The 59,591-nt window shown below is 37.2% G+C and overlaps 2 protein-coding genes across 2 annotated transcripts; both read right to left on the bottom strand.

Moving 5' to 3' along the window:
- Positions 1 to 19,159: 19,159 nt before the first annotated feature.
- Positions 19,160 to 33,790, bottom strand: LOC149820071 (bidirectional sugar transporter SWEET3-like). Its single transcript, XM_089981736.1, has 5 exons — positions 33,375 to 33,790; positions 21,691 to 21,913; positions 21,130 to 21,291; positions 20,910 to 21,029; positions 19,160 to 19,261 (listed from the first exon to the last, which is right to left on the bottom strand). The coding sequence occupies exons 1-5, from the start codon at positions 33,788 to 33,790 to the stop codon at positions 19,160 to 19,162; spliced, it is 1,023 nt and encodes a 340-aa protein (XP_089837862.1).
- An 11,387-nt stretch (positions 33,791 to 45,177) lies between these two features.
- On the bottom strand, positions 45,178 to 49,929 carry LOC149820070 (MYB-like transcription factor ETC3). The gene is made up of 3 exons (XM_089982821.1): positions 49,755 to 49,929; positions 49,497 to 49,584; positions 45,178 to 45,528 (listed from the first exon to the last, which is right to left on the bottom strand). The coding sequence occupies exons 1-3, from the start codon at positions 49,816 to 49,818 to the stop codon at positions 45,411 to 45,413; spliced, it is 270 nt and encodes an 89-aa protein (XP_089838947.1). The 5' UTR covers positions 49,819 to 49,929; the 3' UTR covers positions 45,178 to 45,410.
- Between the last annotated feature and the right edge of the window lie 9,662 nt (positions 49,930 to 59,591).

Genomic DNA, 59,591 nt, shown 5'->3' with positions numbered 1-59,591 from the left:
CACAGATGTTCTTATATTCGCAACCCTGGTACGAATCTTCTAGAATTTAAAAGTTCGAGCTCAGCAGATTCATGCCATACATTTGTAGACATCAGACTTTTGTGCAAAAGACATGCAAACCGCCTTTAATTAAAAGATCACATAAAGTCAGGATGTCCACAAATGTATGTCATGACCTTTGCAAATGTATGTTGTGAATGTGCTTACCTTCACATGTTTTCTAAGCATCATACATTTGTGAACGTCTTGAGCTTCGTGCAAATATCATGCTAACCTTCTTTAACTGAAAATCACATAAAGTCAGGATGTTAACAAATATTGTATGTGAAGCTCTTGTTAATGCAATGTGAATCTATTTTAACATGCAAACCTCATTACCTTTTTGTGAATCACTTGACCCTCATGCGTTAAGTGTGCGAAACTTCGTACGCACATTAAATGCAACCTTGCGTATGACTAAAAGTTGTGTTTCACATTTGAGGAACATTTTTGCATAGCATTAGGGTTTCCATGTGAGGGTTTTGCAGTCCGCAACTTATTTTTCGGCACCTGAAATCAAATTTTGATGATTTTTTTTGGCGAGGAAGGATTGTTTTTGCCTGAGCTCCATCACATGTCATTAGCGTTCGACACTTCATTGGCCTTTTTTTAGGATCTGATACATCATCGACAACGTGAATTTTTGGTAAGCACAAGTTTCTTTGGTTGAATCAATTATTTTACAAATAAAGCACAATAGACAATTATTTTTGCATATTTAATAGCCTATTTCATTTTTTTTAAATTCAATTTCATGTGAGTCTCCTTTGCCTGCCTTAATTTTGTTGTATAGGAAATTGTTTATTCTAAAGATGGTGAGGGAAAAAAGTGCCATCAAGGCAACTTTTTTGGCAGAAGTTTGATTTTTAGATCAACAAAGAACCTACTCAATGACCAAAAGCATGGGTTTCTAATGTAATGCACAAAAAATGCAACATTAGTATGAAGCCGAGATTCTTGTGAACAAATACTCATCCTTAGAAAGCATGGATGGTTTAGCCATCTCTAGGAAAATTACTTGCAGAAAAAAAGATTTTGAGTTTGTGTCCAATATCATGTCTCCCATTCAGGAAGCGTCCAAAGAGGGAGGGTGTTAGTGAGCAGTCAATGGGTAAGAAGTTTAAGGAGCCCGTGACTTTTGATTCCACGATCATTATTAGCTTGTAGGCCCAATTGAAGAAAACATGAGACTGAGCCACTTGTAGTAACAATGATGAGATGAAGAGGGTGGCGACCATGGGGATGAGAGAGTAAAAGAGGAACCTCAATAAAATAAGGAGGCTAAGACTGAGGTGGAGGATAAGGTAGAGAAGGGAGAAGATATGCCTCAAGAAAGTAAAGAGGCCAATGATGAGGTGGAGAATCATCAAAGTGTGGGCGATGAGATGGTAGAGGAAGAATCTCAGCAAAGGGAGAAGGCCAAGGCTGAGATGCAGGAGAGGGTAGACATGAAACAAGATTTTCCTCAAGCAAATAAAGATGCCAATGATGAGGTGGAAAGTCTTCAGAGTGTAGGTGGTGAGAGGGTGAGGGAGAAATATAAGCAAAGGGAGGAGGCCAAGGCTGAGGTGGAGAGTGTGAAGAAGGGAGAAAATCTGCCTCAAACAAATAAAGTAGCTAATGTTGAGGTGGATAGTTGTTAGTGTGGGTGATGAGAGGGCAGAGGAGGAACCTTAGCAAAAGAAGGAGGCCAAGGCTGAGTTGGAGGAGAGGAAGGATGATCGAATGGAGGATGAAGTGCATGTTCCCATGAAGAGGTCATAGCATGTCAGAAGGTATAGTGCAGACTAGGGCTTGTGGACATGTGCTTTCTAAATCTGTTGATGTGTATACAATAATGGATCAATTATTTGTTGATATATGTAACTGTAACTAGTATACTACAATGATTTAATTTTAATATTGATTCAATGATTAAATTGCGATATATGAGTGTGTATGAAGCATGTTTATAAGAGAACCAAATATATATTGCAATTTATAATCATGTATTCAATGATTTAGGTGTGCAATAATTATGACAATTATTTGTTGATGTATGTAGTTATAACTAGTATACTACATTAAATCAATTTTAATATTGATTCATGATTAATTTGTGATATGTGAGTATGTAAATATAAATATAAGTATGCACTATGACATATACTAGGGGTGGCAATCGGGTCGGGTTGGCGGGTCAGCATACCTCAACACGAACCCGACCCGTTTATTAAACGGGTCGGTTGTGGCAAACACGAACCCGACCCATTTATTAAATGGGTAACCCAACATGACACGGTTAACCCATTTAATAAACGGGTCGGGTCGGATAAACAGGTTGGCGGGTTGGGTTCGGGTAAACGGGTTGGCGGGCGGGTTGGGTACGAGTAAATGGGTAAACGGGTTGGCGGGTCGGGTTTGGGTAAACGGGTTGACCCGCCCGCCTAACCCGTTTATTAAACGGGTTAGGCGGGTCGACCCGTTTACGACACGAACCCGTTTAAGCCAAACCCGAACCTGGCTAAGAAGCGGGTTGGCGGGTCATGTCAGATTTTGCCACCCCTAACATATACCCAATACACTACAACAAATACCTTATCACTTTCTATAAAAGGATACAACAAGTTATAGCTCTCCAAGAAAGCACGAGTCCCACTTCGCCCGTTGGGTTTGCTAATAATTTGTTGTGAATAATAACATTAAATAGTTAATTTCTTTGAGTTGGGAGAAAAATAGGACTATCACTTTCGAGATTCTTTGGTAACTTCTTTCTTGCTAATCACTCTCGCTCATGGATGCATTCAATTTTAGTTATGAACCTTTCTAGATGCTATATAAACAACATTTATAATACATTCAAACAAACATACAAGCCTAACACTTATATCACTAGTCAACATTGTCTTCAAGGCAAATATATACTCGTGCTTCGATTGTTCTGGCTACTATGCTTGTCGATTCTCATCTACCTATTTTTATGGCAAATTGTAATTAAATATAAGCATGTTACATATACTACAAATAAATGTATAAACACAATTTGTTTCCTTTTACATCTTATTAAAATTGGTTGCATACCTACAAGCGAATGTTTGTCTGTAACCTTTCTTTTGCCACATTTTCTTCCATGCACTTTATCCATGTCTTGTCAACTCAATGTTCTCTATGACAAAATACCTAAGATATATATAGAATACATAAGAGTAGTAAATTCATCAACTGTCAATAAGGAAGATGGTAGTGGAGGAATTGGATGGGCACCAGAGACAATTATCCTATGTGGCAATGTGGCTTGATTTTGCTCTTGGATTTTTTAAGAAAATACATGCATTGTTTTGTTGTAGTTGCTTTTGCTACACTCAACCAAAGTGCATAGTGTGGTGCACCAATTTTTTTTTTGCAAAGTTCTCTATCAAGTGCTTCATGCAATATCAAATATTACAATTATGCCATGTGTGAATAACAATATACAATAGCCCTGAGTTCCTATCAAAGATAATTGTCAATTGTCTTCTCACTCCAAACTCATTGTAGTGTTTGAGTTCTTGCTCCATACCCTCCAAAAGTCCTGCCCATGATTTTTGGGACTTCCTATCTATAATTATAGACTCTATAGAAAACATCTCACCAAAAAGATCAATATTATGCACCGATAACAATATACCCATGCATTTTTTTAAGAAGGTACCATCTACCATAAGATTGGAGGACACAATTTTAAAAAGCCCCAACCTCAATGGGCTCTAGAGTTTCTGGGTTTGTCCTTATCAAATGACCCAAATAGGCAGGAAGAATCTTGAAAGACTCTTCATATGCATTGCATATCACTTCCTTTGCATGTTCATGTCCACATCATGCTTGTTTATAACTAATCTCTACACCCTCCTCATGAGTGATATTGTTAATGATTTTTCTTGGAGTCATATTTGGGTTATCATGCAGGTGATTGTGAATAATACATGAAATCTATGGGAAATACATTTTTTTCACTCAAAGGTTGCCCAATAAACCACCACATATATGCTCTCTTTTATAAGTTTTCACTTTAAAGAATGCTACTCTGCACGCCTTTGTGCAATGGATATTTTAGGGGTAACCAGCCATAGTCTGCAGGCATACAACAATCACTCTATTACTACCACTCTATAAGAATTTTGTTTTATAGTTATTTTCATGGTTTAAAAACTCGGTGACTCAGGAATCGGCTCATCTTTTAGTGACTCGTGACTTGATCGGGTCAAATCAGTGACTCGACAGAGTCATGTTAACTTTTGATATTATATAAAAATAATATAATATTAATAAACTAAATACAAAAAAGCTAAAAAATGACATGATTTCTTTTAAAAACACTAAATAAATCAAATAACATCATGCTAAGTTACAATTAAGCTAAATTTAGTCATTTACTAATAAAAATTTGAAGTACCGAATAGCTAAACTAGTGTCTCCAACTACAAAGTATAGATTATATAACATAGTTCATAAAAGCAGCTTAACAATATCAATGAATTAAAACAAAACCAAACATTGAACTTCAAGATCTTCAATAAATTGAAATTGACTAGTAAATTTTAGTATTAAATATTTACCAAAATTTAAAATGTTACAGTTATAGTGCATACCTGTAATTGACTGCAACATGCCAACAACTAAAGTCTAAAGGTCCATAATCTACACACCATAATCCACAGTCCACACTCCATCATATATTTCACTTTTCAGCTCCACACTTTTATGTTCAAGTTTGAAGCTGGAAATTTAACAAATCACAACAATTTTAATTGTTCACTTCTAAATGCTACTAGATTATCAACTTCATGGTCAATCACATCATCATGCATTAGAATCCATTCAAGTATTCATCAATGAACATAATTAAAATATTAAACAATTAAAGATTAGAGAATAAACTCCAATAGTTCAATCCCTCCATCCAAGCATTAAAAAATATAAACCTCAATGAAAACATAAGAGTTTGCAATCTAGATTTCAAGTTTCATCACAAATCACACAATTCTCAGGTTTAAAACTTGAACATTAAATTTTAAGTGATTAATATTAACAAAATAACAAGGCCAAACTCCACATTGCTAGTTATCTTCCATTGGTGAATTTGAATTGGAAGGGTCAATATGCTTAGAAGATGGCTCAATTATAGTAGGAGCACTTGCTATTGCTTCTTCACCACCAACATCATCCTCAACTTCATCAATGTTGATTTCTTCCTTTAATTCCTTCAAAAAGTCTTTCTTATTTTTAAGAAAATAAAACTTAATTAAAAAATTAAAACATAAAATGTTAAAAGTTAAAAAAGAATTAAAGGCAATAATTATAAAATATAGATAAAGTAAGGAAACATAAAAAAAATTTAACCTCATCTCCATCTAGAACTCCTTCCTCCCTGATCTATAAATCCATTGGTGTTTGCAAGAATATATTGTCCAAAGAAATTGGATTAATGAAAGTTTTTTTATATTTTTTTCTCTCAAACATAAATTGTAATAAACAAATACTTGGTCATTTAGTTTTTTTGTGCCAATCTATTCCTTCTTTTAGTGTGGATCTGGTCAAAAGTACTCCAGTTGCGTTCACATCTAGAAGAACATGTTTGGTTGAGTACATGCACAACAATTCTTTGAAGTTTAGGTGTAACTATGCCATGTATCTTCCACTACATTGCTGCACATATAAATGTTAACAACTTAACAATTACAACTTATAAGTATAAAATTATTAATAAATAACAATTTAACTATTTCATACTTATGAACTAGCAGCTTAGAACGCCAAATTTTCATCATTACCCGGTTTATGCTCTTCTCTGGTGATAATGGTTATCTCAATACCAAAATCTCTACTTGCATCCTCAAAGAGCTCAAGCTGATGCCATTAATTATTTATAAAAAAAGAACTCATTTTAGATATAAGCCTACAACATTGAACTTGAATACTAGATATTGAAAACATAGTATGATAATCAATAACTAATAATTACAAAGAAAAACAAACTTGTGCAAATGCTCTTATTCTAGCATGCATATTTGGCTCTAAGCATTCAATGGATTTTGTTAAACTATGCATTATCTCAGGTCTATTTAACATAAAAAAATAAAGAAATGAATTAATACTAAACCTTTAAGTATATTATTAAAAATACATAATCAAATGCTTCAAAACTTATAAATACAATACCTTGCATAAGCACGAAGTATATTGGTACTTTGGATTCAAATAATAGGCAACTGCATGTAGAGGGTGATGGAGTTGATGTTCCCATCGATTATCAATAATCTTCCAATATGTTTATACTTCCTTTAATCACTATCATGTTCTTTAATGGATTCTTTGGCTTTATCCATAGCTTCATAATGATATCACATTGTAGGATTATCTTCTCCATCAACCAATCTTAGAACCTTGACAAGAGGCTATATTGTCCTAACTGTTGATTCCACCACCCTCCAAAAATTATAATTTGATATAATCTCATCCATCTCTTTTCCATAATCATTTTGTGCATATGATGGCATACTCCATTCTTTTGTTGCAACCATCTTTCTAAGATGAGACCGATGTTCTAGTAATGATTGACTCATTATGAATTTCGTTGCAAATCTTGTAGAAATTGGCCTTAGAATTTTCTTTTGGTTGGAAAATTGTTACTTATTAAATTTAACACAAATGCATGGTTATAAATAAACTTTGTTATTTTCTTTCCCTTCTCCATAAATGTAGCTATACTTTAGATTTTACCAATACCTTCAAGCATCAAATCGATGTAATGTGCTGCACATGAGGTCCAAAAGAAAGTTTTTTTCTCATTCTTCAACATCTTTCTATCTGCTTGATAGTTGACTGCATTTTCAATGATTATCTATAATAAAATCATACAAATACAAGAGTGAAAAGATATAAACAAATATCCAATTATTGAACTAAATAAAATGAAAGCATTATATAAGAATTACTAAAACATGTAAAATACCTGAACAACATTCTCAAAACCCATAATGTTTATCACTTCTTTAAACAATTTAGAAAGTTTGTCTCGATTCTTTATAATACTTGATGCATCAACTGATTTGATAAAATATATTTCTCTAAGGCAGTGATCTAAGAAATTTATCAATGTTCTTTGGTTAGCATCCTTCCAACCATCCACCATATTAGAACAACTAGTATCAACCCATGATGCCTTATATTCTTTAAAATACTCATCAATCTTCTTGATTTCTTCTTTCAACAACCTTTCAGAAATTTTAGATGATGAATGTAGTTTTAAACCCATCCCTATTGAAGAACACAATTCAAGCATCTTCACAAAATAAAGAGAATTTGCAACATTAAATGAGATTACAGGATGATAAAAAAAATCTAGCAATAGCAGAACATAATCTTTCTCTAAATTTCTTATCCAAAGTTGCTTTTATCCCAAGTTGTTTTATAGTTGGTGGTCCTGGCTTAACTTTCACAAAATAATCTAGATTATTTCTAGAAGCACCAACTATGCTTTTTTCTTTACTAGCACATGCAAGCAGTGCCTTATCATTATCATCATCCAACAAATATAGATCATCATTATCTTCTACATCCATATCAAAAGAACAAATTTCATAAGAGATATGTGTCTTGTATCTCTTTCTTTATATTGTACCAAACTATTAAACATATCTCTTTTGACATCATCATCCACATCTTTATATTGCTCGACTTTTCCTGTTACATGGGAAAGATGTTGTTTGAGCTTATTGATACCACCACTCATTTTCGTTTTACAAAATGAACAACACACATTTTTTTTTGGATCAAGAGGTGTTACATGCTTCCATGTGGCATCTGCAATGCATTTTTGACTTTTTGATCCTGTCATTTGAACATATTACATAGTAAATAATATTAAAATTTTAAGACTAAGAGTAAATTCTAAAATCAAACCATGACAAAGTATTATCTAAAAGTTCACATAAGGGAAAAATTGACATTTAAAAATTAAACAAGGAAAAAAACATAATACACAAGCCAAATTACATGGTCAAAATCTAGTTATGTAGTTAAGCATATAGAGATAGATACCACATGAAGGTCGAAGTAATGTTTAATAAGCTTCATTTCCTGTGGATGTAACTTAAACAACAAGGAATGCCTATGAATGTAAAGGTAAGGTTTGCATCTTCTAAGTACATGTTTCATATTATCTACTTAGCGTTACATGTAGAAGTTTCTTGTGTATGCCTATGGGTATACAATTAATCTTCAATCACAATAATGTTTAATAAGCTTGGTTCACAAAAGTTTGAATACATTATTTAGTTGACAATGTTATTGTAGAGACATCCCCCATTAACAAACAAAAAAAGAGAGTAATAAGGCAGTCTACTGTGGTCAATGTGAACACATGATATAGGAATAATGAAAAAACTGATCAATCATGACCATGAATCTAATCAAAGGCACATGTTCACTGTGTTCAAGTCTTCTTATCAAATCTAAAGATCATAGGTTAGAGACCTTTCAACACTCTGATCAATCTATTATTTAGATCTAACAGATTGAAATAGATCTCATTAGAGACAACGAGTGTGCTCTGATCAGGATCAATACCAAATCAGATTGATTGACAATGAGAATAGAACTGACTATAAAAAAAGCAAGTGTATTCTAACCAAATCTGAGAAAAGTCTAAAGGGAGCAGAAGTGATTAGAAACAATAAAATATATTCTAATCAAATATGAGGAAAAACAAAAGCAAGGAAAAAATAAGGGAAGACAGGAAGAAAGAGCTAATCTAAAATTAAAAGAAGATGAACAATATAGAAGAAGAGAAAGCACATGGCTAAAATAGTAAAACATGATGGATATACCTTATGGAAGGAAAAGTAAACTAACAATGAACCACCAACTCTAATACCTTTTAAAGAAGAAGGAGAGAGAAGAAGGGAGGCAACGACTCAAAAAAGTTGCCCATACAATCCCTATTGTGGGACACTTCTATTAGCAGCATATATAAACATACACCTTAGCAAAAAAATGCTTTTTATGTCATCTTGCAAAAGAATAAGCTTATCGTTCATATTGTCTCTTCGAATATGGTCGCCACCTTGCGTTGGGTTCACGTTTCACAGAGAGAAGGTGTAACGCCCCGAAATTTCTAACTAGGAAGAAAGAGGAAATCTAAAATTAAAAGAAGATGAACAACATAGAAGAAGAGAAAGCACACTGTTAAAATAGTAAAACACGATGGATATACCTTATTGAAGGAAAAGTAAACCAACAATGAACCACCGACTTTAATACCATTTAAAGAAGAAGGGGAGAGAAGAAGGAAGGCACCAACTCAGAAAAGTTGCCTATACAATCCCTATTGTGGGGCACCTCTATTAGCAACATATACAAACATGCACCTTAGCAAAAAAATGTTTTTTATGTCATCTTGCAAAAGAATAAGCTTATCATCCATATTGTCTCTTTGAATATGGTCGTTACCTTATATTGGGTTCACGTTTCACAGAGAGAGGGTGTAATGCCCCAAAATTTCTTGAAAAATTTAGAAAAAAATTGGAATTTTTGTAATTGATTGTTTTTTAGAGTTAAAAAAAGTATAACTGAAAATTGTTCAAAAAGATCTAAGTTAGAAAAACTTAAGCAAATTACAAAGAAGTACACAATAACCAAGATTGGATCCTAGTCTTATCAGATATGGGTCTGTTTCCACACTCATAGATTTAATAATGGAGAAAGCAGAATTTCTAAGACATTTCATTGCCAAAACATAATTGAATTAAATATTGTTTAACAAGTAATATTTGAAAACGTCAAGCACATCCACTACCAGCAATCTACTCATCACCTGAAATGATAAGGGGTCAAACTACATCCAACTTGAAAGGTACAACAATTTCATATATTTATAAAAAACTAACATATGTATGACAAACAGTCATGCATTTAAATATGTATAAGTCACATGAATAATATCAATTAATAAGGTTTTCAACAAGATCAATGCTTTTATATTTAAAAACTAGCAAGGGTATTTTAAGAAATTTCTACAAATTTTTTTAGACGCATATCAAAGAACTTGATATACATATGACTGAGGTCCACATAATTGAAGTCTCGTATTTGCATAGTCAAAACATTTCTGAATTGTATATGCATAAAAACTCATTTTTAAATGACTTAAAATTTGAAATATGCATAGTTAAGGTTTCGTAAAGTCTGACATTTGTAGAATGTCCAATGCATGCAAATGTTACATATGCAAACATAAATATCATATTTTATTCATAAAATATCAAATGCATGCAAATATAAAATATTCAACCCATAAGAACATAAATATCATATTTTATTCATAAAATATCCAATGTATGCAAACGTAAAATATCCAACACATGAGAACGTAAATATCATATTTTATTCATAAAATATTCAATGTATGTGAACGTAAAATATCCAATGCATGCAAACATAAATATTATATTTTATTTATAAAATATCCATGCAAACGTAAGTAAATAAAGTATGTGTATGCAAATCAAATTATGCATACATAAATAAATCAAATATGCATAAGTAAATAAAGCATGCATACACAAATCAAATTGTGCATAGATAAATAAATCAAATACGCGTAAGTAAATAAAGCATGTGTATGCAAATCAAATTATGCATACTTCAATAAATCATTAAGTATATATATATATATATTAACATAATTAAATATATATATATTCAAACCATACAAATATGGACATTATATGTATTTCTTTATCTTAAAATATGTGCAGTTTTTGGTGAATCTGAACTTAGGCAAAGGCTCACTTTGTGCCTCGATATTTGTGCTAGAGGTACAAAAATACACATGTGCATGATATCGTATCACTTATGAGGGTCCATAAAATGAGGTGGTGGCAGTCTTGTGGGGGATGATCACAAGTGCAGAGCTCGGCTTGGGTTGAGACATCGGGGTCATTGGCAGAACCACCAAACCAAAGTGGTTCGGCCTTGGCTGAGCTGAGCTAGGATGGGGCCGAGCTGGGCTTGGTTTGGTTGGGCCGATCTAGCCTCAGTTTGGTTGGACCGAGCTGGTCTTAAACTGAAAGGGAGCCAGGTCTGCACACACAAGAGAGAGAGAGAGAGAGAGAGAGAGAGAGAGAGAGAGAGAGGTTATATAGTGAATAAAGTAGGGGGGTAGAGTAAGGTAGGGAGGGGGTTGCATTAATGGTGAGGTGAGGGTGGTGGCTTATATGAGAGTGTAGGGGAGTAGGGTGGCTTGATGGGAGAAGGGAAGGTGACTTGGGTTGGGTTGGATCCAAATGGATCCAACCCATATGCTAAGTGGTGGGTTTGGGTTGCATCCACTTGGATTCAACCTTAACGCATGTTAGAGGTTTTAAAAGAGACCCACTTCACACTTCAGGTCTCTTGGATTTTAGATCCAAACCTCACATATATATTTATACATATATTCACATATATATAATTCTTTCATTTTTGTTAGTGTAAATTGTGTTCGTCCAATCGAATTAAAAGATCCTAAGTAAAGATCCAAATCCACACACACACACACACATATATATATATATATACATCATACACATACATTTTTTATTTATGTATTTATTTTGAATTGGGTCCATTAAATATACCCAATTCCAAACCCGGAGGGTTTAATACTTTGGATCTCATCTGGGTCTTACTTGTTTTGGATTGGATCCACCTAATGGATCCAAATTAATTTCAATCCTATGGTTTAAGTAATATGGATCCCCTCCTCGATCCAAATCTGAAGTTATTTTTAACTTGGATCAGATCTAATCAAATGGATCTGAATACTTATCATATTGGTTTATTAATTTTAGATCTCTCTCTAAATCCAAACTCAAATACATTTTAAAACCTTATAAATCTCAATTAAAATTCAAATGACATAATAAAAACTCAGAGTATTATCAATAAATAATTGACAATTTAAATTGATAAATAATATCTAAATTAAATTGTCAGAAAATAACAATTAATTACGCTAAATGACAGAATGACCCCACTTTATCTATTTCAAAATTCCAAAAATTTTGCGAGAATTATAAAGGGAGAGAGCCTTCACCCTTCCCCTCTCTCAATTAACATTTTAGAGAGAGAGAGAGGGACACTGAGAAAGAGAGAGCCTTCCCCCTTCCATTCTCTGGGTTCATGTTTTAAAGAGAGAGAGAGAACACATTGGGTCTATCAGTCTGCCAGATCGACGATCTGCTACCACCGATGGGAGTTGCTAGAGCCTGAAAACCATTGGTATGATGCCATTTCTCAGTTGCACCGACTGCCATCACTGGGAAGTCTGAAATGAAGAAAGGGAGAAGTACAAGAAACCTAAATCAGGTTTCTTGTTCCCCATTTTAACTTTTAAGTTTAACATTTAAAAACTTTAATTTTGAACTAAAAAACATGTGTACTATTTTTAACTTTTTCATTGCTTGACTTGGCCGAGTCATGAGTGACTCGTGAATTGGTCAATTCAAACGACTTATTGATAAAACTCACCCGATTTGTTTTGTAAAAGAATCATCAAAACTTGCTCAAGTTTTTTAATGACTCATGACTCAATCGAGTCAACTGAGTCTCAGACGAGTCAGGGTGAGTCTTTGCTTAGACCAAATACGATATGGGTTTTTGACCCAGTGGATGGGTGATTTGGGCCAAGTCAATGAGTTGACTCAGCAAGTTTTTAAACTATAGTTATTTCTGATCACATGATCTTTCAAAAATTCATGACAATGCTCTATATCATTAAACCTTTGACCGACAACAATGTCTTTATCATTTGAGTATGTTGTTAGCCATTAAATCAATTTTCAATTATTAAATTTTTTGTTTCACAACTCGTCAATCATTTTGGATGCCTTCGCTTTAATGATTTTCAATTGTTCTTCATTATATGAGAATCGACTGAATGAGAACCTATTCAATCATGTCTAATTAATAGAAAAAATCAATTTTAATACCTAATAAATATTCATATAGCTTATGCAATATACCATGGATTCAACTTTTCAATTGTCATTTTTGCATCATTTGCATCCGCCATTAATTGTCCCATGTCATCTATACAATATTGATCCTCTCCTATCATTTGAGAGTCGCCTTCATCTAACATGCTATAGTCATTATCATCATCATGTTCTCCGTTGTCTAGAGAATCATTGTTACCACTAATTGGCTATTCGGATGAACAAACTAAATCACAAGGCATTATATTTATCTTTTCATTTGCTTGCATGGATGCATCATTCTTGTATTTTCAAATTTCATGATTAACCATAAACATATTGCCTATATCTCAAGCATAGATTCCACAATTCAGTAAATTATACCTCGTTATTCATGAATCCATAACTAAATCATTGACTGCCTTCAAAGGCTGGATGTTATATGCATAATTGCACTAAACATCAAGAACACTAGTTTGCTGACATACTTGCATATTTTCTGCACACATCTTCTGATCATGTACCATATTAATTGTCTGTGCAAGTTGAATATTGTCTGCACGCATGACATCTATATCCCTAATTAATTATTTTGAACAATTGCATGTCTTATGCATGCATGTTATGAATATCCATATTGACAATTGTTTAGGAGAGTTGGATGTTCGTCACATGATTGCCCTCAACAGATACATTGCAAATTGCCTGAGATAAATGCATATTCTCCAAACGAATCCTATTATCATTTAAAACATTGTTTCTTCGATAACTATTTTGTTCATCAGCTGCTTCTTGAAAATGTCTTCTAACTCCTTCTTGTCTAACTTTTTCATGTAGTACGATAAAGATAATTAAGCAAATATCATCATTACATAACATAAAATCTGCATAATCACCATCTACAATGAGTATACATCTTTTCTAGCTTTCTATGTCTTCAAAATAACTACCGAAAACTCGGATACTCTTCGGCATATCCGGTTTTATGAGACATCAAGGTGATAAATTCTTTAAAGCTAATATTTTTGGATACCATTATATATAGATCTCTAATGAGGGTCACCAATGATATGATAATATATATACTTTAACTCTTTATGAGGTCATCATTAACTGCCTATATCAACCCCACAATATATCACACATTGAAGAAAAATAACATGTAAAAAAGTCCATCCATATAGCCTCCATACATTGAATTAATACAACTGACTATACCAACTATGGTTGTTGTCTCACACTGAAAACCAATCAATTTAACCCTAACTACATTACCCCAATTGAATACTTGTGCACAGTCAATCCTAACTCCATTACCCCCAAAAAATAACAACCATAAACGTACAATCTGGTATCAAATATTAAATAAAACACATGCAAACAAACATAAATCATACATGACAACCAACGGGGGCTCTGCTTGTCTGGTAGGAGCAACTAATGCATGTCACCTTGTGTTGGGACATTGCAGGTTCAAAACCCAATGGTATAGTTGTATAATTGGTAGGGGTCTGCCTAACCCCAGCTTGCCTTTAAAAAAATAAATAAATAAAAATAAATCATACATGACAACTAAACATAAATACTATAAGGCTAACAAGTATATATATATATAAAACTTAAGAATACAAGATAACATATGAAACTAACTTTTCTTCTTAAGTTTTTGGGGCAAAAGATGGGGATGGTTGACTAAAAAGTTGCCGCAACCTCGGTGAAATGCTGGAAGATAAAATGCCTAGGAATTATTGCAAGAAGTGAGAACAAAGGGTTAGGGTTCTAAAGAGAAACAGAAATTAAATAAAAAAACACCAAAATAGAGCGACTTTATATAAAGCAAAAAACATGTGAAGATAAGAACATTCACAAAATAACACTCACAAGTTAAAATTATAACATTCACATGTTAAAATAGATTGTCATTGCATTAACATGAGGTTTACATACAATATTTGCATGAATCACGTCATACATTTGTGGACATTATGACTTTATGTGATTTTTAGTTAAATGAGGTTCACACGATATCCATGCAAAGGTTGGGATATTCGCAAATGTATGATGCGAACCAGTCAAGCTCGAATAAGAAAATATGCAAAGGTAAGGATATTCATAACATACATTTGTGAAGGTCATGACATATATTTATAGACATCCTGACTTTATGTCTCGAACTTTTAAATTAAAAAAGGTCCGCAACAAGCTTGCGAATATCTGAAGATCCACACATTTTAGATACGAATTTTCTGTATTGGGATTCAAGATAGGCATATTCATAATTTTTTATATGAATGTTGTCAGGTTTGCAAATCTAATAGTTATTGAGATGTTGTGACCTTTGAACGGTGTATATATCTATCCAGCAAACATCAGTAGGTTAGCTTGTGCAAAAAGTAAAAATGTCCTAAAAAGTCAGGAATATATAATTTTGAACATGCGGAGGATTTCAGCAAATTAGTAGGCATTTTCCAAAAGATGCCATTTTTGAAAGGCAGTACGGTCATTTTCCGTTAAGAGCATGTAGTAAGACCTATCTTGTGCCATAAATTGACTTATTGCTGGATGTTGGAACCCAGTTATCCTGATGGCGTAAAGAATTCTGACTAGCATGTTCTAGAGGACTAACCAAATGCCCCTAGAATGAGAATAGAGAAAAGCAAGACATAGTTTTTATAGGGCGGTTGCTGCTGCTTTAGGGTCTGAATCCTTTCTAATCCTCCCCATCCAGGCCATTTGCCTCCTAGCTAGGCACTATCTCATAGATAGACAAGGAGTTAAAAGGGGATAACAGAAAAAGTGATGCAGAGCAAACGAGATAAGACTGAACTTTTTGAAGACCGACTCTGGGAGAGATATCTATTATAAAGAAAAACCAAGAATTGAATGAGGGTAGTAACTGACTCAACTGACCAGGCCCCTTGGCCCAGTGGGGCATAATGAGACAAGGCCCGACGTTACTGAATAGTAATGAGACTGAACCTTTCATTTGCTATCATAATCCAATCCAAATCACATTGAGCATCATAAATTAAAAGAGGATATGGATCTTGTAATTTCTGTAATGTACTTACTCTATATCCTTCATATGATGATATCTTTGATACAATGAGATAGAATGGACAATGCCCTGCTTTTCCTGGCTGTTTATTCTCTTGAAAGTCATGTGGGAGGACACTATGGAACAAACACACCATACACAAGCATGCTTGGTTACATACTTTGCGCTGCCATGGTGCACCTACACTAGGGGTGTCAACGGTCGGGTTTACCCAGATCCGACACGGACCAAGCCCTATAGGGTCCGGGTATAGTGACAAATAAGAAGACCCAATTAAGATGCAGGTCTGGACCCGAAGGTCCAATTAATACATGGAATCGGGTGTAATTTGTAAAATTTTATACCAGACCTGGACCCGATCCGAGTTCCAATTAAGACCCCCAAATTTTCAATGTAAAAATGATAAAAAAAATATTACTTTACCGGGTATGGTTTGGGTCTGGTTCATGTAGTTCTTATCAGGTCCGAGTATGGTTTCTCTTATAGTAGGCCCAATCAGACCCAAGTTCGGACCTGATACCATACCTGAAAATCTAGTCCAAGTCTGGTTCCACCTGGGTCCTAAACAAACCCAACCCGTGAATTGACACCCCTACTTACATTTTTATCGGCAAAATATCAGCAAAAAATTGATTAAAAAATAGAAAATTATTTAAAGACAGGAAAATATAAAAAAAATTGGGAAAAATTTATTTCTACCACCTTTTTTATTGGCTAAGAAAAATACCGTGTATTTTGCTTTTCTTAAAAAAAAAACTCCCGATATTTGTCATGTTGCTCAGAATTACACAAGGAAAATGATTTCATAGTCCAAATTTGAGCTTGAAAAATGAGTCCTAACAGTTGTATGCTGAACTTCAAAATCTGTAAAAAAGTCTCGTGCAACTGGAACCATGAAACGACAGGAACTTGAGTTTTGAGTTATGTTCTAGACTTTCTAGTTCATGCCTCACTACTTGGCATGTATAGCTAATACAGATAATGCTGTACATGAGCCAAGCTGAGATTGAGCCTGGGCTATATGCTCGGTGTATAATGCACCTGACTCGAGCCAAGCCTGAACACAGGTATTTAGCATCGGGTCACTCAAGCTCGAGCTTGCAAAAGCTTGGCTAGGCTAAGCTCGACCTGGTCCATCTTACTGAAACATATTTACTTGAAAACATTTTGAAAAGAACAGGCCTTTCATTCAGAAGGCAAGTAGAATAGCCACTCATAAGAACCGAGGTCTACTTGATATAGGGTAGGCGCGAATGAAACATTTGGCTCACCTGAATTTCGTGTTAAAAGCTGATAATTATAACCATCATGCACACAAGCACACGTGCACACACAAAGGTCACATTTGCTTGTATCTCCTTGATTTGAAATCACGTGTGATCCCATGCCGTTGATTCAGAATCATATTTATATTCAAATTCATAAGGTGGAGAATGTGATCTGGAATCACATGAAAAGTGAGTGAAATGGGCTCAAAAGTGATTTCAAATCTCACTGCCCATTTTCTCATGTTTGTTTGCACATGAGAAACTGGGCAAATGAGAATCATTCTCTCACAATTGTAAGAGAACGATTCTCATTTGGGGCCAAGCTAGAAAACGCGCCTCGAGTCACATACATCACAAACGAGCTGATTCAAGCTCTTAAGGAGCACAAAGACAAGCTCAAGATCCACCCACACAACTTAGGGATGCCAATGAATCGGATTTTATCTGATATGTTTTGAATTTTTGCTACCTAATTCGACAAATATCTGAATTTAATGGATATCTGTAAAACGGCACAAAGTAAACCACATACAATGAAACACAGTTTAACGTGGTTTCGGCAAGAGGTGCCTACGTCTACGATAAAAACCTCTCACTACCCTCTCACCCGAGAGCTTGGATGGCAGTGGATAGGGGCGGGGGACAAGGTCTCCACCCCTGCCCCCATCTCAAAATCCTGCCCTCCATCCCCGTTTCATGTCCTCCATGCCCATTCCAAATGGGGCGAGGCAGGGCAGAGCCTAGTTTCCCCTCGGTCCATTGCCATCCCTAAAGAAGGATTGGGTACGGGGCGGGGCGGGGCAAGGCGGAGAATGGGACAGGGACAGGGCGGGGGAAAGCGTAAGTCCATCCCTACACGGGTTTTGATTTTAACCTCCATCCCCGTTTCATGTCCTCCATCCCCGGTCCAAACGGGGCAAGGCAGGCGGGCCCGTTTCTCCCCGTTCCACTGCCATCCCTAACGAGGAAGAGTTCTTAAGGTTACACATTTTTTTAGAATTGGAGAAGTCCTCTTTATTCGCTACAATGTCCTTATTCTTTCTCATCAGGTAACCTAGAGGTATTAGGTATCTTCCTCTTTTTGCTTAACATGGACTCTTGAGAGTCGAGTCTTGATCCAACGCCAGCTTGAGCTCTTGTGCTCTAACATGAATCCGTTTACATGCAAAAAACAGATCTGGTATGAGTTTTACACCATCCGAATCCAAATCCAAATCCAACTTCAAATATGTTTAGCCAACATCCTATTAGTCGAACATGGTATTGACATCCTATCTGAATATGAACAGTTTACATCCCTAATGTAACCAAACAAGCCTGAGTTTGATCTCAATTAATTTTTTTTTTTAAAGAACAAGAATGAGACAAGCTTCCAGTGAAAATCTCGACTTGGGTCCAACCACTAGTCATAGATAAACCCAATGGCATGAACCACAGAAAGGATATATATGTGCAATGCAGGTTCTGCTGAGAATGTTTGCATTCTTATAGGAGATTAATTAACCAAAACTATGATCTTAGTCAAATGCCAGTTTCATAGAAAAGAAAAAAATTGCTCTTGATTCAGGCCTTAAGGTCAAACAAATGGATTTTTTATTTTACAAAATAAGCTTATTGCTCAATAATTAAACAAAATGGATGTTTAATCACCAAATTGCAAGGAAGAAAAACAAAGGCAATATTGTTGTCTTCTACGTGAAAGCAGGTAGACTGTTGCTTCGATTCCCACAGTTCTTGAAATGGTTTTTGTTGTGGTACGAGTTCCCCATGCACCATTGTGCTCCTACTTGAGTCATTGCTTGAGGGAGGTTTCTCATATGTCAAGCTAGTTGATTTGGCGTGGAGCTTTCTTCTTTTCTCTTGTAGACAAAGTAGAGCACAATTTGTATGAGCCCCAGTGGGCTGCCCACAATGTTAGGCGCCTGCATAATTGTCATAATTTTGTTGTAACAAGTATAACGACTTTGACAGCCAAAACATTGTGACCTAACACAACACCATCCAAAAATGATGACATTGAACATGTTCTTGGTGGGACAAACAAGAGGATGCTTAACAAACTTTGCTCCTTCTGATGTTAGGGCTGTTAGCGTGTAGGACATCCTCTGAAGTGGATATTTATCTTTTACATTAATGCAACGAAGTCTTAGATTGTGAAGGCATTGAGATGACGTACGGCACTGGATCAAATCCTTCTGATGCAAGGGTGTGCCCATTGCTTTCGAAGGTGGGCCAAGTAAAGCATGGTGGCTGTGGGCCCCACCCAGGGTTTTGCCTCACTGGGATGTGGGCCCATTATGTGGCTCGTTCTCGGTGAGGGTTCCTCGTCATAAAAAAAAAGGGTCTTAGATCCACATTAATCTTGTTGTTGATGATGATGAGTCCAACAGGATCAAACCCTATGGTAAACCCTAGGAAGTTGAAGCGGCACCAAATTGGTACCCCATACTTGTTGCTAGTTTGATCCCAATGAAAATTAAATATATATATCATTAAACTTATGATATATATAAACAACCTCTCTAGGGGTGTCAACAGTGTTTTCGGGTATGATATCGGGTCCTGACCCAAGTCTAATCAGGTCCATTATAAAAAAACCATACCCTGACCCGATAAGAACTACATGAACCAGACCCAAAAAAACCATATTTTTATCATTTTTACATTGAAAAATTGTGGGTCTTAATCGGAACTCGGGTCAGGTTTGGGTCTGGTATAAAATTTCACAAACTATACTCGGGTCCGTGTATTAATCGGACCTTCAGGTTCAGACCCAAGTCTTATTATTTATCACCATACCCGGACCCTATAGGGTTTGGTTCGGTTCGGTTCGGGTCAGGTAAACCCGACCTGTTGACACCCTAATTAAACCTCTATCTCTCAATCTTACTCCGTATATGTATTAAACATGGCTTGTTTGTTAGGGATCATACCTTTAATCATGTTTTTTTAAAGTAAAATCACAAATTCTTTAGTTGTAAAATTTTAGTACATTGTGAGAAGTTTATTTTTAAGACCTTGAAAATCCTTCTCATATTGGGCTATATATATATATATATATATATATATATTGAAGGTAAAGACCTAATGAGTAAAAATCATTATTTTCTTCAAAAAATTTTGAGTTTTTGTAGATCAAGTGTTACGGATGTGATCTACATGGTTTGTTTAGTAGGAAACTTGTTTTGATTCATGTAATTATGACAAGTGATTAGGTTTTTTAAAGGGGTCAAAAAATCAATGGCTCACATTGTGCCAAAATTTCATAAATCAAAAGATCACATTTTTACATCAGAAAATCACCATCCAATGCTTGATCAAGTACACCAGTAAAACACATCTATGTGGTTAGATTAAGTCATACAACTTGCACCTATGATTTCTATCTCATTAGTTCTTTACCTTCATTAGTAGCAAATATTTTCCCATCCATATATATATATATATATATATATATATATATATATATATATATATATATATATATATATATATATAGAGAGAGAGAGAGAGAGAGAGAGAGAGAGAGAGAGACCAATAACAGTGACTCAAGGTGATGGCTCAACTTACCCCAACAAATAAGTCATGGCCCATAAATCCATAAGCCATCCACAATGAACTTGAGAGAAACGAAAACAAAGATAAATGGAACGGCATGAACTCGACGCTCTTTGTCTCTACCACATGCTTCTACAACAATGAAAATTTAGCCGGTTTCCCTGATCATTTCAAAAACTAAGCAAACATAAATAAATTGATACCGAGAAAAATCACATGAGGTAGGCATTACCACAATCACTAATGGAGATCCATACATGGCTATGGATGTGACCAGTGCAACACTCCCCACCAGCACCTTGCGTTGATGATGATTAAAAAGAAAGCATCCCGAGATCAATGCGGTCACGAAGAATATCAGAATCGTTGGTATCATCATACACCATACCAGCCACTGCACCAAGGTGGGATTAGAAAATGAATAGTGAGAAAGGCGTTGTTAGGTGATCGGGGCCGAGTACTTAACAAAGTACTCGGGCCACACAAAACACAGAAAATTGCTGGCTTGCGCAGCGATTTTCTGTGTAAAACACAAACACAGAAGATTGCTAGGAGTAGCGATTTTCTGTGTAAAACACAACAGAAAATCGCTACATAACCACCAATTTTCTGCATGTGTGGCCTGAGTACTTTGTAAAATATTCGGGCTCAATCACCGGATCTGCTCCGATAGTGAGATGGCTTGCATGCACCCACACATATACAAGATGTGCATGTGACATTTTCTTGTGAAACTTATAAGAAAAAGCAGTATGACTTTGAAGTTTTATCAGTACTCATTTCTTAGACTTGCCTTCCCATTTGGTGAAGTGAAATGAAGATAGATCAATACGAAGGAAGACTCCAACAACATCCCTATTCCATTGGTGGTCACCAAAAGAAGGTTTTCCCATTTGTTGCTGACCAATGGTAAGCCATACCATGTATAAAGAGCACAGTTTAAAAGAGCAACGATGTAAGGGGCGCAAGAAAACTCCTCTGTACTTTTCTTTCTAATCACCCTTCTGAATGTTAGTCTGCAGAAATGTAAGACTTCAATTAAAATTTCTTGCATTCCAAAAATTCTGTATATAAGCATAAGCAGAGGCAAAATCCTGCACAGTTAAGATTTATACTTTGTACGTTCAATGGAATGTATGCCTAAGGAAACTTGTTTCCCATAGTTAAATGACAATGCAATCACTTCCATTTCTGTTATAATTTGGTGCATAAATGTATGGAGTTCTAAGTTGTCACTTACACGGGGACTGCATATAATAGCAAAGAAGTTGCATTGCCTGCAGAACATAGATATGTTAGAAAACTTATATCGTAATTAAACACTTGGTTATGGGAATAAGAATCAATAAAAAATTATATGACCATAACGATATCAACCCATCTTAGATTGATCAAGTGTGTATATAGACTAGGACATGTTGGTATGGACGGGCTTTTTTTTTTTGGATTTAGAACTGGAAGAAACCCCACACGGCATGAAGAAAACTCCGAGGCTAGGACCCCTGCCCCTGGGGCCTATGCTACATGCACGTCAGCTTGCGCTAAGAGGTGACACCCATGAGAATCGATCCTTGACTGCCTGTCACACATCTCCAGGAAATTAAATCCGGAAGGGAACTCATGGGGCTCTATACCAAAGAGCCTAGTTGAAAGCAGAGCATTATTGCTTCGATTGGTCTTCCATCAAGAAATCGGATAGCTCTGCATCAATTAAAAAAAGTGGTGAAAGAGAAGCTAGAGTAGTACCCATAATTCCCAGAGCTGTCCGGGTTGTAGAACCCATAGCTTAAGGTGTTTCTAGAATCAAAGGATATGGTATACGAGGAAATGCTTCGATGATTCAGTGGTACATAAGGCTATTTATAATAAGAGAACTCCCTTATTTCCCATCTTGCCATTTGGTCTAATCCAATATTCCCCTGGCTTACGTGAGGAGGAAATATAAAACTGGCTATGTAAAACCATTGTTTCAAAGCACCATAGGCGCCACCTGATTGTCACATAATTTCTTTTTCTAGGAGATTTTGAAGCGGGGGAAATTTCAACCTTTAAAGAAAAAAAAAAGGTAGCTGATATAGCTGATGTGGGACCCAGTTTTTTTGAAACTTTCTTGTGCATGAGACAAAAGTATGGACCCCATGCTCTCCAATAAAGTGTTCTCTAGTTCAGACCAATCAAACGGCCTTATTGGTGGCACTAGCATTGCTGAGACCTAAACGAGGGGAAAAGCAGTTATCCAAAAGGGTTGGGGCATGTAAACGATAAAGATCCGGATGCTACAATGGACCCAAGTCTTGTAAAGGATCCAGATCTGAATACTACAACTACCCAACTCCAAATACTAATGGTGTCAATTCAAAGAACTTGGATCAGGAAATTTTATCATCTAGAATAAATGAGTGGCAGCTTAGAGAGGAAATCGAATGGAAGCAAAGAAGCAGGGTGCAATGGCTAAAGTATGGTGATGTGTGAAAGATCGATAATAGATAATAGAAAGCTAAACAATCAACGATAGAGAATAGGAAACACACAGTCTCACACACTCGTGAGACGTGAGTTGAGTCTTACTAATAAACCACATGTTAACTTATCTCTTAGCTATACATGGTTTCTAGGGAGATAAGATACATACAAATACAAGATACATGGTAACTAACAAATGGACTTTGTTTGATAGACACAGAAACAAAATACGTGATTTAAGGAGTCAACCAGGTAATAACGAGTAGTGGGGTTAGCTACATTTGCTGTGGAGTCCACATAAGCTGCACAGTCTTGATGAGTTGTTACATTTGCCGAATATTGAGTAACAAAGAATTAGTATAGTCTTGATGGATAACAATTACTCGTTGCCCTCGGGTTGTAACTCGGGGAAGTTACTATTATCCTTGACATGCCCCCTGCAAGCTCAGTAGGGGGGCACGCACGTTGAGCTTATCACAAAAATCTTGAAACTTAATTGTAGATAATGTCTTGGTGAGTCCATCAGCAAGCTTATCACCATAGAAAATAAACTGTATTTGGAGGTTGCCAGTGCGAACGTGATCCCAAACAAAATGAAAATCGATATCGATGTGTTTAGTGTGAGCATGAAACATTGAATTGGCTGCTAAGAATAATGCGCCAATATTATCACACCACAGAATAGGCGAGTTGAATGGAGGAATGGCAAGTTTCATGAGTAAGGACTTTAACCATAGCAGGTCAGAGGCAGCATAAGCAAGAGATTTGTACTCGTTTTCAGTGCTAAACCTGACAACTATGCATTATTTGCTGGAGGACCAAGAGATAACATTGTTGACTAAAAAGACGACAAAACCCCAGTGGATTTGCCATCATCCGGGCACCCTGCCCAATCAGCATAAAAAAAAGTACTGAGTGCAAGAGAGGAATATGGGCGGATAAGTAGACCATATTCAACAGTGTCCTTCAAGTAGCAAAGAACGTTTTTGATGATAGACTAATGATCCTCTTGAGGTTGGTGCATGTACTGACAAACTTTGTTGATCATAAACACAATATTCGAACGAGTGAGAGACAAATATTACAAACCTCCCACAATACGGTGATGCAATGTTGCATTTGAAAAAGATGCAATCCCAGTTTTGGTGAGCTTCAAAGATGAACTCATCAGAGTGACAATCGGCTTGACATCAATGATAGAGGTTTTCTTGAGGAGATTAAAAATGTATAGCCATTGAGACAAGTGCACAACATGGTTGAGATAGTGAACCTCAATACCCAGAAAATAACTCAGACACCTATGATCTTTGACTAAGAAGGTAGAGCCAAGAATGTTGACCACTCAGGTGATGGCTTCATGCGAATTACCTATGATTATGAGATCGTCTACATAGACTAGTAAGAAGAGAATAAGATGACGATCTTCATAAATGAAAAGCGAGACATCAAACTGTGATATGACAAATTCATGATACAGTAAGTACGTGCTCAGGCGTTGGTACCATGCCTGGGGGGCTTGCTTGAGACCATAGATGGAGCTTTCCAATTTGCAAACATAGTAAGGAAACTTAGCATCTTCGAAACCTTGTGGTTGGCTCATGTACACATCTTTATCGAGATAGTCATTGAGAAAGGCATTGTTGAAGTTGAGTTGATGCATGACCCATTTAGAGGATACAACAAGAGAGAGAATAATCTGAATAGTAGTTGGCTTAATGATGGGATTGAAAGTTTCAAAAAAATCAAGCCCTTCCTTCTGATGAAACCCTTTTGCCACAAGACGGGCTTTATAGCAAGCAATAGTGACATCAGAGTGTCTTTTGTTGCAATAAATCCATTTGCAGCTGACGACATTAAGATGAGATTATGGTGGAACCAAGTGCCAGGTGAGATTGCACATAAGAGCATTATGTTTAATGGCCATAGCCCTTTGACACTGGAGTAGTTGAGACGCTTGTTTAAAGATAGAAGGTTCAGGTTCAGGGAGAGAGGCATGAATACCGGTAAGTACAAGTAGATAGAGAAAGGTCATAAAATTTTTGGGTTTTAAAAATCCAGTCATGGACCATGTGATCATGGGATGACAATGATCAGAGAGATGATGAATGCCCAGGCTAGACGTAGGAACGAGAGAAGAACTAGAAGACATAGAGATAGTGAGACGAGATGGAGATGAGTCAGGAGATTTTGAGAGATCGAGGGGGGGGGGGGGTAGAAGATAGGTGAGGAGTAGGAGGTACTAGAGAATGGAAACTAGGTTGGGAAGGTGAATCACGCATAGTGTTCACAACAAGGACAGAGGAAGGATTAAAAAACTCGGGAGGCAGACTTGCATAGGGAGGTAGACTCACATAGGGAGAAGACATACTAGGTTGGACCAGTGAGGGTGAGATGTTAGGTGCGACTGACAGAAAAATGCCCCATTGGGGTAAGTTTGAGTATGACAGGAAAGACAAAGTCGATGCAACCCGAGAACAGTGAAAGGAGGTCTCGTCAAAGTAAACATGCTGAGAGATCTATGTATGACCAGTTTGAGGATGAAAACAAAGATAACCTTTATGACAAGATGCACAACCAAGAAAATGACATGGTAAAGTTTTAGGCTGAAACTTTGACTTGTTATAGGACGTGAGTAGGGGATAGCAAAGACAACCAAATACGCGCAGATGAGGGTAATCAGGTTTATGGTGGAAAAGGAGTTCATGTTGTGTGCGACGTCTCAGGACCAAAGTTGGTAGTCGGTTAATGATGTAGGTAGCCATTTGGAATGCATCAACCCAGTATTCAGAGGCTAAACTTGTACCACTCAGCATACTAAGATCAGTTTCAACGATGTGTCAGTGCTTGTGTTCATCGAGATCGTTCTTCTCAGGTGCATAGGGACACAAGAAGCGATGAAATATACCATGATATTGAAGATAACCTTTAAACTCAGAACTTGTAAATTTGCCACCATTGTCATATTGAAAAGATTTGATAGCAAAGTCAACTTGGCTTTTAATAATAGACTTAAAAATTTTGGAGCAATAAAAAACTCAAGATTTATTTTTCATGAAAAATAACCAACAAAACCTTGAGTAATCATCAACTAATAGCAAATAATATTAAAAACCTTCTCAAGAATCTACAGGCGCAAGGCCTCAGACATCTGCATGCAAGAGTTTTAGAGCCCGTGAACTACAGGATTGTGAGTGACCAAAAGGCTGTTTATGAACCTTTTCAATGAGGCAATCAACACAGGTTTTTATTTGCCTATCTTTATCAAGAGAAATAAGATTGCTAGATCTAAGGAATAACATGATAATTTTGTTGGCATGTTCAAGCTGCCGATAGCATATGTCAAAAGATTCATGTTTTCTCGTATATGCTACAAGCAATAATCAGTCATTACTTGCCTTGATTGGATATAGACCCACACTGGTTTTCGGTCCGCAAAGCTTAATCTTGCTTGTCTAACTATTCTTAACAATAAAGTGAGATGGGGTAAATTAAAAAATATAATCATTTTTTAAGTAAATTGACCAATAGATAATAAGTTCTTTGCAATGGTGAGAACATAAAGAACATTCTTTAGTGAGAACAGAGACCCTTTAGATGAGATAATCATATCTTTTGTATGAGAAATAGGGAGAGTCTTACCATTTCCTATAATGATGGAATCACTCCCTTGATATGGAGATTTATTGGCAAAATATTGCTCATTCACTGTTAGATGATTAGTGGCTCCTATGTTAGGATACCAATAGTCATCCCCACCTTGTTGCATGAACATAGCCGAAAAGGCCTTTGGAATGTGCCAACAGTCCTTTGCAGTGTGATCGCGCTTGCCGCAGTATTGGTATGTCACAAGTACTTATGGATTGGAGTTACCTTGATTGAAGTTGTTGTTTGAGGGAGAACTACACCCGTGCCCCCAACCTTGATTCCAGTAACCTTTGTAAGAGCCACGTCCTCGTCCTCTAAGAACATAGTCTAGCTAGATTCTTGCACTTCAGATGGTTTTGAGTGCAATAGGAGCACTCTCTTTTCTTGATTTATGAGCAAATCATATAAATCAGCAATGTCATGAATAGTAAAGCTTGTTGTGACAGATATTACAAAACTTGCATACTCGATGGTCAGCCCATTAAGTGATATCTGAATAAGATCCGAGTCATCAGCTGGATGACGCGAGGCTACCAACGAATTAGTTAAAAATATGATTTTGTCGAGATATGCCAACATGTCCAATGATTTCTTCTTGATGAAGGTTAACTCTTTTTTTAACATCATGATTCACAAGGGTAACTGCGAACCATAGACTTTCTCTAGCATTGTTCAAGAATCACGGGCAGACTTAGTTCTCATGATTTGCCTAAGAACCGCTTCAGAGACTATAGCTTTGATCTAGCTCAAAGCAAGTTGATTGACTTTTCGCCAAGTGTGATAGTCAAGATTGACTAACTATCTTCCTTCTTTGTCAGTGACAAATTTGATGAGTTGAGAAGATGCCCCATCGACAAAACCTAATAGATCTTGGCTCAAAATGACAGACTCCAGCTGCAAGCATAAGAGAAGATAGTTTTCTCGATTCAATCTAATAGAGACTAGACTTGATACTGCATTCCATTAAGTTGTTGATGCAGTAGGTATCATTGAGACATATGAGTTGGATGCTGTGGACACCATTGAATTGCTCGTTGAGGTAAGTAGATCCGGTACCATAAAAGATCGATAATAGATAATAGAAAGCTAAACAATCAACGATAGGGAATAGGAAACACACAGTCTCACACACTCATGCGATGTAAGTTGAGTCTTATTAATAAACCACACGTTAACTTATCTCTTAGCTATACGCGGTTTCTAAGGAGATAAGCTACATACAAATACAAGATACATGGTAACTAACAAATGGACTTTGTTTGATTGACACAGAAACGTAATACTTGATTTGAGGAGTCAACCAGATAATAACAAGTAGTGGGGTTAGCTACATTTGCTGAGGAGTCCACAGAAGCGGCACAGTCTTGATGAGTTGTTACATTTGCCGAATATTGAGGTGTCCACAGAATCGGTATAGTCTTGATGAGTTGTTACATTTGCCAAATATTTTGTATTGATGGATAACGTCGTTACCATCGGGTTGTAACTCGGGGAAGTTACTATTATCCTTAACAATGTGAACACCTTCTATTTTCATGCATACGCTTCTTCTAGAAGCATGACTAATTTTCTCCCGGCATTGAATATCAATGGCTACCGTGTGGTGGGGGATGACATTCCTCTTCAGGTCCTCTTTTTATAAAAGTTATTTTTATGTTTCTTTTGATGTGTCTCATTGCTTTATGGACTTTCGCCTTTTGACCTTATCTTAGTAAGATAATCACTCCCATATCAAGCCTTTGTCTGAGGTTAAAAATGTGGTTTGGGCTCTACCATCTTGTAAAGCTCTCGGACAAGATAGCTTCCCCATTGATTGTTTTTGTGCAATATGAGATGCGTGTGGTGATGATCTTCTGAAACTAATGTCCCAATTCTTTACTAATGCAAGATTGCTAAGAGCGCTTTGCAAGAGTCTCATAGTTCTCATCCTTAAAGAGGAGGGTGTGGAGGATATTGCACACTTGAGACCTATATCACTGCTAGTCTCCATCTATAAGGTCATTTCCAAGGCCTTAGCTGAGATATTGAAGTTGTTCATTAATAAGCTGGTTTCTCCTGTGTAAGATGCTTTCATCACTGGAAGGAAGATTCATGAGGGTGCAGTGTTGGCTTACAAGGCTATTCACTATATTCATAAAAACAAAGTGCCAACATTTGTTCTTAAGGTGGACCGTTCCAAAGCTTTAGATTTAATCAGCTGGGATTTCCTTGATTCATGCTTGGTGAAAATGAGCTTTGGTGATGATGGATTTCTTTGGTGAAGTGTCTCCTCCTTTCATCCCCTACCTCTATTTCTGTTAATGGTGTTCACGGGGAATCTTTTACTCCCGAAGTACAGTTTAAAGTAGGGTGACCCTCTATCCCCTCTTATATTTGATGTTGTGATGCAAAATCTCACCTCTATGCTAGTTGAAGCTCACGATGATGGGAGGTTTAAATGCATACCTCTACTTAGGAGCAAGAATTTGTCACTTATTATACGTTAATCTTATTTTTGGTAGGGCAGATTTGAAAAATATGTGGTACCTATAGATGATTCTCCCTTGCTTCTCGGTTTGTTCTGGCAAGGGTGTTAATGAAATGGCAAGAGTATTAATGGAAGAAAGAGTCAGGTTTGTTTATTCAATACTTCAAGTTTGGTTGCCATTGCGGCTCCTATTATCTTTGATTGTCTTAAAGGATACCTACCTCTTCTCTTCGATATCTGGGTATGCCATTCCATATTGGTGTTACCAGGGATATTCATTGAGCGAGGGTGGCTATGGTAGGCTTGTTTTGGTGCTTCATGTCTTGGCCACTATACCCTCTCACTTAATGCAGATTTTTTATGTCTTCCAGTCTAGAGAAAAGAGTTAAAAAGTCCTTTGAGTTCATTTGGGGGTGGCTATGATGGAAAACTCAAACATCGTATTTCTTGGGATCTATTATCCAAGCCCGTTTGCTATAGAGGGTTGGCTATTAGAGATCTGAAAAAGCTGAATTTGGCCTTTCAGATTAGGTGGCTTTGGTCTCTATGCATTGAGGATAAAGAGTGGGCAGTGGTTATGTGGAGCAAATATGGCCCAAATGGTTGGCCATGGAGGTGGGTTCTAGACTGTAGGTGGAAAACTGGTTTGGGTATTTAGAAGGCGCAGAGTAAGGCAATATGATATTTTATTGATGGATGTAAGGTGAAGGTTGGAGCGGGCCATCACACTTTGTTCTGGAAGGAACAGTGGCTTCTGGACTCGCCTCTTATAGAGGCCTTTCCTTGTCTATATCAGCCAATTAGAGACAAGGGTTGCTTTGTCGGTGGCCATTGGTTGGCTAATGGTGGTTGGGATAACTCTATACGCTCCAACCCCTCCCCATAGGCATCTTTAGAAATGTTGAAACTTATGGAGCTTCTTTCAATTCTATTATTGAATGATGATCCTAATAGGCTGTGGTAGAAAGCACTTCTGGTCCTGATATTAAACTTTCTCATGCCTTTGTATTTGTCTTTGATCCAATGGTCTGTTGGCTTCCTAAGCACGAGGCCTGCCTGAGGGACTCTTTACAGGCTGACTGGTTATCTTGGATAAGACTCCCACTGAATCAAATTTAAAGAGGGGATTTCATTTGGCAAGTAGATGCTCGCTTTGTTGTGCTGAAGAAGAGGACATCCTTCACTTGTTTTGGCGGTGTTCTTATGTCCAACTTCTACTTGAATGCACTTGGGCGACAAAAATGTTTCTTTGGTAAGTTTTACTGATATGGGATCTTTATTAGTGGTGCATGAGTTAGCAGGGATGGGTTCAGAATGGGTGTTTATGTGGCATTGCTGGGTGCTTACTCTGTGGAGGCCTGTGTGGATGGAAAGGAATTGTGAAAATTTTCGGCGAAAGAATGTCTCTTTGGCTGCTTTGAATCAGTCCATTAGATTACTTCGGGGAGAACGTGTTCGCATTAAATAGCCAGGCTCATCTTTGTTATGGATTGAGGTCATCGTATTGGGGAAATAACAGGGTCATTGCAGCAACTCAGGTCAACATAATATCTGATGCAATCTAGTTATTGCGGTTTCCATAAGGTTATTGATAGTGGTGAGAGCATGCTGGTGGTGTCAGGGGCGATGATGTAGCTGGTGATTCTCTAGTATCTGTTCTATTTATCAGTGTGCGTGTGGATAACTAGGTGTGTATGTGTGTGGGTATGTACGGCCTCTTGAGTGTGTGTGTGTGTGTGTGTGTGTGTGTGTGTGTATGGCTGTGGGGGTAACTTGTGTGGGTGAGTATGTGCATTTGTAATAGGAATACTCGGCCTTTTGTGTGACCTTGACTGTTCAGGCTATCAGACATGTTCTCCACATTGAAGGCATCTCTTTAGCAATGCTTAGTGCTGATGGGGATGCAGATTGGATGCTGGTGTGCCCATGTCCACTGGTTCTTTGGCCTTATCAACTTGCAACTTCAGATGTGCTCAGAGCTGGTTAATTACCTGGAACAGATGTCTTCCTCTTTTCGTTGATTGATGTTCAAGTGTAGTTTATGCTATTCAGGCTCACACACATACTCCCACGAACTGATACTGGAATCCTCTTCATAGCAGCAACTGCTATTTCTTCAGTTCGCTGCGATATTTGATTTTGTAAGTCCACCTACAACCGATGAGTTTATTTCCCGAGGGCAGTTTGACCACCTCCCAAGTTCGATTTTTTTTGTAGAGCATGTAGTTCTTCGGCCATGGCATTTCTCCATTCGGGTTGTGAGTTGGCTTCCTTAAATAAGGTCAGTTCGGACATGGAGTACACATTGCATAGGTAAGAGGAGTAGGCCTGAGAGAGGTTGCTGAACGAGACCTCTTTTTCAATCAGATATGCCGTGGATCCAGTAGTCATGCAGATGTAAAAGTTGCTGAAGGTGGCAGGTGGTTTACTGGTTCTGGTGGACCTTTGAAGGTAGTCTATCATGATCCCTGATGCTGGTTCCCTACTTGAACTGCTTGTGAGAAGTTTTGAAATCGGTGCACAGACCACCGATGTGTTTGTTATTTTCTTGGGGGCAGCTAACATTTCTATCCCTTTTTTGTGGACAAGTATCCCAAAAAAATGCATTTGACCGCCCTTTTTTCCAACTTATCATGGTGTTTTTCTTGTACATGAACGAAGGATTTTTATCCAAAAACCCGTAGGTGATTGAGGGATGTTCCTCTTTTCCTGATCAGTTCCATGAGGATTTGATTACTGATGACTTGGTTAAGTATGTGGTTTATTACATGAAATGCTGCTGCCATGACATACATAAAGGCTCTAGCAACATTTTGAAGGTGCCAATTTTTTCTTTGGGCGATACATTTTGTTGAGAGGTACCACACAGGTGGTTTGTGGGACGATGCCCTAGCTAACCAGGTAACTTTTAAAGTCATCACTTGTGTATTCTCCTGCATTGTCATATCAGTGCATTTTGATTTTGACTTGAAATTGATTTTGAATCATACGGTAAAATTCTTTGAAGGTCTCAAGAACATCGCTTTTGCGTTTCAAAAAATAAACCCAGGTGACGCGAGAATAATCGCCAACGAAAGTAATGTAGTATTTACACCCAGAATATGAATCCATGAGCATCGGGCCCCAAACATTGGAGTGAATCAAATTGAAAGCATCTACAGTTCTAGCATCTGAGTTTTAAAAAGGTAATCTAGATTGTTTAGCATATTAACATGCATCACACGATTCAGAATAATTATCAAGTTCAGGAAAAAGAGATTTAAGAGTACTATCAAATGGGTGACCGAGCTTGTGATGCCAAAGTTGATATAGATTGATGCTCCCTTAAGTCAGAAAGGTGCAGTTCTCGGCTTCTAAGAAGTATAGGCCTGCAGATTCAAGTCCACTACCAATCATTTTCTTTGTTTCCATGTCCTAAAAGATCATGTGGTCAGGAAAAAAAGTGAGAAATTTGAGGCCTTAGTTAACTTGCTAATGGATAACAAATTCATAGGGAAATGAAGAATATAGAGAGTTTTCGAGGTGTTGTTTCCACTTTAAAGGGGAGACATCACTGATTTCTTGGATAGGGATAAGGGATCCATCGCCAATGTGCACCGGTTTTTGTTGGCTTCTCTCACATTTTTTAGCAACTCATGATTTCCTATCATGTGGTCGGTGGCCCCTGTGTCCAAAATCCAATTTTGTTCTATAGTATGTGCGGCAAGGGTTAAGTGATTACCTGTGGTGTCTGCGTTGGTGGACTCAGATTGATTTTCGATTGAAATAGATTTGCAAGATCTTCTATGGTAGTGATTTGTTTGCCTCCTTTGAGAAACCTTTGATTTTTGTCTCTGTTGTGTATACCGTGAATTTCTCAGATTTTTTTTTTCACGTGACCCAATTTTTTGCAATGGGTACACCTAGGCCTTGCTCCACTCTTAAATGAGGCCGATTCAGCATCCTCTTTGGATTTGGCCATCATTGTTGTTCTCGGTTCTCCTCCTGCATTGATTTCGAAGGTCACTTTTTCATGATGCTCGACATCAGGTTTTGTCACCACCGGTTTGGGATCCGGGTTCATTACTTTGCTGCGAGCTTCCTCGCATTGGATGGTAGTGCAGACGACACGAAAAGAAGGCAGTGATTGAGTCATTAGCAGTTGGCATCTTAGAGTGTCATAGTCTTGTCCCAACACGGCCAGGAGCTTGAACACCTTGTCTTCATGAAGGTATTTCTTGATGATGATCACATCGACGGTGATCGGCCGATACTGGGCGAGTTCATCCCACATCCCACATAGGGTGCTGAGATATTGGTTGAAGGGTTCATCATCCATCTTGAGTTGAGCAACCTCCTATTGCAGTTGGTATACCCGGGCCAAATTATTAATTTTCTCGCCATAGACCTCCTTGAGGGTGCCCCTGAAGGATCGATATCACCGAGTTAACAAGGGGATTGAGATCAGTTTGTAACCGTTCTGCTTCAAAGGGGGTTTTAATTCACAATTCTTTGTTTCGGTGAGTAATCCCTCCTCCAATTTATAGAAGAGGGCTGTTGGGAGTTTACCTTCTTCTGGGTAGCCATTTACCCTAGCAATTTGTTATACTATTTCACCTGGAGCTTATCCAGAATGAGGAGATTATTCTGGATAAGGCTCTGATCCAGGGCAGTTTCACCCATTAAGAAAAGAGTAGGCCCTCCTCTCTCTTTAATGGATGAATATTTTTCGTGAAATATGGCCACGGTTATCAACATCTCCCACTTAGCCATGTGAAACAAAAACTAGATGCAGGATTTGACCTCTCACTATTGGAGTGTTTTTCTTGAATCAATATCCTAGAATGAGTTATATATTTGAGTTTCTAGTCCAGACATATGTCTATATTAGACATATCTTAATCGCATACAGGATACATGTTTTGAAAACATTTCCTCTGATATGCTCTTTGTTAAAGGATCAACAATCATATCAGATGTAGGTAAGTAATTGACTTTGATCTTTTTTCTTTCAATCATATCATGAATATAATTGTATTTTACCATTATATGTTTACTTTTTGAATTATCATCTCCACTCTTCATAAGAGAGATGGCAGTTTGATTATCACAATAAATTAGGACTAGCCCATTGGTTATTTCCTACTTCAAATCATTAATGAAGCATCTTATCCAAACAACAAAAGTGGTAGCTATATTGTATGCAATATATTCAGCTTTTTGAGTATGTTGTGCTACACACCCTTGTTTTTTACAAGACCAAGAAATTGCTCCTCTTCCTAGGAGAAAAACATATTCAAAGGTGAATTTACTATCATTTCTGCTGTCAGCAAAGTCAGCATCAGAGTATCTCATTAATTCTAAAGAATCAACTTGAAAACATAGTTTCAAGTTTATAGTCTCTTTCAAATATCAAAATATTTTTTTACGGCTTGCTAGTATGGCCAACTAGGATTACTTTGGTAGCGACTAACGAGACCAACAACAAAGCTGATATCCGGCCTGGTGCAAAGCGTAGCATATATCAAACTTTTGACAACTTGAGCATAAGAGATATTTAGTCTTTCCTGTCCGTCACTTGAACTATCATTTTTACTCAATTTGACACCTTTAACCACATGTGTTCTAACTAGTTTACAATCACTCATTTTAAATTTTTTGAGTATATGATTTAAATATCTTTCTTGACTCAAGCTTAAAAAGTTGAAACTTCTATCTTGAGTGATTTTAATTTCAAGAACATATGATGCTTCTCTCATGTCTTTCATTTTGAATTGTGAATTTAACCATGACTTGGTTTTGACAATCATATCATTGTCGTTTCCAGTCAGAAGAATAACATCCACATATAGTGAGAGAATATCAAATTTACTCTCACTTTCCTAGACATAAACACAGTGGTCAAAATTATTTGCCACAAACTCTAATGATGTAATTGTCTTATGAAACTTTAAGTACGACTGACATGGTGATTGCTTGAGTTTGTATAAGGATTTTTTTAACGTATAGATTTGTCTTTTTTGTCTTCTATTATATAACCTTAAGGTTGCTCCATAAAAATGAATTTCTTAAGCTCACCATTAAGAAAGGTGGTTTTAACATCAATTTGATGTAGATCTAGGTCATAGTGAGCTATTATCGCAAGAATTATTCTTATTGAGGTGAATTTTGCAACCGGCGAATATGTGTCAACATAATTTAATCCTTCTTTTTGAGAAAAACCCTTAGCAACTAGTCTTGTTTTAAATTTGTCAATGCTACCATCGTATTTGAATTTCTTCTTTAATATTCATTTACAACTAATGTTTTTTTTTTCCTTAAGTAAATCAGTCAATTTCTAAACCTGATTTTTCTCAATGGACTCAATTTTCTCGTCTATGTCTTTTACCCAATTTGTTGACTCACGTGAGTTTATTGCCTGTGTTGTACTCACAAGTGATTGGTAAAGCGAAACAAGAATATGGAATGCATGTAGTTAGAATATTGCATACATCATTTAAAAAAGAAAATAATAATTGAAGATAAAAAATTATGCATGAAGAACTTATATAACCGAAATGGTAAGTTCACGCATTACTTAATTATTCATGCATAAGTATGATTTTGATGCAATATTACAAACTATAGCCTAGATGGGTGTGCATGAATATATCTTAATGTTATGATATTTCTAATTTATAGCATATTGTATGATTATTGACTACTAAGAAATATGCATGATTAATTATGGTATGTTAAATGTATTCTGAGCGAGACTATATTTTAATGTATGTAGGTATTGTTCATGAATGCAAGTATGTTGATTTTCTACTTAGATTCAGGTTGTTTGATCTCATTAATTTAACAATTTTAGGTTTTGAGGAGGCTGAGTGACTCTCTTCTGCGTGGTTGTGATGTTGGATTTTGATTTCTACCGGTCTAGGTGGTTATTTTGTCTCCTCACTTGAGGAACTCTATTGATTGGCTTTGGACATGATGTTTAGTGATGGTTCTGAATCTGGATCATTATGGATAATTTGATTTAATTCAATGAATGATGATTTTTTTCTTTTATTTCTTATTATGGTTTGATTAGTGGATTGTTTGGTAAGGCAACTTTGGCAATCCTGATTGAATGTTTCTGCAACTTTCTAAAAAAAATCTTCAAAAAATTGAGTTGTAAATCAAGGGGGATAACAAGTTTGGTAATAGACATATACTAAATTGATCAATGCCAAGCCAATAAATTCAATTAAAGTCCAATACACAGTTGAGGATCTAAAGACTAAACAATATTCATAATTTTATTTTTGTAGATGACCGGACATCAGCCTCGGGGTTGGACTACGTAGGGAGACTGCATGATGGGAACACCCTGACCCAAACATGCCAGAACCTCACCAACAATGGAGGCAATGGCAATGGGCATAATGGTACTAACCATAATGGAAATCAGGGAAATAAATTTATCTATAAGCACTTTATGGATCTAAATTCTTCGGTCTTCACTGAAAAGGAGGATCCTGACTAAGCAAAGGAATAGATTTGAGAGATTGGTGAAATCTTCTAGGTACTTGAGCTCCCTCAAGATCAAAAGGTCATGTTTGGTGCCTACTCCCTAAAGAGGGATGCCAAGAACTGATGGGAGATAGTCTATGAGGTGCAGTATAGCCCAGAGCAATTGTAGGCTCTGACGTGGGAGCGGTTCACTAAGGTCTTTATTGAGACCTACTTTTCTCAATTTGTGAGAGATTGCCTTGATCTCAAGCAAGGCGAACTGACGATTGTTGAGTACACGACATGGTTCAGGCATCTCGAAAAGTACGGCCCGGACACCTACACCACCAACATAGCCCGTGCTAGAAAGTATGTGCAAGGACTCAGAGATGGTCTGAGTCGAGTGCTTGAGAGTAGATCCTAGAGCCTAAACCAATCCATTGAGATGGTTACAATGTTGTAAGACGATTGGGACTCTTCAAAGAAAATCCAACCCCAGAGATTTCAGAAGAAAAGTGGCAATGGGAGTAACACCCAAAAGTTCACTAGAGGTTAGAACTAAGGACCAACCGCCAAGAAGACACGATTCCAGTCAGGAAGATATGTGCACTAGCAATAGAAGGCAGATGCATGCCCTAAATGTAGGAGACCACACATGAAGGACCAGTCCAAATACGAGACAAGGGCATGTTTGCACTGCAATAAGATGAGACACTACATTCGAGATTTTCCCAAGTGAGTGGTGAAAAATGGTTAGAACGGTGATCCAAGAGCGCAACAACAGCAACAACGACCACAACAATGTTAGAAAAGAGCTATGGGATGAGTCTATACTATGATGGTAGCTGAGCTAGAGCAAGATGCCAATGTCATTGAAGGTACAATTTCTATCACTAGATTTAATACTAGAGTATTGTTCAATATTGAAGAATTTAAATGATTTTTTAAAGAATGTTAAGACTTTTGGAGAATTGCATCTTATAATTATGAGGATACATATTGATTTGTGAAACTTTTTTATTTTAAAGTGATTAATATTTGAGGATTGAATTATTTTATCAGAGTGCGTAGTGGAAGCATGATGAACTATAATTTGAAAGTTTCTTCAATTTGAAGATTCTCTGTGACAAAATTTTTAGGATGATTTTTTTAGTGGGGTAAATTGTAATGCCTTGAATTTTCGGAGCCTTTTAGATAGGTGTTTTTCATGGATTTGGATCTCAAACTGATCAAGATTTGGGTTTGGATTGGCCATATTTAGATTTAGGGGCATAGTCATCATTTTTTGAATTGTTCATGGCTTTTTGGGCAAGGGACATGCCCAAAAATTTAGAGGAAGACAATGGATATTTTTGTCATGGGGATATATATGGGATTTTTCAAAAAGAAGTTGGTTTTTAAGGGATAATGGCAATCTGATAATTAGGTTTACAAAAAAAGACAAAATAGGTAGAAGAAGGTTATGAAGGGCATATTGGTAACTTAGGCAGAGGCAACTGTCATTAAAATAAACAACTCAACCCCCACCATTTTTTTTTGGTTTTGACATGTATTAACCTACTTTGAGTTAGGTTAAAGGGTTTTATTAAATCTAAACTAACTAACTCTCATTACGCATACCCCATGTTTCTCTCTCTCTCTCTCTTCTCCCTCTCTTCTCTCTCTAGGTCTCACCCACATGCCCCTCTCCTCCCTCACCTGTGAGCTCTCTCTTCTCTTGTTGGAGGAGTCCATACCAGTGGAGTTGTTGTAGTGGAGTGGTTGAGTTGGGAGGAGCATGATTTTTTGATGAAGAATCATTCTAAGTACCAATTTGGAGGATCTTCATAATTTTATCTTGGATTTCTTGTGTAAGAAAGGTGTGATCTTCCTACTCCATGAACTCTAGGGGCATGCAAGCATGTAGATAGAGTTCTGCTTGAAACCATGCTTGTTAGGCAAATTTTGGCATGTTTGGGAAAGGTTTTAGTGTGCAATCATGAGTGGTTTCTTGTTGAAAATGTTACCTGATTTTTTGTAGTTGAAAAACCATGTTTTGATTTTAGTTTCGTGGAATCTTTACGTGTCCATGACTATTTCATGTTAGAAAATGGTGTTTTTTAAATGTATACTTGTATATTTAAGTGGATATATGGTTAAATGCAAGCTTGATCATGTGTTTCTCGTAGAAATTCATGTTAGAACTGTGTATCTCATGTTTTATCATGTTAATCCATGATTTTTCATTGAAGATTGTTGTTTTGGAATTGGGATTTTCAGTTTAGCCATGTTTGGGGTCAACTCTTATTGGTCAGGAGTCAACTCTATCATGGTTTTACATATGTTCTGTTCTCGAGGGTCAACCCTTGCTGATCAGGGATGACTAACCTCAGTTTCAAAACACTATAATGGGTTTTGGAGACATAGAGTCGACCCCTTGTACACAGTGAGTCGACTCTTGAACTTATGAGTCAACTCACTTCAAGCAAAGAGACGACTCATGAACATAAGAGGCAACCCCCTTCAAGCTATGAGCCAACTCATGAATATTGAAAGTCAACCCTTCGGGTTATAAGTCGATTGATAATCAAATGAGTCGACCCTTTGTCTTAGGAGAGTCGACTTCTGAGACACCTGAATGTGTTTTCCTTGGAGTTTCAACTTTGGGTTTGGGCTATTAGGCTTGGGGTTCAATAAAACTATCTAAAATTAGTTGTGTATGGATTGTAGTACAAATATTTAGTGTTTTTTGAACAACTTTTGTATAATGAGACATTAATGTGAGTATGGGTGATTCAATAGAAACCCATATTGTGCATTGATGTATATTGCATGTTGTGTGATGTGAAATCCTATAGATTCTAGTTATGGCATTTTCAGTATGGTAATAGCAAGAAAACATAAAAAGGATATGTATACATACAATTGGAAATCCTAATGTGATAACCCTATAGATATCTTATTACAAGAACATATTTGGGTGTTGACCCATGATACCAAGAGAGTGATGATGATGCACAATTAATTAATTGTTAATAATAAGCTTCATTAGATGATTATTATGCTCACCTGGTCCTTTTTTGGCTTGAGCTAGCTTGTTAGATGTGAACAAATATGTACCAACTTTGTTAGAAAAAATCTTGACATCTGGGTTTAAATGATCCATTCTCCACCACGAGGCTTAGGGAACACTGAACTCTGATACTCGAGGCAAAAATGGAGCTATTACAGTATGCCTAGTAGTGCAATACGTTGACTTTAGGGAGAGGGATAAGGTCCCAAACTTTAGTGCAAGCATCACACTGACTATCTAGGATTTTATAAATAAAATAGATGAATAAACACCACTTGAATGACCCGATGATGCCCAAGTTTTCAGTAAGTGGTGCCCCCTTGGGTGCAAACAGGATCATAACAATAAATGCATGTGGTGCATGCCATGTAATGTAATAACAATTAAATAAAAAGATTTAATAAAATATTCATGCATATAAGCAGATATGTAGGGGTGGCAAAACCTGACATGACCCGCCAACCCGACCTGCCAACCCGCCTCTTAGGCAGGTTCGGGTTGGGCTTAAGCCAACCCGTTTAATAAACAGGTCGACCCGCGTAACCCGTTTATTAAACGAGTCGGGTTCGGGTTGGGGGTATGCCAACCCGCCAACTCGGCTGACCCGTTTAATAAATGGGTTAGGCGGGCGGGTCAACCCGCCAACCCGACCCGCTAACCCGTCGACCCGCCAACCTGACCCGTCAACCTGACCCGACAACCTGACCCGCGAACCTGAGAACCCGTTTACCTGACCCAACCCATTTGTTAAATGGGTTGGCGGGTTGTGTCGGGTTACCCGTTTATTAAACGAGACGGGTTCGTGTTTGCCACAACCGACCCGTTTAACAAATGGGTCGGGTTCGGGTTGAGGTATGCTGACCCGCAAACCCGTTGGGTCGACCCGCCAACCCGACATGATTGCCACCCTTACAAATATGGCATGAGTTTATGAGCTCAGTGTATTATACACTTAAGGGTCGACTCCTAAGATGGAGAGAGTTGGCTCCTCTTGAGTTTTGGTTTGATATTCTTCCATGAGAGTCAACCTCTGAGTTGGGTGAGTCTACTTCTCTTGGCTTATGCAGGTGTTATATTCTTCATTGAGAGTTGACTCCTCTCTTGTTGTATATTATGTTATACTCTGAGAGTTGAATCCTTGATATTTCAGAGTCGACTCCTTGTTAGAATTAATTGATTAAGCTAAGAGTTGATCCTTGAGTTGAAAGAGTTGACTCCTCTTTAGTTTTGGCATTATGTTATGCTTTGAGAGTCGACCCCTGAGTTGGGTGGGTCGACTTTCCTTGGTTTATGTTTGGTATTATATTCTACTCTAAGAGTCGACCCATGTGTTGGGTGAGTCAACTCCCTAGTTGTTTATGATAGATAGTTTTGTTGAGCTGAGATTCGACTCCTAGGTTGGGAGAGTTGACTCATCTTGTAGTTATGGATTATATGTCTAGTTTTGAGAGTCGACTCATGAAAATGCAGAGTCAACTCCTCCTGGGTTTCTTTCACAATGTGAGTTCTTTTGAAGGTCGATGCCTAACGAGTTTAGGATCAACTCTTCTTGCTTGGAATATGGATTTTTGGCTAAGTGGTTTTTCAAACTAACTTAATCTCTTGTTGCTACCTCGTAACACTTGTGTGAGTAGTTGGTTCACACTAAGACTGTGGTTTGTCTCACTCCACTATTTGAATTATTTTTTAGGGGATGTTTTGGTGGAATGGATCAATGAGGAGCACTAAGCCCAACAAACTTTTGGATGACAGACATGGGACTGCTTCTGGGTGTTTGAATTTTTGAATTTTGTCATGTAGAGATAAGTTGTATTTTATAAACTCATAGCTTGTGAAATGAATGAGTTTTATGTTTTGCATAAGTATGCAATTTATCTTTTGATAAATTGGACACTGGTTTGAAATTTGTGTTTTTAAAGGAAAAGGGGTTTTAAACATAAAGTCTTCTGTTGTGTTTGCTTTCAAAAGAGAAAATCTTAAAATAGTGTTTACTAAAAGAAAAAACAAATCGAGGGTTTACAATTATTCACCGAAAAACCTAGCCATCATTAACTTTATTGAAAAAAACACGGTTGGGGACACTGATAAAGTCGCTGCCGATGTTTTTATCAGAATATTTCAAGGAGATTCCTCAAAAGAGGGCCCAAATTTGAGGTTTTGATACTGTCGATGAACCACTATCGATGAATTGCCAAATATGAGAGATTTTTGCAAAGTCATCAGTAATGAGAATATCCGGCTGGATGTCATTGAAATATTGTCGAAAGGATTGAAGACCACCAATTGGGGACTACAAGAAATGTAGGGTTGCGAAAATAGGGAATCTGGATGCAAAAAAGGGGCTGAGAAACAAAGCGTTATTTATATGGGACAAAATTTTGCAAGAAAAAGGAATTCCGCAATACAGGCGATGCAAATAAGAAATTTCAAAATATCAAACTTTCACAAGGTTTTCGGAATTTTGCAATACTTCATGCGATACTCTTTCAAAATTTTGTAAGCTAAGGACTTCTGCAACACTTAAAAGATTTTTGCAACATGCCTTGCAATACTCGTCATGAATTTCACAAATGTTATGAAATTTTGCAATCTTTTTTGGAATATCGCAACCTCAGATGTGATTTTATTGACGAGTTTCATGGGACCATCAAATTTTAATGCAATGACATGCGAAAATAAAAAATTGGGAACCTACAAAATTGTCTATTTGGCGAATTTGGTAATTTGTGGGGCATTTTTTGAAACACATCATTTTTGCTGTACAGTACAATTATTTTTTATTTTTTTAGTCTGTGGGGACAATCAAGCTAGAGTTGCGTACACCAATGTCATAGAAACAATCTACAGGTCTCCTGCGAATCTCTTAACTTGTTCTAGTTCATACCGTGGTTTGGAAAATCCAAACAATAGGAGAATAATAAAAGAGTATTAATGTCTTAATAACACCATTAGTACATCTTAATTAGGCACATGAGTGGATGCAGATACTTCCATCTGAAACACACCAAAGTCTAGCGAGAGAAAACGAAGAACAAAGGGAAGATTTTAACATACTTGAAAGAACAACTAAAAAAATTTAAAAACCACCATTGATGGGATTTAAGAAGACAATTGAATGACTTAATCTCTATGTATGTTATATCCTCTAAACACGTTCACTTCCTCATGTCTCATTATCCAAAACCTCTCTATTTCCTCCGCTTTTTGGCCTGGAATGTGGCTGGCGATCAACGCCCACCTGCAACAATCACACATTAATTAAAGAGAGATCAAGCACTCGTTGCATTAACCTGGTTTTCCCATGGTCAGATTGAATGTGTTAAACCACAGTTAACATGAGTTTGATGTGGAGGCCCCAGTACAACCAAGTTAGGTTAAAGTTGAAACTCAACTAACCCAGGTTGCTGGATGAACTCAGACCACAAAATGACCAGCTCACGTGCAGAAGGGTCCCATATAGGCGAGGTGGGTGCAGGTGCAAGTGCAATAACTACATTGTGTCCCTCCGCTGTTAGTATAAATGGTTTTCATTCATGTTTTACCCTACACTGTGCCCTTTGGTCTAGTGTTAATCAACCAGCCAAACTTGGTTCACGGCCATCATTTACCAGGTCAAACACTGTCAATGTCGACAACTTCAAAGTCTATACACTAGTGGCAGAGACGCGTTGGTCTACATGACTCATGTCACAGGGACACTCCAACGTGTCCTCGTGTCGTACATGTGACCCCTTGTGTACTATTCTTATTAGAAAAACTGCAAAATTCGGCATGTCCTTTTAGCTGTGTCCTTGTGACATAGGTCTACACTGTTAACTTTTTCACGTTTCACATGAACGAGACATGTTGTAGTGTTTTTAACCTGGACCCAAATAACCTAATCAGGCAAATCCCTGTTTTCCTATCAAAGTTCATATGCTCAATCAAATGTAGATCAGGCAAATCCTTGTGGTGAGACATTGAAGGTTCACACTGAGACTGACTATGGTTTGTCTCACCCCACTACTTGAATTATTTTTTAGGTAATGTCTTGGTAGAATGGATCAGCGAGGAGCACTGAACTTGATAGACTTTTGGACGACATACCTAGAACTGCTTAGGGGTGTTTGAATTTTTGAATTCTGTCATGTACAAATAAGATGTATTTTGTAAACTCACACCTTGTGAAATGAATGTCTTATGTTTTGCATAAGCATGCAATTTATCTTTTGATATTTTGGATCTTGGTTTGAAAATAGTATTTTTCAAGGAATAGGGGTTTTAAAGGTAAAGTCTTTCATTGTGTTTGCTTTCAAAAGAGAAAATTTTAAAATAGTGTTTACTAAAAGGAAAAAAAAATTGGGGGTTTACAACTATTCACCAAAAAATCTAGCCATCAGTAACTTTATCGAAAAAACACGGTTGGGGACACCAATGAAGTCGCTACCGATGTTTTTATCAGAATATTTCCAGGGGATTCACTGGAGGAGGGCCGAAATTTGAGGTTTTGCTACTGTCGATGAACCACCAAATATGAGAGATATTTGCAAAGTAGCCAGTAACCAGAATATTCGCCTGAATGTCAGCATAGGGATTGGAGACCACCGGTTGAGGAATATAAAAAATCTAGGGTTGCGAAAATAGAAAGCTAGGATGAAAAAAATGGATTGAGAAACAAAGCATTAATTATATGGGACAAAATTTTGTAAGAAAAAGAAATTTCACAATACAGGTGATGCAAATAAGAATTTTGGAATATCGTACTTTCACAAGGTTTTCATAATTTTGTAATACTTCATGAGATACTCTTTCATAATTTCGCAAAGTACAGACTTTTGCAAAACTTTAATGATTTTCTCAACGTGCCTTGCGATACTTGTCATGAGTTTCACAAGTGTTATAGAATATCACAGCCTCAGATGCGATTTTATTGACGAGTTTCATGGGACCATCAAATTTTAATGCAGTGACATGCGAAAATCAGAAATTGGGAACCTACGAAATTATCTATTTAAAGGATTTGGTAAATTGTGGGGCATTTTCTATTTAGCCGATTTGGTAAATTGTGGGGCATTTTTTGAAACGCCTCATCTTTGCCGTACAACAATCAAGCTAGAGTTGCGTGCCCAAATGCCATAGAAACAATCTACAGGTCTCCTGTGAATCTCTGAACTTGTTCTAGTTCATACCATGGTTTGGAAAATCCAAACAATAGGAGAATAATAAAAGAGTATTAATGTCTTAATAACGCCATTAGTACATCTTAATTAAGCACATGAGAGTAGCATGAGCGGATGCAGATACTTCCATCGGACGCACACCAAAGTCTAGCGAGAGAAAACGAAGATGAAAACAGAACAAAAGGGAGATTTTAACACACTTGAAAGAACAACCAAAAAAAAAAAAAATCGAAAACCACCATTGATGGGATTTAAGAAGACAATTGAATGACTTAATCTCTACGTATGTTATATCCTCTAAAGACGTTCACTTCCCCATGTCTCATTATCCAAAACCTCTCTATTTCCTCCGCTTTTCGGCCTGGAATGCGGCCGGCGATCAGCGCCCACCTGCAACAATCACACATTAATTAAAGAGAGATCAAGCACTCGTTGCATTAACCTGGTTTTCCCATGGTGATATTGTTTGAATGTGTTAAACCACAGTTAACATGAGTTTGATGTGGAGGCCCCAGTACAACCAAGTTAGGTTAAAGTTGAAACTCAACTAACCCAGGTTGCTGGATGAACTCAGACCACAAAATGACCAGCTCACGTGCAGAAGGGTCCCATATAGGCGAGGTGGGTGCAGGTGCAAGTGCAAGTGCAAGTGCAATAACTACATTGTGTCCCTGATCCGCTGTTAGTATAAATGGTTTTCATTCAGGTTTTACCCTACACTGTGCCCTTTGGTCTAGTGTTAATCAACCAGCCAAACTTGGTTCACGGCCATCATTTACCAGCTCAAACACTGTCAATGTCGACAACTTCAAAGTCTGTACACTAGCGGCAGAGACCCGTTGGTCTACATGACTCATGTCACAGGGACACTCCAACGTGTCCTCGTGTCATACTTGTGACCCCTTGTGTACTATATATTCTTAATAGAAAAACTGCCAAAGTCAGCATGTCCTTTTCGCGGTGTCCTTGTGACATAGGTCTACACTGTCAACTTTTTCACGTTTCACATGAACGAGACATGTTGGAGTGTTTTTAACCTGGACCCAGAGAACATAATCATGCAAATCCCTGTTTTCCTATCAAAGTTCATATGCTTAATGAAATGTAGTTTCAGGCATAACCCAGACAGTACTCTGATAACAATGGCTTCGTCTGGGTGATTGGTAGGAGCTGTCAGTGTACGAATCCTTGTGGTGAGACTTGCAGGTTCAAACCCCAGTGATATGTTTAACAATTACTGGTGGGGTGGGGGTCTGCCTAACCCCAGCTTGCCTTTCAAAAAAAAAAAAAATTGAGCCACAATAGGCAAGTCCTGTTGCGATGAGTCATTTCCCTCATTTGATATCTTAGGCCCACAATATATATTGGCTACCAAATAAAGGCAAGGAACTAATGTGCAAGAATCACTCTTTTCTTCAAAAATATTTTTTTTTTATATCAAATGTTACATATGTGATTTACATGGTTTGTTTAATAGGAAACTTGTTTTGAATCATGTGATTATGACAACTAATTAGGTTTTTAAAGGGATCCAGAAATCAATGGCTCATAATGTGCCAAAATTTTATAACTCAAAAGATCACATTTTTACATTAGAAAATAATGATGCATGACTTGATCCTTAGCAAACAAACCATGTTGAACACATCTATGTGGTTAGATTGAGTCGATACAACTTGCACGTATGATTTCTAGCTCATTAGTTCCTTAACATCATTGGTAACAAATATATATATATATATATATATATATATATATATATATATATATATATATATATATATATATATATATATATATATATATATATATAGCCTTAAATGAATGACATTTTTTAAATGCATAATTAGTTTTTTTAGCATTATAAGACCTTGAACTTGTACATAAATCAAAAGCCAAACACCTTTTTAAAAAAAAAAATATGAATTTATTAAATCTACTTTTTTTTAATCTCAAAAAGTAATTATGCATTTTCAAAAATGCTATTTTTTAAAAGTTTTAATCATTTTAATAAAAATGAATCTATCTAATGTTAAATACAACTAATTTAATGTTAGATAAACTCTCATATATATATATATATATAGTTTGTATCTCATGCAGCAAAGTTGCTTTGGCTCAATTGGGCATCGTAGATGTCATAATCGATTTCTTAGGGATGTTGGATCATGTTTTCTTGACAAGGAAATATAGTTTTTGTAAACAGAGAAATCTTGAAGCCTTTATGGCTGTCAATTTTTGAATAGCTGAATAAACCCATTCACAGGTTGCAATCTTGTGATCTAAATGCTCAGAAAACAGACCACATCTACAAGGCCGAGCTAAACGAAGCGAGGAAAACCCGGGGTGGGCCCCACGACCACCCGGCTTTATGTTTCCCAAAAACAAAAATTTTAAAAGAAAAAGGATTTGCTGAGTCATTGGTACATAAAAATAAAAATAAAAATAAAAATAAAAAGATTGTACTTTCAGCTTAAAAGTTACGATTGTACTACCTGACACGCCATTCGAGTTTGTACATTTTTGAAAAAGTAGGACACGACCATATAATTTTTTATATAAAAAAATAATTTTTGACCTTTTAATATATTAAAATATTACTAATAGGTATTTTAACATAATACTAAAAAAATATTAGAATAGTGTATATATGTGCCATGGTTGTGTCAGCGTGTCCGTTGACTTGTATCACCAATGACACGCCTTACCCCCCTTGCAGAAAGCCCAAATGCTCATGTGATAATGCCATGTATTCTTTCATCCAGATCCAGCTAGTTTGTGGTCCCAGCTACTTTGCCAATTGACAAGATATATCAAGTCATATTAAGTATCACCATATAACGGTGGCATTGAATCTCGACCGTTGATAGAAGTACAAAACGCTGTTACGTCCGCACGGCATGATGGCGCCACTTGACGGGCTCCTGCCGTTAGTGTGAAGGGAAGATAAGGTGGAATGTATTTGCACTCTTTTTGCATGCTGCTTCACCTGATCACCCTCCATGTTTGGGATATAGCCTACGGGTAGTATCCCATTTGCTGCTGGTTTTGTGATCAACGGCCGAGATTCAATATCACAAACCTGCTGTAATATTGAATATGACCTAATCTCGAGACACTCTACCCCTTGGGTGGCACCAGAAACGAGAAACCAAGTTCATGAAATCCCGAGCTCCTCCATAGGGACAAGTGTTTCGAGTTCATGAGCTTGGTGCTTTTTTTTCATGCATCCAAACGAATAACAGCCAAGGACAGGTCTCCCTTCCTGAGCAGGAAAATGGAGAAAAGGATCTTGGCCGTCCAACCAAGCATCTGGATGGCTAGGATTGATCCACAGTCTGGGTGAGAATGTGGACCAAGCCCATAGCGGTTGGTTAGACACCGCCGGGATCATACGTCGTATGAGGTGGGAAAGTACTTTCTCAGGGAGGGGTGCAAATACGATTAGCTTTTCACGAGGGGCCCGCTGTTTCGTCTAGGAAAACCATGGGTCCCACCCTCTGAAAACGATTGCGTCGTGCAGATTAAAGAAAGCCCCGCGTTTTTTTCGCTTGGATGAAACAAATGGCGCAAGAGAAAAAATGAAAGGAACCGAAATGACTAGAGAAAAACACAAAAACGGTTGGGGCCGATGTTGTCAGTGTCGGAATCGGCAGATTCTCAACATTCTCGGCCAAAAAATAATAAAAAATATTACGTCTCAATCACATTTTAAAGCTATTAAAATAATCAAAAATTAAAAAATTACTTTGAAGCTATTTTAACGTTTATTTAAAAAATAACCTATTCAGGTCAGTATCGTATCGATTTTCTGGCGATACAATATGTATTGGCTCCACCCCATCTCAAAATCCTTCCCTCCATTCTTGCATGGGTTTTGATTTTTAACCTCCATCCCCGTTTTATGTCTTTCATCTTCGATCCAAACTGTGTGAGGCGAGGCGGGGCAGGGCAGGGCCCTGTTTTTCCTCGGACCACTACCATCCCTAAAGAAGGATTGGGGATCAGCTGAGGCGGGGAATGGTGGGGATCGGGATGAGGACGGGCGAAGAGAGAGAAAGCATAAGTCCATCCTTGCTTCTATCCCTGCACGGGTTTTGATTTCAACCTTCATCCCTGTTTTATGTCCTCCATCTCAGGTCCAAACAGGGCTAGACAGGGTGGAGCCCCGTTTTCCCCGGATCCACTATCATTCTTACTGGTTGGGGCACGTAAGGCTCGGTGGTCGTGTCCCAATCCGGAGTTTTAGTTTAACTTCGCAGGGAGGCATGCGCATTAAGTGAGGCCGTTCTCGGTGAGGGTTCTTTAACTTAAAAAAAAAAAAAAAAAACAAATGCAAGGTTTAGTCACCGACTCACTTGTTACCAACAAGCCTGTACATCCTGTAAATGAGATCTTCTTCTTGCTCCGTCATCTTGATGCACTCCCACTCAATGCTACTCACCTCTGTCAATCAAACCACAAATCTTTTAAACTTCAAAAGAGCCACAAAAGACACACTCCACTTTAACTGATGCCAAGTTAAGATAAAAAGAAAAGCAAACTAAAAAGAACCATGAAATGAAAGTTAATGACGGGAAAATGCAGAAAAAAAAGAATGGAAAAAAATAACCAACCCTCAGAATCACAGCTAGAAGTTTTCGCCATCTTTCGACGACGCTTATTACCCATGCCTAGCATCTTTCCCAGAAGGAGTTGACACAAATGGGAGGGAGGGATTTTGGGGTAAGGAAAACTTGGCGATGAAGGAAAGAGTTGTGGAGGAATGAACGAGGGATGGGAGGGGTTTAATAATAGTTACCTCTGTTTGGGAAAAGAATAGGAAAACATGGATTAAAGAGAAAAACTGATGGAGAGAGAACCGAGTTCCAAGTATGAACGACAGGTGATCACCCAACAAACAACTGAAGGGGTTGACGAGTAGTTACCCTGTCAACATCAGCTGTTACTGTGTCAGTGCGCGAGCGAGAAAGACCTCTAATTTTTTTCCAAATCCTTCTAACTCAAAGAAGCTCTTAGATTAACTAATCCAAACCATGCTGAGAGCCCAAGCCAATGCTTAGCATATATAGGCCCCTGAAGCAGAGGTCCTAGCCTCACAGTTTTATGGTGTCCGCATGATGAACGTAGGTATGACAGGTTGAGCCAGCCTGATCAGGTCTTGGTGTCGATTGTGATTTCTTCGGTTATAAATTAAAAAATAAAATAAAAAGCCATGCCGAGTTCTTGGTGTGGCTGATCTAAATCTAACATTTTTTTTCTCTTTTCTTTTTCAAGGGACGTTGGCTGGAGATTTTCTCACTGAAAATATTGAAACGAAGCTCGGAAAACCGAGTTAGGTTTGAAGTTGGTCAAGCTCAAAGCGACTTAGCCCGAGCTTAGTTTGCAAATCAGAGCTGGTGTGTGTTAACGACAGGGCAGTTTGTTTATTCAGTGTTTGCCTTCAAAGAGACGACCGAGACTCTCTTTCGTTTTTTTCTCACTTGTTTATAACGTGAAGCACTTCCCACTTGTCAAAGGAAAGAGCGTTGATATGTTGTTGTTGGTGCCCACCACCAGCTTTTTGTTGGGTTATTGTCAGACTTACCGTGGGGATGGGTTCGCCAACCGATGTATGGGGGCCCAATGGGAAGAACCTGTATCATTCGTGTGGGGGGATGGATATTGGATAGGATGGCCCACCCACCACCTTATCGGTAAGGAACAAAGGAGTCAACAGGGGTCAGGTTTGGTTTGGATCCATGTGGAACCAGACTTGGACTAGATTTTCAGGTATGGAATCAGGTTCGAACTCGAGTTTAATCGAATCCACTGTAAGACAAATCATCTCCACTCGATACCATACCCAGTAAAACAATATTTTTAAGCACTTTTACATTAAAAAATTGCAGGTCTTAATTGAAACTCGGGTTGGGTATAAAATTTGACAAACTATACTCGGATCCAAGTATTAATCAGACCCAGTTTTAACCGGGTCTTCTTATTTATCACCATACCCATACCCTATAAAGTTTAGTTCGGATCGGGTCTGGGTAAATGAGGCCCGTTGACACCCGGAAATCCCTTGGACGCCACACATCAATGAGGTGAACAGTATCTGACCACACCCGTTGTTGGATGTCTTGGATGGTTCCCACTACATCTTTAGTAACCGCTCGTGATTTAAATCAATGCATCTAAAGGCATATCAAATGGACGGCTGAGAGCCAACCCTAAGTGTAAGAGCGCTTGAAAGTGTTTATCCAATAGTTACTAAAGCGCCCATTTAGAGGAAGAAGCCCGCTTCCCGAAAAGCATATGTCCGAAAAAGGGAGCATTTGGGAAACTCACTTCCAGTTTGTGTGAAGAGCATTTCTTTATATTATAAGAAACGCGCTTTCCACTCGCTTCTCTCGTTTTTTATTCTATTCCTACTGCTTCTTACTCGCTTCTCCTAAACTTTTCAATTGTTTTTTGTGTTTTTCCATATTAAACCTATTTTAATTTTTACTTTCCCCTAGCTTCTTATTCGTTTTCGCATCGTTTCCTACACATTTCTTTTTTTTTTGCTTCCCAACATTTCTGCAATCGCTTTTAATACTATTTTTTAAAAAACTTGCTTTCCTACTTTCCGCTTCACACATAGCTTCAGTATCCATTTTGTATCCTGGTAACTATGGCTTACCACACGGTACCCATTTTTTTTTGAAAGGCAAGCTGTGTGTTTGGGACCGCCATGTTTTTCACCTTTTTTGCTCTGATGTATATACCTCTTTGGCACTTAGGCAGACCCCCACCATTTACTATTCAGTGTACCGTACCACTGGGTTTTGAACCTGCAATGTCCAACTACAAAGAGACAGCTCCTACCAACCACGCCGAGCCCCCCCCCCCCGTTGGTAATACGGCGCGCATTTGGGGAATGTTTGTATGCCAAATTTGCATTCAAACTTCCAAATGATGCATCTAAACTGCTACGATCAGTTCGCATTGTAGGTGCCATTGTGAACTAATTCTAGCTGTTGGTTCAACGGCTAAGACTCACATATGATATGACAAAATCGGTGTTGCAGAGAAACTGTGGGACCCTAAGAACTGTTTGCGTTCACAGGAAAGAACCGTTTTCTGTGGAAACATGCACCTTTCCCTTGAGCCTTAAATGGCCAAACAGAGGAGATTTTTGCCCGAAAAAGCTCTCAAAGTTCACTTTATTTTCCCCGCTTAAGCTGCATTTTACCACAGGAACAGAGAGTCCACCAGTAGGTAATCGGGCTATGTTTCAACGGTATTATTCTCTGCGCAATCTTTCACATGGAAAGGGAATACTTACGTGGGAATGCAAATTCCCCACTGTAGGAAATCCAAGTTGAATCTGTTCCAGATTTCCGACTCCAACCCAAAACTTAACCCACGTTGGCTCTGTCAAAGTCTCAATCATGACGTCAGCAAGTAGTATATGGGAAGAGAACCGTGACGGCTATACGCAATCGTAACGGCCATTATTGCCAATCAAAATCTCAATAATGCCGCAAGCATGAGAGCCTTGACATCCAACTTTATGTCAAGGGGTCGGGTTTGGCCAGGACCCAGGTGGAACCAGACTTCGACCACATTTTTGGGTATGGTATGGAGTTTGGACTCGAGTCTAATCGGGTCTACTATAAAAGAAACTATACCCGGATCCGATAAGAACTACACGAACCAGACCTGAACCATTCCCGGTAAAATAATATTTTTTATCTGAAAAGTTGTGGGTATTAATCAGAACTCGGGTCGGACACAGGTCTGGCATAAAATTTCACAAACTCTACCCGGGTCCATGTATTAATCAAACCTAATTCCGGCCCAGACCTGGATCTTAATCGGGTTTTCTTATTTGCCACCATACCCAGATTCTATAGGGTTTGGTCCGGGTAAACCAGGCCCGTTGACACCCCTACTCTTAGGACCTGCTTGTTTGGTTCTCATAAATTGAGAAAATGGTACGTTTCACAGTTTCTCCTCGTAATATGATGGCGCATATTATTGGTATGAGAATTAGCATCATGATCTATGCCACAGGGACATGCCATTTTTGGTGACGTGTCCCACAGGACACGACTGGACATGGACATACGGCAATAATATTTTAATGAGTTTAGGTATTATTTCAATAAAATAACTTTTTTAATATTAAAATATGACAAAAATAGTTTTTTATTGATCTCAAATTAAAAAAAATTCGTGCCCTCGTCCTATTTTTTAAAAAAAAAAAATGGAACTTGCATGTTGAATCTGTGTCACGCGTCCTGGTGGTCACGTATCTCTGTGACATAGATTATGGGCTCCAAAGTTGGTATATAATATCCGCCACCTGTCTCATGTACAAATATACAGTACCGTAATTCGTATATGAAATCAGCACGTTTGAGGTGAACTACTTCATAAGTAAAAGTTTCTCCTAACGAAGACATATACACTTCAGTTTTTTTTTTTTCTTTTTGATTCAACAAGATTGGGGTAAACCGGCCCCTAACAAATCAATTACAATACAATTATATTTGATATGTTTATTTCTGGACAACAGCCCTCTGGTTTATTAACCCAATACATTCCTCCCCCAACCTTATTTAATAGCCCAAAATACAACCAGCATGCTGGAGGAAGGACCTCTAAAGTGAAAGGACACCCAGCTGCAGCAAAGCAAAACATGATCACAATGATCATAAAGGACTCTGCACTCGACCACGGCCCCTAAACAACAAAGATAGATTTTAGTTACAAACATGGACACTATAAAAAAAAGTATTGTTTTACTTTGAAATATATCACAAATAAGCATGCTCGAGAGGCTACCCTGGATCTGATTGGGTCAATGAGCTACACTTACTTTGATTTCGTTGCAACAAATGTTGCATATCAAAATATGGTATTTGATCTAGAAAGAGCTCAACATAATATGTGTCACCTGCTTGAGGGAGTTATTACTATCATGTTCAAACTTTGACCTTGTTGATCGAGCTAGCAACAAATGTTACAGGTACCTGTAGACGAAGTTCTTCTGTCCTAAAAAAAACCGCACAACTCATTACATACAACGTCAGAAATTGCTTTATATAAATAGTCACGCAATGTGTCCTTAACAAGCTGGTGGACATCATCCCAAGAATTAGGCGGGTCAGTCGGATGCATGGAGCTGATGTTGGCAGGAGAACTCTGAGAGCCGTGACTAGAGGAGGTAACGACTGGTGAGGTGTTCATATTACTCCCAAACCTGAACACACGACCCTTTTTGGGTTCACCTGTTGCAGTCACCCATGTTGTAGGATCAAAAGGCAGATGCTAAGTTGAGTCATCGTCATATCGTTCTATCATTTGTTGCTCGTATGACTCCTATAAAGTAATGATTATAATATGAATTAATAATTAAGAATTACAATATTTATGATAACTTGTATATTATAATGTTTATTAATATAATAAATACATACCGTTGTCGTTCTCGCCTTCTCTGATACAAACTCTCTCGTGGTCTTACATTTATGTGTTTCAACAAACACATCCTTGTATAGCACAATGCCTTCTTTTTCTGCTTTCTGCGAAGTTAAATGATAAAAAAAATATTTAACAGATATGCAACAATACTTATAAATTTGACAATATATATATATATATATATATATATATATATATATATATTAATGAGTTACCATTTTCTTCAGGTGGCTCCCAAAAGTTCTAGATCCACATGTGTGTAGATGAGCATCGGGCATCTTCGTTCAGTTTTATGTAGCCTTCGCTGAGCAGTTTTGAAATTTGTGCCCCGCTCACTTGTCGCAAATTGCATCCCAAACATCTAACCTAATAGTAGGAGGGTCATGGCCCTTCTACTGCAGTGGATCATCTATCCCGCCAGATGTTTTTCTTGATGCAGTCTTCATATTATGCAGCATGTCTGCAAATTGACTGGCAGCCACATTCTGCCTCACCTTCCTCGTATCTTGCTTCTCCATTGTAGTCGTGAAGCGATTCAAAGCCTACAAATAATTTCAGAAAATTAGTAAACATGACTATAACAAAAAATTAAATATAAAACACATTAACTATGAGAAACGATTATATACTATGAATGAAAACCACAAATTGTCTAACATATCATTCTGGCACTCTTTTCATTGAGCAATCAGTCCTAGTAGATATTGAACTAGTGAATGCCTAATCTCTCGTATTACTTCTTATGGCTTGAACCTCGCGCTGCACATGAATTGATACACATTAACTATCAATACACAATATTTATAAGATAAATATAGGATAAGTGAAAATGAAATACTTATGATTAATTATCGATATATACGATTTGAATGAGTCATCGTGTGTTAGACTGAGAAGACCCTGCATCCAGCATTGTCTCATGACTTGTATGAACAACTGATTTAGGTGGGTCATGTGCAGGTGAAACATCATCTACAGAAAAATGAGTTAGAAATTCACATAATGCGCATTTAAACTAATCAAGTATACAATTAGTTAAATGATATACCTATCGAAGCAACCCGTGAAGATGAAGGCTGAGACTGGCTACCACTAGATGCTCGACCACTGTAACCTCTACGAATCATATTCTAACAAATAAAAAATGTCATGCAATACATTCAAACATTGCAATACCTTCAAATCATTGCAATACATTTTAATACATTCAAATAATTCAAATCATTCACATCAAATATTGTAATACATTAAAACATAAGATATGACATCACTTGTTAATTATGAATAACTTATCCTTAACTTACAATACAATTAGATCAGTTACACAACTTTATATCTTCATGGATACATAATCAAATAAAAACTAACTCCATGCAAGACATTCAAATATTGTAATACATTCAAATCATTCAAACATGTTACAATACATTCAAATTATAACTCTATATGTATCAAAGATACATAATCAAAAAATAAAATTGTCATGAAATATATTTAGACATTGCAATACCTTCAAATCATTCAAATCATTGCAATATATTCAAATAATTCAAATCATTCACATCAAATATTGCAATACATTAAAACATAAGATATGACATCACTTGCTAATCATGGATAACTTATCCTTAACATGCAATACAATTGGATCAGTTACACAACTCTATATCTTCATGGATACATAATCAAATAGAAAATAACTTCATGCAAGACATTCAAATATTGCAATACATTCAAATCATTCAAACACGTTACAATACATTTAAATTATAACTCTATATGTATCGAAGATACATAATCAAATCGAAAATAACTTCATGCAATACATTCAAACATTGCAATACATTCAAGTCATTGCAATACATTTTAATACATTCAAATCATTCAAATCATTCACATCAAATAGTGGTATGTATTACAAGATATATTTCACTAGCTCGAGAATGTTTCTTCATCACTTGTTTGACTTTCATATTCTTCTTCTTTTTCCTCCTCCTCTTCATCATCTTCTTCTTCTTCATTGGTCGCCCATCCACTTGGTATATCATTTGAATCACATTCTTTCATGTATGTGCAATCGGATAATGGAGATATGACATGCATACCATGTGCGACATCGTGACCATAAGAGAAGTCATACATATCATCTAATTGATAGTAATCACTCTCTTCAGTTAACTTGTCTTCCTGTAATTGATCATACTCGGGGTATAGTTTAGATTTTACCTTGCAAACTGCTCACCATTCATTTCTATCTAATTTTCTTGTACTCAGATATGAAGTATAGTAAACTTGTTGAGCTTGCGAGACTAATATGAATGGTTTATATGTTTTAAACCTTGATTTATGATTCACCTCCACAATGCCTAAGGCTTTGTTGACTCTTGTTGTTGTGGGATCAAACCAATGACACATGAATAAAGTTATCTTATTATTTATGCCTAAGTAAGTCAACTCCATTATTTCTTCTATAATATCGTAGTAGTCATGTTCATTTTCATTGTAATTGCTACCCTTGACGCGCATGCCACTATTCATCATTGTCTTGTTTACACCGTAGTCTTTTGTATGAAATTGATAACCATTTATGATGTACCCTTTGTAACATTGCACAACTTTGATCAGACCATTTTGTAAATCACATATTCCTTGATCTTTAACATCACCATGGCGGACCTACAAGCATAAACAATGACTGTGATCATGACCAATTAAGTAACTTATTATTGCTTAAACGGAAAGAATGTATGTCATCGTCTTTACCAACTTTTTCAAACATGACATAAACTTATTTTAACATTTTTTCTATACTTCTGCATCAGTGAGATGTGGAAGTTCTCTTCGCAACTCTAGATTAATCGTCTACACTTAACAAATACTTATATTACCAAACCATGTACGCATGTATAGAACTTAGTGTTACGTATTAAGTATACTTACTCGATGTATGGGTCGATTGCTGAACAATTAAAAGGGATATAGATTTGTGCTGCATCTTGCTCTCGATCTTCCAAGAGTCTTGACCAGCAACTGCCAAAGACATGCCCAAGTGGTTGAAATATCGACAGTTTGTCAGCTACAGTAAATTGTTCTCCATCATCATTATGAGGTGGGCATGTGTAACGTGTTGGAATGTGAGGTTCAAAGTATATAGATGAAAAATTTGAAATCTCTTTTAAAGTGTACGCCTCACAAATAGAGCCCTCTACTCTTGCTTTATTCCGAACATTTTTTTTGAGGTCAAACATGCATCTGTCAACAATATACATCTTGGATTACAATAAATATCTCAATAGCATTGAAGAAAAAATATATACATTTCAAATGGGTACATCCACTGATATTGCACAGGATCATCAACCTTTAGTTCATATGGCAAACGTATGATCACATATTCCATAACATCAAAAAATGCTGGCAAAAATATCTTTTCTAGCTGACGAATAGTAGTGACGACAGAATCCTCGAGATTTTTTACCTCAGATACTATGACTTTCGATGTGCACAATGTTCTAAAAAATCTACTCAACTCGGATAATACCCCCCATATAGGTTTGTCTAACATATCATGGAATGCTAAAGGTATCAACCGTTACATAATGACATGACAATAATGGCTCTTCAACCCATATAATTGTCTTTTGTCTATCTTCACAGCCTGAGCAATGTTAGAGACGTATTCATCTAGAAATCTCAATTGTCTCAACCATTGACATACCTACTTTATTTGATCTGGTCCAAGCACGTACCTTGTCTTTGGTTTCAGTACTTTGCCATTGTACTCTTTGAGTTCCAATTCTGGTCTTTTATATATTACTTTCAAATCCATACGGGCCTTCGAATTATCCTTCATTTTTTCTTTGACAATCATTACTGTATTGAACACATTTTTCTCCACATGCATCACATCCAAATTATGTTGTATCAATAAGGTCGGCTAATATGATAGTTTCCAAAATATAATTTTTTTTGCCCAATTGTGATCCTTCCCAAATCCAAGGAAGGGCGTCGAGCTACAGGCATTTGTCAGTCCATATGAAAAGTATCACAATCTTCTTAAAATCTCTATGTCAGACAACCTTGTGGGTGGACCTTCTATTTCAGTTATGCCTGCTCGAAACACATTCCTTTATCGTCAGAACGGATGGTCGCTGGGTTGAAATCGATGGTGACAATCAAACCAGCATAACTTCCTTTTATGCTTTAATCTAAAAGATTTTGTATCCTCCATGCAGTACGGATATACCAACCTCTCATGTATGCTCCAACCAGATAACATACCATATATAGAGAAGTAACTGATTGTTTATAGAACAACAACCTTCATATTAAAGTTTTGTTTTTTGTGGGCATCGTACGTGAGAACACCGTCATCCTATAGTATTTTCAGTTCATCAATCAATGACCTTAAATATATATCAAGATTTTGGCCCGGAGAGGTCGGACCAGGGATCAATAGAGACAAGAAAAGATTTTGACGCTTCATACACAAGCTTGAAAGAAGGTTGTATGGGGTGACAAATACTGGCCAACACGAGTATAGAGTTGATCTACTCCCAAATGGATTAAATTCATCTGTACATAAACCGAGCCTAACATTTCTCACTCCCATTACGAAGGTCTGATGAGTACGATCAAAGTGCTTTCAAGTTTTCACGTCAACAAAATGCGTGATCTTGTCTTCATCATGTCAAACTTTATTTGCATGTCATCTCATGTGTTTAGTTGTCCTTAAAGACATACAATCGTTGCAATTTAGGGGTGAGAGGGAAGTAGCAGAGCGACTTGTATGACACTTCTTTTGACCTCATGCTACCATTGTCTCTTGTCTTTGACTTGAACTGAGGATGACTACATGACGGGCATGATCTGCTATTTTCCTGATCTTTGAAATACAACAAGCAGTGATTTGGACAAGCATCTATCTTTTGATACCCCAAACCTAGAGCATTGATCATAACCTTCGTACGATAGAAATTTTGTGGCTATTTCTCATCTTT

The sequence above is a fragment of the Nuphar pumila genome, chromosome 12 (assembly GCF_984573655.1).
Source record: "Nuphar pumila chromosome 12, dmNupPumi1.hap1.1, whole genome shotgun sequence".
Taxonomy (NCBI): domain Eukaryota; kingdom Viridiplantae; phylum Streptophyta; class Magnoliopsida; order Nymphaeales; family Nymphaeaceae; genus Nuphar; species Nuphar pumila.
This window is presented reverse-complemented; position numbering and strand designations above follow the sequence as displayed.

Excerpts from the sequence above, each read along its gene's own strand:
- LOC149820071 (XM_089981736.1), bottom strand. The coding sequence starts at position 33,790 with ATGGATGATGAACCCTTCAACCAATATCTCAGCACCCTATGTGGGATG. Across the intron at positions 21,914-33,374 it reads AAGAGTGGAGCAAGGCCTAG|ACTAACATTCAGAAGGGTGA; the intron begins GTGTACCCATTG and ends ACATTTCTGCAG. Across the intron at positions 21,292-21,690 it reads TCACTTCACCAAATGGGAAG|TGGCTGGTATGGTGTATGAT; the intron begins GCAAGTCTAAGA and ends ACCTTGGTGCAG.
- LOC149820070 (XM_089982821.1), bottom strand. The coding sequence starts at position 49,818 with ATGCTAGGCATGGGTAATAAGCGTCGTCGAAAGATGGCGAAAACTTCT. Across the intron at positions 49,585-49,754 it reads TTCTAGCTGTGATTCTGAGG|AGGTGAGTAGCATTGAGTGG; the intron begins GTTGGTTATTTT and ends TTTGATTGACAG. Across the intron at positions 45,529-49,496 it reads TACAGGCTTGTTGGTAACAA|GTGGGCGCTGATCGCCGGCC; the intron begins GTGAGTCGGTGA and ends TGATTGTTGCAG.